Source organism: Odocoileus virginianus, chromosome 2 (genome assembly GCF_023699985.2).
Source record: "Odocoileus virginianus isolate 20LAN1187 ecotype Illinois chromosome 2, Ovbor_1.2, whole genome shotgun sequence".
NCBI lineage: Eukaryota > Metazoa > Chordata > Mammalia > Artiodactyla > Cervidae > Odocoileus > Odocoileus virginianus.
In genome coordinates, this window is record NC_069675.1 from 76,855,769 (window position 1) to 76,927,857 (window position 72,089).

The window sequence follows — 72,089 nt, forward strand, 5'->3', positions numbered from 1 at the left end:
AGTATTCTTGCCTGGAGAATTCCATGGACTGTATAGTCCTTGGGGTCGCAAAGAGTTGGGCATGATTAAGCGACTTTCACTTTTCACTTTCTTTTCATGCATCTTTAATGTGCATTATCTGAACCTTGTGAAATGGGCTGGATTAGCCCCTGTTGACTAGCTGAGAAAACACGTCTTCAGAAAGGTTCAAAACTTGACCACAATCAGAGAAGTAAGTGATGAAGACAGACCCTCAATAAGGTCCATACTCCAAGGCTTGTGCTCTCTTAATTTTTTTTTTTTTTTGGCTGTGTCACATGGCATGTGGGATCTTAGTTCCCCAACCAGGGATCCACACTTGTGCTCCCAGCAGTGGAAGCTCGGAGTCTTAACCACAGGACCACCAGGGAAGTCCCTCCAAGGCTTGTACTCTGTTCCTGCTTTCCCTCAGGCGCCTCAGCTCAGTTGCCCATTCCATTATACCATGAGCTGCCTGGAAGCAGGATCTGTGTCCTTTTCACATGTGTATCAGAAAATATAGACATATGTATTAAATATATATATATTAAGATAGAGCCCTTAATAAATGTACATTGAGCAAATGAAATTGTAAATCAGGCAAAATCATAATAAGTAATCTGGATCCTTGAAAGCAATCACACAGAAAAAGCACTCGAGTGAGTGAGTGAGTACTCAGTCACGTCCAACACTTTTGTGACCCTATGGACTGTAGCCCACCAGGCTCCTCTGTCCATGGAATTTTCCAGACAATAATACTAGAGTGGGTTGTCATTCCCTTCTCCAGGGAACTTCCCAACCCAGGGATCAAAACTGTGTCTCTGCATCTCCTGCATTGGCAGCTGGCTTCTTTACCACTGAGCTACCTGAAAAACCCTCAGAGCTCTAGGGTCCTCTTATAACAACCTAAGAAGCTACTACAAGTAACTACCCAACTCCACAAAGTCCCTTAACCACCAAGAGCAGCTGGGACTGCTGGTTATAACTGCTAGTTATACTGGAGATCCCAAGAATATGCAAGGGGAAGGGTGGTCCCTTCAAAACCCTACTACCCATCATGCGTTTTCTTAGGTTTGACCCTGGGCTCCCACTGTTAGCTGATAACTCTTGCTATGAAGCCTGGAGTGAAGTCTAATTGGTCCTACATCAATCAGCTGAGTTCATGGATTCTAACAGCCAGAAATGTGATTTCTCCCTGCAGAACTTTCAGGGGGTTGGGCTGATCCCTAGCTGGCTGGGGTTTGGGGTTTTCCTAAGAGGCCAGCTGGGGGTAGATTCACATTTTAAATGGTTTGAAATGAAGAGACAAATATACAGAGGGTATGAGGGCAAATTATGTGAGGAACAGAGAAATCATTTGCCAAGATCCACATTATTTTGCCAACAAAGTTCTGTCTAGTCAAGGCTATGGTTTTTCCAGTAGTCACGTATGGATGTGAGAGTTGGACTACAAAGAAAGCTGAACACCAAAGAATTGATGCTTTTGAACTGTGGTGTTGGAGAAAACTCTTGAGAGTCTCTTGTACTGCAAGGAGATTCAACCTGTCCATCCTAAAGGACATCAGTCTTGAATGTTCAGTGGAAGGACTGATGTTGAAGCTGAAACTCCAATACTTTGGCCACCTGATGCGAAGAACTGACTAATTGGAAAAGACCCTGATGCTGGGAAAGATTGAAGGCGAGAAGAGAAGGGGACGACAGAGGATGAGGTGGTTGGATGGTGTCACCAACTCCATGGACATGAGTTTGAGTAAGCTGGGAGTTGGTGATGGACAGGGAGGCCTGGCGTGCTGCAGTCCATGGGGTTGTAAAGAGTCAGATATGACTGAGCGACTGGACTGAACTGAACTGATAGGAAGATGATAAACAAAAGCCAAACCTGAGAGCCAGGAGCCAGATCACACCCAGATCCATTGGAAGCTGAAAGGGACCAGTGAAGAGGGCCTGAGTCTATTGCTGTGAACAAGAGGGTCTGGGTCAAAGGCTGTGAACTTGTAGCTCACTTTCATGAGCTAGGCAGCTGGCTTGGCCAGGAGACAAAAGGTATAGAAACTGTGAACCACTCTTGCCCCCATCCTAACAGAGCCAACCGCCTTGAGAACCTGAAAAGCATTCAGTGTCCTGGTCTTTGCAGATCCCACCCCCCAGCATGGCAGTGAAACATATCTGAGATGGTTCTGAAAGCTTCCTTCTTGGTGGGAAATGGCAGGGATGAAGATGAAGACTATAAGTGAGCTGACCTTCCATGACCCATCTTCTCTATGTCACCAAGGACTCTACACTACGACTCTTCCCTTGCTTCTTGAATTTGCTGGGATTGATTCAGAGAAGAATGGGCCAAGGGTCTGATCTGGTCCTTGTACTTAATTCAGTCCACAATCAGAACTGCACGTCCTAGAATCATTACCATCCATGGAGAGAATCCCATGCAGCAATAACTCTGCTGACAGAATTTGTGAATCCATTAGTAGCTCTTCAGAAACAATGAGGCTGTTTCTTGCCAGTACTCAGGGATGGAAGTATGTGCTGTGCATGCTGACAAACATCTTTTACAGTTTATAAATACCACAGCACGTGCTCCCTACTCCAGTGGGAATAGATTCGGTTTGCCTGCTGCAGACAAGGCGCAATTTCATCAGATAATTGCTACTGGAAAAAGAGCTCTCTGCGTGCTTCATACATCTGGGCTTACAGCACCATGGAACCTCACAACAAAATGTATACTCAGATTGGTAGCTTGCAGGATTCATTTGAAAAGAAAGCTGTGTTCAAATAAAGCTGTGCAAAGCTTCAGGAGCCATGTTCATTGATTTTTTTTAATGAGGCAGTAAAGTCCATCATAGATAGACACATGTGTAGTTTCTTCTCTGTCTTACTTATAAAAAGGTCTCATGATAGCTTCTTACTATGCAGTGTTTGTGGAACATGTGTGAAGCATTTTACATCCTTACAACTATGATCTTGTTCCCTTTTCATACATTAAGACACTGAGGCAAAAAAAAATAAAAAATAAAAAGACACTGAGGCTTAAGAGAGGTGAAGTGGCTTTTCAAGTCCATGTAGAAAGAAATCAGCAGATGTGGATGTAAACAAAAGGTATTCTGACTCCAGGTCTAGTGCTCTTTTCCACCTTCAAATTCGTTACATCTCAGTGACATTTTCTGTTTTCCAAAAGCCCTTACTATCCACTTAAAAGTTGACCCAACATTAAATGTGATTCCTCTGTTTTAGATTTATATTTCTTAATTTTATTTTAACTCCAGTGTCTTTTCACACAATATTACTTCAAATATAAACAAATTTTCTACTGACACCTGTTCTTACAGTATAAATTGTGTTTGATTTCATTAATGTACTACATCAGACGGAAAATACCAGGTCCTGCCTGGGTACCACTTGAGATAAATCAAAAGATGTCTTGCACTAAAATAACATGGAAGACCATTTACAGAGTGTATCCTATATGCCAGGCACTACACCAGACAGTTTATATTGACCAGCTAATTTAATCTTTATACTATCTCTCTGAGAAGACTGGTATCAACCCCATGCATAGATGAAAAGACGTGACTCCAGAGAGGTTAAAGAGCTTGTCTATGATTACAGACCAGGCTAGGATTAGAGCGCAAGCTTATCAGATGCCAAAACTCATGTTCTTACCCAATGTTCCTTTCTCGCAACCGATAAGATTATTTATACTAGCATATGATTGAAATGAAGGCTTCTTGGACTTCTCTTGTGGCTCAGTGTATAACAAAGTCCCCCTGCCAAGGCAGGGGATGTCGGTTCAATCCCCGATCCGGGAAGATTAACCATGCCGTGGAGCAAATAAGCCTCTGCACCATAATAGCTGAGTCTGTGCCCCACAGCCCACCAGCTGCAACTACTGAAGTCCTTGTGCCCAGAGTCTGCTCCACAAGAAGAAAAGCCACCACAATGAGAAGCCCACGCACCGCAAGGAAGAATAGCCTCTGCTGGCCACAACTTGAGGTAGTCTGAGCAAAGAATCAAAGACCCAGTGCAGCCATAAATAAATAAATAAAACAAAAGCTTCTTAGTAACAGTGTAACTTTGGTATAGTAGGCTGAAATGGGCCCTGGAAGATATCCAGGGCCTCATTCCTGGCAGCTGGAACTGTTACTTTACAGGGAAAGGTACTTCCAGCTTTGGTTAAACTGGAGATTTTGACGTGGGGAGATTACCCTGAATTATCTGAGTGGAATCTAACCGCAATCACAAAGTGAAAGTCGCTTACCTGTGTCTGACTATTTGTGACCCCACGGATTCCATGGAATTCTCCAGGCCAGAATACCTGAGTGGGTAGCCTTTCCCTTCTCCAGGGGATCTTCCCAAACCAAGGATCAAACCCAGGTCTCCCGCATTGCAGGCAGATTCTTTACCAGCTGAGCTACAGGGGAAGTTATATACTCACAAGCGTCCTTATAAAAGGGAGGCAGAGAGAAGTGTGACACAGAAGAGGTGGCAATGTGATCACACTGGCAGAGACCAGAGTGGTGCACCCACATGCTGAGGGATACAGGCAGCCATCAGAGGCTGGAAGATGCATAGAATTGATCCCCACTTTCTCAAGCCTCCAGAAGGAAGCAGCTCTGCCAGCACCTCAATTTTAGCCTTTTTAGACTCAGTTCAAATTTCTGGCTTCCAGAACTGGAACAGAATCCATTTCTATTGTTTTAAGTCACCCAGTTGGTGATGATTTGTCACAGCAGCCTCAGGAAATGATCACTCTTGAGAAATTCATTTAAGCTCTCTACTAAAATACCTTCCCTCATTTGACTGTTGTTCAAATTGAGTAACACCTAATAAATATTTTATCTTCTACTCTTACCTTCTTGGACAAAAACTGAGTTAAGTTTTCAAAACTGGCATTCTTTAGAGAACTCAAGATGAGTTTAGAGATTTTTAAGGAGACGAGAACTCAGGATGGAAACTGAATAGCTCAGACACAGACATTCCTTATTTAAGGGACACTGTAGTTGGTTCCTCCTTTAGGGAGAGTGAAACAAGGATGAAAGAACTTGAAACTGCTGTTGGCAAGTGTTGAAAGTGTTAGTTGCTCACTCTTTTGCGACCCCGTGGACTGTAGCCTGCCAGGCTCCTCTGTCCATGGGATTTCCCAGGCAACAATACTAGAGTGGGTAGCCATGCCCCTCTCCAGAGGATTTTCCTAACCCAGGGATCAAGCTCAGGTCTCCTCCATTACTGGCAGATTCTTTACCATCCGAGGCGCCATGCTGGCAACATTGAGCTATAAGCTGTAACATTAAATGTAAGCTGTAAGGTGTGTTCGCTGAGCCTCTGGAGATTTTTAAATCTGGAGGAAATAGTTGTGTGTCTTGGATAATTTGCAGGTCTAAGCAGAAATCACTTCAATTACTTCTTGAGGCTCCTTGCTTTCCTGTGACTCTTTTAGCCATGATTTGTAGAAATTCTTACCTGAACTAGGTGTTCAAAGATGCCAGGTAACTGGAAAGTAATGGCTGTGCAATATCTTCTAAGACTGTATCATTTAGAGTACTGAGAAGTTATTTTTAAGTTTTCTAATGGCACTGCAATTGTGTTTAGAAAAAGTTTAGTCTTTTAAATATATGGATTTTAAATATATTTTTAAATATATTCTTTTAAATATATGGATTCAATGACACGACTGGCAGTTACTTCAAATAACATGGGGAGGAGAGGAAGTGAGTTGAGGAAGAGAAAATGTTTCGATAATAGAAGCTGAATAGTAGGCTCATAATGCAGGAGACCCGGGTTCGATTCCTGGATCAGGAAGATCCCCTGGAGAAGGAAATGGCAACCCACTCTAGCATACTTGCCTGGAGAATACCATGGGCAGGCTACAGTCCATGGGGTCACAAGAGTCGGACACAACTTAGCGACTACACTACTACTATAGCTACATGATGGGCTTCCCAGGTGACCGGGGCATGCACTCAGTCATGTCCGACTCTTTGCACCCTATGGACTGTAGCCCACCAGGCTTCTCTGTCCACGGGATGCTCCAGACAAGAATACTGGAGTATTCATGCCCTCCTCCAGGGGATCTTCCTGATCCAGGGATCGAACCCCTGTCTCCTGCATTGGCAGGCAGGTTCTTTATCACTAACACTCCCTGGGAAGCCCCTCCTGATGCCTACTTCTTCCTTAAACTAAACATACAGATGGGAGCAGCCACAGGGTTTGCCTAAGAACTTGAGAAATTCCTTTTTACTACCACAAGGCAAACCTTTAACCTTAAATTTAACCATATTGAGGCTGCTATTATTCTAGGTCAAAATAATAGCATGAATCATCCCTTTCTGGACTTTAGAAAACCTTCTTCAATAACATCAATCAATCTCTATAAAATAGAACAGGGGTCTCAGACTATGGAAGTCCCAAGGCAATGGCCCATCTTAATCTTCTAGACGGGAACAATACCAAGTGCCCCCAAAACTCTTAGTTAAATATCAGACCAACACAGGAGGATGAGCTCAGGCACATACAAAAGCAACTGTGACCAAATATTGTTGGCAACAGCAAACAAACCAAAAAGAGGACAAGCAAGCAAAGACACAAAGTCAACCTATATGGGCATCGCTAAACCCCCACAGTAAAAGAAGGGGGATCATTACAACTAAAGGCAGAAGATCCTTTAACTAAAAAGGGGTGGTCAGCAGGGATGGGGAAAGAAGCCCTGAAGGCAGAGATTATCCCTGTCTGTGACTGGGACCTGTCCTCAATCAGTGAAGTTTTTATCCCTAAGACTGAACTGAACTCACCACGATCTGAGACCAATGATCCCTAACAGAGGATGTCACCTTCTCCAGGAAGCCTTCCTTCTCTCTCTCTCTCTCTCTCTCTCTCTCTCACACACACACACCTGCAAGTCAATGGATTTATCCATCTCTCATCAGCCTTTTAAAGACTCCCTAAGGCCAATAACTGTGTCTCATTCTTGCATTCTCAGTGCCTGCCCTGAGGACACACCCCAGTAAGCACTCAGGTCATGCTGAGTGGTGACACAAGAAACTAAAACTATTTCCAAAGGAGAAGGACTGGCAGGGAGGAAACCGTGCTTGGCGGGATAGGTCCTTGGACGCTCCAAGGACATTCCAAAGCAACATAGGAAATGCTGCTGAGAACGATACAACACATCCAAGGAAATGGAAGAAGTGGCCGCAGAGTAGGGACAGGAGTTTGAAAGAACAAGAAGACAAAATTCCACGAGGTGGTCTGATCCCACTAGAACGAATGAACCCCAGTGGCTGGGATTGATCAACTCAGGGACAGGCAGTCTGAAAGAACTAGAAGACCAAATTCTGCTAGGTTGTCTGGTCCCACTGGAACGAATGAACCCCAGTGGCTGGGACTGATCAAGCCATGCCGGTTAGGGCAGGTTGCCTGGCTTCCTCCTGTGCCCTCAGCACCCACTCCACCTCCAGAGTCCCTATGCAGTGGGCATTCAGCCACTGACTCAGCTCCTCCCTCAAGAAGGAACCCCCTTCTCACCACGTGGGGATGACCAACAGGTGACCCGTGTGCATCACGGGAAAGCGGGGAGAGGCATAAACACAAGAAGTCTGCAGCTCTGTCGCTACAGCCTTAACGACGCGGCACAAATTTCACCTTAAGCGCACGGCAGGGACTGAGGTGAGGCTCTGGGAGAGAGAGTTCCAGCTGGCAAAGCTCACTGCTCACTCCACAAGCCATCATGTGCTCTGGCCAGCCACCCCGAGGAATCAACGCATGCTACCAGTGGAGATGGCTGGATAGCGTCACCGATTCAATGGACATGAACTTGGGCGAATTCTGGGAGATGGTAGGGGGCAGGGAGACTTGGCAAGCTGCAGTCCATGGGGTCGCAGAGTCAGACATGACCAAGCGACTGAACAACAGGCAGAAACACAAGTCCTTTACAGCTTGTAAGAACTCAAGAGTAAAAGGATCCAGAAAGCTCTTCTTAAGGACCCACTAAAGAGGAGAGTGAAAAAGTTGGCTTAAAGCTTAACATTCAGAAAACTAAGATCATGGCATCTGGTCCCATCACCTCATGGGAAATAGATGGGGAGACAGTGGAAACAGTGTCAGACTTCACTTTGGGGGGCTCCAAAATCACTGTGGATGGTGACTGCAGCCATGAAATTAAAAGACACTTACTCCTTGGAAGGAAAGTGATGACCAACCTAGATAGCATATTAAAAAGCAGAGACATTACTTTGCCAACAAAGGTCCGTCTGGTCTAGGCTATGGTTTTTCCAGTGGTCATGTATGGATGTGAGAGCTGGACTGTGAAGAAAGCTGAGCGCTGAAAAATTGATGCTTTTGAACTGTGGTGTTGGAGAAGACTCTTGAGAGTCCCTTGGACTGCAAGGAGATCCAACCAGTCCATCCTAAAAGAGATCAGTCCTGGGTGTTCATTGGAAGGACTGATGCTGAAGCTGAAACTCCAGTACTTTGGCCACCTCATGTGAAGAGTTGGAAAAGACCCTGATGCTGGGGGGGATTGGGAGCAGGAGGAGAAGGGGACGACAGAGGATGAGATGGCTGGATGGCATCACCAACTCGATGGACATGAGTTTGAGTAAACTCCGGGAGTTGGTGATGGACAGGGAGGCCTGGCGTGCTGCAATTCATGGGGTCACAAAGAGTCGGACATGACTGAGCGACTGAACTGAACTGAACTGAATTGGGAGATGCTTTGGATTCTTATAGAACCATATGTTTCCCACTGCGTCCGCCACTCAGGATCAGAGAAGGACCCTCAGAGGCTGCTCCAGCTTCTAGAAAACCCTGCTCTGTCAACAACTGTGTCAGCTTTGTGAGTCGGCAGGAGGAAGGTACATATGCCAGTATTTTCCCTTTCTACTCACGTACTGGAAAAATCAACATCTGACAGAGTTTGTTGCTTTTTGCCTCTTCAGATGCACATGGCCCTGACGCATCCTTAAATCCACTCCTGAACCCAGTGCAGCAGGAGGCAGTGCAGTGCAGGGTTCAAGGGACAGGCTCCAGAATCTGGCTCCCAGGGCTCTGAGCCCAAGTCTGTTACTTGCCATGAGAACTACAGCCATTTTCCTATGACCTGTGTCCTCATTTTTTAATTGTGGTAAAAGTCACATAACAGAAAATATACTATTTTAACCACATTTAACTGTACAGTAGCACTAAACACATTCATGTGGTTGTGTAACTGTCACCATCACCCATCTCCTGAACTTTTCCTACACTGAAATTCTGTCCCTATTAAAACACTCACTCCCTAACCCCTCCCTGCTCTCCCCAATCCCCCAGACCCAACATAAATCAAACCTTGCTGCTAGGAATGTTGTAAGGAAGAAATGAGATTATACAGGTAAAGCCTTTAGATAGTAGCTTATTATTATTATTGCCATTGCTGTTTATTACCATTACTATTGCTATTACTATGACTACTGCTATTACTTGGAGAAGGAAATGGCAACCCACTCCAGTATTCTTGCCTGGAAAATCCCATGGACATAGGAGCCTCTTAGGCTGTAATCCATGGGGTCGCAAAGAGTCAGACATGACTGAACAACTTCACTTTCATTTTCCCTGCTATTACTATTACTATTTAAGCAGTCTTCAATTACTTCATTACTATTTGGGAAGTCTTAAATAAAACTGGGTTCCAAATCCTATTGCCATGCCTCAAAGTCAACATGATTATGCCAACATCAAAGGCATTTGGGGAAAAAGAAACATTTCTTCAAATGGGCAGGCCCCATGCACCCACCAGGCTCCTCTGTGCATGGAATTCTCCAGGCAAGGATACTGGAGTGAGTGAGTAGCCTTTCTTTTCTCCAAGGGATCTTCCCAACCCAGGGATCAAACCCGGGTCTTCTGCATTGCAGGTGGATTCTTTACCAACTAAGCCACCAGGGAAGTCCCAGGAGACGACACACATACATGTAAGAAGCCTCGAGATTTAAAAGTGACTATAAACCCTGTTAGTTGTAACCATCTCAAAAGTCAAGGAAACAGCAGGAGTGGTGAGTCAAAAAATTACCTTCATCAGATAACCTAGAGAGAACAAGCTTCTTTCAACAAAATGCATCTACAAACCTGAAAAGCTGGATCATAAATCCATGCAGCGCCTCCATTTAGAAGATCTCATGGAAAGAACCCAGTCTGACAGCATGAGTTAGAGTCGCCACTGGTGGTGCTTACTCACTCAGTTGGGTCTGACTCTGCAACTGCGTATGGACTGTAGCCCCCCAGGCGCCTCTGTCCATGGGGATTCTCCAGGCAAGAATACTGGAGTGGGTTGCCATGCCCTCCTCCAGGGGATCTTCCCAACCCAGGGATCAAACCCAGGTCTCCCTCACTGCAGGCAGATTCTTTACCATCTGAGCCGCCAGGGAAGCCATACATCTCCACAATTAAGATTTTAGCTACATTCACCCCACGTTGGATAGAACTGCTGTCACTGCTATGGAAATGAGTATGTATTAATATGTCTTCTTCCATTATGAAGAGTAGAAACATAAGAGGTGGACATGACTGCCTCTTAGGCTATTTTTAAATGATGGCTCATTTCACAGCTGCTGGCATAGCCATGTTCAGTGATTTAAGTCTCACTCCTCTGGCCACAGTGAGTCACATCTGTTGGTTTGCACAGCATTTCTCTTTCCTTCCAGTCACTGAATGTTATCTCTGTCTGTGAGTGTGTAAGTTTATTCTGCTCCACAATTTTCAGGTGATGAGGTTTTATTCTAGCAGTTAAAAATTAGAAAATAAATACGGGAAACAGATCTGTAGGGGCACATGTTTCATGCACATATACCAATTTGAGTATGTCCTAAACGTATACATGCATAATCAGGTTACACTTCAAAGTGTGGTTTAATCATGAACATGACCCTTCCACCTGCCAACCTCCACCAACTCTACTGAACAGAAGAACTAGCCCACTGATGATGTATAGACAAAATTCAAAAATATTCAGAAAAGGCTCTTGATGTGCTAAAAAGAGCATTTTCCCTCCCACGTCGATTGTGAATGTATTGAAATATAGTTACTTTACATAAAAACATACCACCAAGACATTCTCTGTACTGAATTAGGCAATTTATTAGGCTCCTATTGTCCATGTCTAGAACGTGAACATGGATTGACATGCATTGTCTCATTTTGTGGATCTTACATGCATGTAGCCTCCAGCTGGGCCTTTGATTCTACTTGTTAGTTAGCTCAATGTGAGTAAATGATAAACACAGAATGATACAGAAGCCGCAGCAAGAAATCCCACCCAATACCATATACCATAATATTTTTTTGCAAAATCAAAATCATATCACAACTCTCTTGTAAAAAATAAATTTCAGAGCAAGGCATTTCATTCGCCTCACTGAGAAAAATAAAGACGTTTCTATCATTTCAGAGCAATGAAATGTCCAACTATGGCTGAAGAGTACACCCTGAGAAGTAAATGATTTTAACGAACCCATTAAGGTTGATAAAGCTGTGTTAACCTAACATCGGGAAGGGACACAAGGTCCAGGCACAAAGGTCCCTGCTCACGTTGGGGGGCAATTCTCCAAGGATGCTGTGTTATAAACATCCTCGTTGTCTTCAATGCTTGAAGCGTCTGTGGAGTCAGGGTCGCTCACCACGATTCCCACCGAAGAGAGACTGGTGATGAAGGCGTGCATCCGCTGGGCATAAATGTCTCTAATGTTAAAGTAAGGGAGGTTCTGACACTTCTCTGGAGGGTCTTCACTACACTGGTCCACATCGATGTCCTTTTGCTTCTGGTAGTACTTGGAGAACTTGTTGAAGATAATGGTGATGGGAAGGGCCACCACCAAGATGCCACAGATGATGCACGTGCTGGCGATCAGCTTTCCCACCAAGGTGACCGGGTGGGTGTCTCCATAGCCCACGGTCGTCATGCTGATGGTGGCCCACCACCAACAGACGGGGATGCTGGTGAGGCTGGAGGTGTGGTCGTCTTTCTCCACGGAGTAGATAAGCACAGAAAAGATAGAGATGCCCACCGACAGGAAGAGAAGCAGCAGGCCAACCTCATGGTAGCTATGCCTCAGTGTGGCACCGAGAGACCGAAGTCCCACCGAGTGCCGGGCCAGCTTGAGAATTCGGAAAATCCTCATGAGCCTGAGGATCTGGACCACTTTGCCCATGTTCTCTATGTCCTCACTCTCTTCCTCCTTGGTGTCTACAGCCAATGTGGCATAAAAGGGAACGATGGACACGAAGTCAATTATGTTCAGAGGGTTCTTCCAGAATTTCTTTTGACAGGGAGCAGTAACCAGCCGGATGGCCAGCTCGCCCGTGAACCAGGCGATGCATGCAATCTCCACGCCTTCCAGCACGGGGTCGTCCACCTCCCCGTCCTCGTTCTGGAACTCCGACATGCTGTGGATGCACATGGCCACGATGGAGGCCAGCACCATGCTCAGGGAGGAGATGGCGATGAGCTTGGCCGACAGGCAGTAGGCTGGGTTCTCCATCCGGATCCAGATCTTCTTCCGGAGCTGGCCGAATCGCAGCTTGTCAAACTTCTCCAGCTCCTTCTCAAACAGAGACGACTCTTCGAAGGAGGAGTCGGTACTCACGTCGTTGCTCTTCTGGTCCCAGTCCTTCTCGTGGTTCTCCTCCTTGCGCTCCTGGTAGCGATTACTGCAGCAGGAATCCAGGAAGAGCTCGTTGATGCCCCAGTACTCGATCTCCTGGCAGAATGAGAACACGCACAGCTCCTCCATGACGTGCAGCTTCCCCGTGTAATAGAAGTTCAAGACGTATCTGAACAGCGAGGGGTTGCGATCAAAGTAGTACTCTTTATCAGCCACGCTATAGTCATCACACAGCTCCAGGATGGCCTCTTCTGAGTGGCAGCTGAGCAGCTTCCCAAGTCTGGTGTGAGGGAAGCGCAGGAGGGTGCTCTGGTCGACCGTCTGCTTAAAGCCCCCCACGTTCAAGTTGACAAGTTCCTCGTCTGGTCCAGGGCGATGGAAAAACTCACCAAACACCATGGTGGATCCAGGCGGTGGAGAGCTGGCTGGGAAGGGAGATGAGGGAGTTCACGCTGGCCCTGGAAGGAACACAAGACGGCATGAGCCCTGTTCCGAGCAGCCGTGCCAAGCTTATTTTTAATCTGCCCTTTCCAGGATGATGGGCTACATTAAAAGCAAAAACAGAGGGACTCTCCTGGCGGTCCAGGGGTTGGGACGCCACGCCTCCAACGCAGGGGGTGTGGATTAGATCCCTGGTTGGGGAACTGAGATCCCACATGACTCAACCAGAAAAAATAAATAAATGAAACAGAAGTCATCTTATTAAAAAAGAAAGACTACATACCATTAAAAAAAAAAGCAAAACAGAAAACAGAATAAAAAAGAATACACTATCCCCTTTTGACTAGAAGAAATTCAACATGAAATAGGTTTTGGGTTTTTTTTAAATGGGTTTATATATCCATTTTTTTTGAAAAGACTGCCATATAATTTTTATGAATTTCCAATTCCTATTTCTCTATTTTTGAAGCATTCATAATATCATGCCATACCCCAAAAGCAATGCATTTGAGATCACTTATGCAATACAAGCATCTCCAGCCTCAAGCACGAGGCTTCTTCATTTGGAAATGCTCAGTTCAGACATGGCAGGCTATTTGCTGCCTGGCTTGTAGCTCATCCCTCCTGGTCCCTAGGGCTTGGTCAAGCACCCTTAGGAACAGCTCTCTGCTCTGCACCTCATACATAAGCCACACATCACCAGGGCTCAGATCAGCTCTTACAAAAGATGTAGGTTTCCTCTTACGCTCCCATGTTTCACTCATTTTAGGGAAAGCTCTATTCCCCATATTTGGATGTGAGCAATCAAGAGGATATAATTACCTCTTTGTCCCATTAGTATCTTAAAGATACAGTTACACTTCATGGGATGGGGTTTCAGGTACATCCACGAGGGAAGAAAGTGACTTAGGGAAACCTTTTTAAGTTAATTGCAGTATCAGTTTCCTGATACAGCTATGCTCCTCTGCCATCTCCTTCCTCCCTTCACAAACAGTCTCCTACACACTCCCAATCTTTGATACTCAAGTCTATACTGGCTCAGCATATACAGGCTATTTTAGTCTTGACTCTAACCAAGATGTACCAAAACTGTTTCTCAGAGAGAAAATAATAGGTTTTGACCATCATCCAATACAATGCTGATTCCTCAGAGCTGATGATGCAAATAAAAGAAAGGTAGGAGATTGTCGTGTACTTAATTCCAACCAAGTACTAATAAATTTTTGCATATATCATGTGATTTCATCCTTTCAATACTAACAGTAGGCATAGAGAAAAATAAACATTCAGAGAAATTAAGTCCAAGATCACAAGATAAGCAAATGGTAAAGCCATGATTTAAACACAGATTGATAAACTCCAAAGCCCATGCTATGTCCACTACACACATATCCCTCCCACCCCTTTCTGGTTTTTTTCCTTATTATAATCCAATAACCCAATGTAGGTAGTATTATGGCTGAAGTGAGTCAAGCATCCTTGGGGTAACTGGGAAAACACCAATGATCTCTGTCTGGAGAAGCTTCATAGCAGAGGTTCTAGTCAAGTAAATGTTAAAGGTTTAATCTGAGCTGAGCAATGAGAGCAAAGGACATTCCCAACATTGGGCATCAAAAGGTGGGGATAAGTCAGACTGTGAGGAAAATTGTGAATCAATCTAAAGAGTCTAGACATGGGACTTCCCTGATGGTCCAATGACTAAGACTTCGCCTTCTGATGCAGGTTGTGCAGGCTGGATCCCTGGTTGAGGAGCTAAGATCCCACATGCCTTGTGGCAAGAAAAAACAAAACATAAAAGAGAAGCAATACTGTAACAAAATTCACTTACTTTAAAAATGGTCCACATCAAAAAATATATTTAAAAAAAATAAAATAAAGAGTCTGGACTTGATCCTGTAGATAAGACTGCTAAATCACCTTAATCAATAAGTAGACGTGGCTGTATTTGTGACTATAACTTAGAAAAACCCCGCTGACAGCAAGATAGAAGACTGTTGGCAGAAATAACTAGGGCTAAGGAGGTAGGGTTACAACAGAACAGGTGAGAGGATGCAAACTTAGACAGCAGTGGTGTGTACAAAGAGGAGGTGACAAATTTAAGAAGTTTATAGCTGTGAAAGGGCTCCACTCAATATGCCAGCAAATTTGGAAAACTCAGCAGTGGCCACAGAACTGGAAAAAGGTCAGTTTTCATTCCAATCCCAAAGAAAGGCAATGCCAAAGAATGTTCAAATTACCACAAACTGCACTCATTTTACATGCTAGCAAGGTAATGCTCAAAATTCTCCAAGCTAGGCTTCAGCAGTATGTGAACATAGAACTTCCAGATGTTCAAGCAGGATTAGAAAAGGCAAGAGGAATCAGAGATCAAATTGCCAACATCCACTGGATCATAGAAAAAGCAAGGGAATCCCAAAAAACATCTACTTCTGCTTCATTTACTATGCTAAAGCCTTTGACTGTGTGGATCACAACAAACTGTGGAAAATTCTTAAAGAGATGGGAATACCAGATCACCTTACCTGCCCTCCTGTGAAACCTGTATGCAGGACAAGAAGGAACAGTTAGAACTGGACAAGGGACAATGGACTAGTTCAAAATTGGGAAAGGAGCATATCAATGCTGTATATTGTCACTCTGCTTATTTAACTTATATACAGAATACATCATACAAAATGCTAGGCTGGATGACTCACAAACTGGAATCAAGATTGCCAAGAGAAATATCAATAACCACAGACATGCAGATGATACCACTTTAATGGCAGAGAGTGAAGAGGAACTAAAGAGCCTCTTGATGAAGGTGAACAAGGTGAGTGAAAAAGCTAACTTAAAACTCAACATTGAAAAAACTAAGATCATAGCAGTCAGTCCCATCACTTCATGGCAAATAGAAGGGTAAAAAGTGGAAACAGTGACAGATTTTATTTTCCTGGGCTACAAAATCACTGCAGATGGTGACCATAGCCACAAAATTAAAAGACACTTGCTTCTTTCAAGAAAAGCTATGATAAACCCAGACAGAGTATTAAGAAGCAGAGCTATCACTTTGCTAACAAAGGGCCATATAGTCAAAGCTATGGTTTTTCCAGTAGTCGTGTATGGATATGAGAGCTGGACCATAAAGAAAGCTGATCGCCAAAGAATTGATGTTTTTGAACTGTGGTGCTGGAGAAGATTTGAGAGTCCCTTGGACAGCAAGGAGATCAAACCCGTCAATCTTAAAGGAAGTCAAACCTGAATATTCATTGGAAGGACTGCTGCTGAAGCTGAAGCTCCAATACTTTGGCAATCTGATGTGAAGGGCTGACTCATTGGAAAAGACCTTGATCATGAGAAAGACTGAAGGCAGGAGGAGAAAGGGGTGACAGAGGAAGACATGGTTGGATAGCATCACTGACTCAATGGATATGAGTTTGAGCAAGCTCCGGGAGATAGCGAAGGACAGGGAAGGCTGGTATGCTGAAGTTCATGGGGTTGCAAAGAGTCGAACACGACTTAGTGACTGAACAAAAAATAAAGTAGAATCAAGAGGACTTGGTCATTGACTGGAAGAAAAAGATAAGGAAGAAGAAAGTCAAAAGGAAGATGTGTTTTCAACTCTTCACAACTGGATGACATCATTAGAGGAAACATAAAGGTCAGGGAGGAATTTCTTGTCCTTATGTTTACAAAGAGACAAAGCTGTCAGCGAGACAAGAGATTCCACCTCTGAAAAGGACACTCCAGAGAACACAGTCTGAAAACACAGCCCTCTGCCATCCACCCTAGGAGGAAGCTCACTGTGAGAGAGAATACAAGGCTATTTGCTCCATTTGCTATGGACGCACCAACACTGACAATGTTCCCGTGAAACCAGAGACCACAGCCTAGCATAGCAAAACACTTCACAGATGTGCTGACCTCTCTGAAAGACATGATTTTTTCCTGCCTCAGCTTTCTATTTTTAGTTAAAGATCTTCTCTGAAAGGCCTAAATCAGAGCTCATGGCGTGGTCCAAATATTTATGGAACCTCAGATCTCTGAAAGCAGGCTTATGTTCATGGCAAGTACAAGAGTAAAATGTTCCAAGGAACGAGTTTTAGCTAAGCTAGCATTAAGGGTTTCATGGACATTTTCTCCTGGTGGATTATTTTTTATCTCCCTGGCTTTCCCGGAACCCCACAATGGTTGAAAGCCACAGTCTCCCTTCATGATACAACCTGCTGAAGTCAGTCTCATAATCAGAGAGTGTGCCATCCATTTCCCAACTGTTCCAAAATCACTTTTCCAAAGAACATTGTTATCAACCATAATAGCCGTCTTCCTGTTCTGTCCTCCTTGTTTTGTATTCACTCTATGCCAATAAAAAGGAACCTGTTCTGAGGCCCACGCATTCCACAAAAAGTGTTAGTCGCTCAGTCATGTCCAACTCTTTTTGACCCCATGGACTATAGCCTGCCAGGCTCCTCTGTCCATGGAATTCTCCAGGCAAGAATAGTGGCATGGGTTGCCATTCCCTCCTCCAGGGGAATCTTCCCAACCCAGGGATCAAACCTGGGTCTCCTGCTTGGCAGGCAGATGCTTTACCAACTGAGCCACCAGGGAAGCCCCCATTCCACAAAGCCTAATCACAATAGCAACACTTATCACAAAACCAGGGATATCTCATTATGCGACTTTTAGAGGAGAGAAAAAAGAAAGCATCTCTATATCAGATCAAATGCTTCAGCTCAGAGGACAGAGTACATTGTTGGTTTCCTTGGCTGCGTCTGGCCCACAGCAGCCTATGGAGAGCAGGGAAGAAGAAGACCTCACCTTTATAAACTGTAGCAAAGTCCCCTTACATGAAGCTAGTCCCTGGCCAATTACAATCAGTCCTTGTATCATCTGCTCCTCACTATTACCTTGAGATTTTGCAGGTGAGGAAGCAGGGTTAGAAGAGATGGGCATCACACAGCTATTAAGGCTTAGAGCAAAACTCAAGCCAGGGCTCCCTGCTCTGCAGTGTGCTGGCTCACCCACTCGAAGAGGTAAGTAAGGAAAGCAGATAATGAACATTTGCAAGACTGCTATATTCACACCAGCATTTAACAGCATTGTTCACCCCCATTCAGAAAATACTATGTGTCAAAGGTATATTTATACATTCATATATATATTTAATATATACTTATAGTGTACCTTATATATATATATATATATATTTTATACATGAAGCTATACGTAAATGTACCTATAAAGGAATGTATATAATATACATATAGTGTGAACCATATTTAGAGAATTATACACATACTAAATAAAGATTTGGGTCAATTCCTCTATAAGTGAGACAAATCTCTTTAATTTTGACTAAATATACAAAAAAAAAGTTTTGATTATATAAAAGTAAAAGTTTGGTATAGAAAACCATGCCATAAGCAATGTTAAAAAAATATTTGCCACTTATATCACAGACAAGTGGTTAATGTACCTAGCATATAAAAGGCTTTAGACAGAGAAGAAAAAGAGAAAAACAATATAGAAAAATGGGCCAGATATGAACAGACAGTTTACCAAAAAAATGTCAATGGGTCTTAAAACAGGAAAACAATGTTCTACCTTGCTCATAGTAAGATAAATGCACATTAAAATTACGGAGCAGTATCATATCTAACGGGCTCCCCAGGTGGTTCAGTGGTAAAGAATTCACCTGCCAAGCAGGAGACGTGAGTTCCAGCCCTGGGTCGAGAAGAGCCCCTGAAGAATGAAATGGCAACCCACTCCAGTACTCTTGCCTGGGAAATCCCATGGACAGAGGAGCCTGGAGGGCTTCAGACCATGGGGTCACAAAGAGTCGGACATGACTTAGCGACTAATCAACAACAAATCACATCTAATACCAAAATGGGAAAAAAATACAAAAATTCAGCTACATATTCTATTACTAAGTATGTGGGGAAGCAGTTACTTTTGCACACTGCAATCTGGAAAACAAAATGAAGGGAAACTCTTATGAAGGAGAATTTGGAAATACTGAGCAAAACTGCCCAAAAATTAGGAGAAAATATTTGCAAGTTATTGGGCTTCGCTGGGTGGGGCTCACTCAGATGGTAAAGAATCTGCCTCCAATGCAGGAGACACGAGTTCAATCCCTGGGTCAGGAAGATCCCCTGGAGAAGGGAATGGCAATCCACTCCAGAATTCTTAGCCTGGAGAATTCCTTGGACAGAGGAGCCTGGTGGTCCAAGAGGTCGCAAAGAGTCAGACACAACTGAGTGACTAACACTTGACTTGACTTGATAGATCTAATAGGAGTCTAGAATCCAGAATAGATTTAAAAAATAAAAAAACTCTTAAAACAGTAAAAAGATAAATGGGCAAAGGATCTTACAGATATTTCTTCAAAGATATATAAATGGCAAAAAAAAAATACATGAAAAGATGTTCAACATCATTGTTCACTAGGAAACACAAGTCAGAGTCACAGTGAGATACCATTTCACACAACTAGGATGGATAGAATCAAAAAATAATAATAATACAAGTCTTATAACACAGTAAGTGTTTGTGATGATGCAGAGAAATCAGAATCTTCAAGCATAATGAGTTGTAGTGGAAAATGGTGTGACCAATTTGGAAAACAGTGAAGGAATGATAGAATTAAAATCTCACCATTGTGCAACTCATAATAAAATAACAGATCTGAGTGTGCTCATAAACGGCTGCTAAAACCCAGTTAAAAACCGAATAGGGAACTCCACAATGGTTAGTTCAGAGGAACAACACCTGAACTCACTGTTCAAGCCAGTGTAAAGAAAAGAGACAGGACAGAATGTGCCTCCTGATGCAAATACATACACAATTCTAAACTATCCCAGCCAAAAAATAAAATAAGACATAAATTTGATCTAGCTCTAGGTCTAACGGTTAAAATCAAATAGGATATTTCAGAGGTACATGTTCAAAGACACTATAGGGATGCAATCAGCAAAAACCAGACTGTGGGAAATTATACAGGACAAATGATGGATCAAATAAATGACACATCAAATAGATTCAGTGTGTGGCTTGTGTGGATACTGATTCAAGCTAGCCAAATGCTTTCAAAAATATATATATGAAAATCAGGAGTATCTGAACACTAAACTAGACACTTGATAACGTAAAACTATAATTGTTCAATTTTTCAATGTGTTAATGGTATAGTAATTGTGCTCTAAAAAAACCTTTATCTTTTGGAAATATATGCTAAGATTTTATGGATAAATTTTTACTGCATTGAGAATTTACTTCAAAATAATTCATTGGTGTGGGGTTGGGAGGAGAGGGAGGAGTCACTGATCATACAAGATGGCTATGAATTAATAATTATGACAATTATTTTAGCTGAGTGACAGGTACAGAGGAATTTAATGAATTATTCTCTCCTTTTTTGTACATATTAAAATTCTCCATCAAAAAATGTTTTAAGAAAAATCTATTAAGTACCTTATGTGGCTATGCACTGTGATACATGTTTTCATATACATTATTGTGCACCCTTTAATTCCCAGCAACTCACATAGTACCTCAATATAAACAATGAGTAATTATCACTGAATGAATGACTTCGTTTACTTCTCCCACAGTCCTAGCGGTAGATCTTATACCCCATGTCACAAATAGAGAAACCTAAGGCTCAGGATTTAGCCAACATTATACAGATTTATAGGGCAAACTTTTTCCACTATGCTTCAAACATTTAACTTTTTTAACTGGAAGGAAGAAGGTCTTTAACTGATTGGTCTTCAATTTTATATATTTTATCAGTCAGCCTCAATAAAGAATGCTATATACTCTGGTAAGGGATTTGGTACTAGCATGTCAAGGATACATGCGGTCTCTGATCAGGCACATCTATGTGTACCAAAGGCATCTGGCCATGAGGTAGAAAACTCAAGTGCTATTTTCATTTCTTCCTCAAGAGCTTCACTTCATTGCATCAATCCTCCTGTCTACTATCAACACAAATCACTCATGGTGATTGTAAGATTGAAAAGAAAGAAAAAAGATGTCAAAACTCCAAGATATTCTCTGGCAGCTTAAACTAAACACCACGTTGATCTACCTCTCTCTAAGTGGTATCTATAAAGCCTTTCCAAAGCCATTAACCTCTTACCACTCTGCTTCATGCTCTCAAACTCACTTTATAAATGCTCTCAAAACTGTGTCTTTTAAAGGTTGACATGTCCATGCACACATGTGCATAGGTGGCTTTGATAATGCACTTGATTTGCTCAAAAAAGTAAGAAAGGAATAACAAATACAAGCCACTTCTACTTGCTTTATTGGGCAGAACCACTCTTTAAAATCAATTCCATAAAAGTAAACAAACAAACAAACAAAAAAAAGCCCTAGATTCTTCTGTCCTTCCCACTTGTCCAAAATCTACATTAGTTCTATCATCGAGGGAGAAGAGGGGGGCATTTCTCTGCATTAATAATGCCGTCTTTGGAATAATCATCTGGAAAAGCTGTATTTCATTCTATTAACTTTCAAAGAAAAATCATATGTTTTTTAAAAGGGTGCTGTGCTGTGCTTAGTCGATCAGTCATGTCCGACTCTGTGTGACCTCATGGACTCTAGCTCACCAGGTTCTTCTGTCCATGGGAATCCTCTAGACAAGAATACTGGAGTGGGTTGCCATGCCCTCCTCCAGGGGATCTTCCCAACCCAGGGATCAAACCCTGGTCTCCTGCAAACTGTGGGCGGATTCTTTACCATCATGCTAAATTCTATTTCCAGCCGTGCTGTGTGAGAATATTCCAAATAAAATGAAACACATGTAAACAGAAGTGAAAACCTAAATTCCATCCACACCCAAGTATTGAGCATCCTCTCAGCAGGAGCCTTCCCTGGTGAGGACCTTCTCCCAGAGCAAGCTCCCCATGCACTGGGGTGGGTAGCATGTAAGGAAAAGAAAATTAGAAGTCAATGTTGGGTCACAGAGGAGCAGAAAGTATAATGAAATGTCAGAGGCATTGCATGGTCCACCTTGACCTGTGGATTTGGAAATGGAGATGCTAGTGGTCCTTGATTCAGATCTTTGTGGATCAGAGTATCTTTTTACAGCACAATCCTGAGAAAGAAATAGCTCTTTATGAGACACCTAGAAGGACATGCCCAGAGCTAATGTGCAGGCCATATAAAGCCTCAAAGAGCCTTCTAGATTTAAGTCTTTGTTTGCAGGGATCAGCATTACCTGGGTATCCCGAGGCTTCTAAGTGAGCCAATCCCCCCAGTAGTCTTCCAAATGGCTCTTCCCAGCCCATGAGGAAGCCTGGATGTAAAGTGAGTCCCACTGGCCAAGCAGAGCAAGGAAACTCCCTCCTGGTCTATTCCACATCCGTGTTCCAACAGCATTACGTGCAGCTGACAACACACCAGTGGCATAGGTCCCTGGTCACCCTAATTCAGAAGATTCATAACCCAAACCCAACTTTTAATTGTTGCACTGAAAGAAATCAACCCATCAGGTCCCCTTATCCAGGCTGAACTATCAGAAGCACCTAAAGAAAAGAAGACAAGGTTAAGACTCTGAAAACTTGTGCCTGAAGTGCCAATTCCCAGGTCTGTGACCTTGGATGGGAGGTTCTTGATCAATAAAACATGATGTACACACTTCGATGATACGATAACAAAAACAAAAGTCTTCTGAAAACACAAAGCATAAGATACATGTAAAACCTTATTTCAAAAATAAGAGAGTGAGGGAGGTGGGAGGGGGGACCGGGATGGGGAATACATGTAAATCCATGGCTAATTCATTTCAATGTATGACAAAAACCACTGCAATGTTGTAAACTAATTAGCCTCCAACTAATAAAAATAAATGGAAAAAAAAATAAATAAATAAGAGAGTAAGATAAGAGTCCCCTGGAGATAGTAAAGTAATGCTCAAAATTCTCCAAGCCAGGCTTCAGCAATACATGAACCGAGAACTTCCAGATGTTCAAGCTGGTTTTAGAAAAGGCAGAGGAACCAGAGATCAAATTGCCAATATCCGCTGGATCATCGAAAGAGCAACAGAGTTCCAGAAAAACATCTATTTCTGCTTTATTGACTACGCCAAAGTCTTTGACTGTGTGGATCACAATAAACTGTGGAAAATTCTGAAAGAGATGGGAATACCAGACCACCTGACCTGCCTCTTCAGAAACCTGTATGCAGGTCAGGAAGCAACAGTTAGAACTGGACATGGAACAACAGACTGGTTCCAAATAGGAAAAGGAGTACATCAAGGCTGAATATTGTCACCCTGCTTATTTAACTTATATGCAGAGTACATCATGAGAAACACTGGGCTGGAAGAAGCACAAGCTGGAATCAAGATTGCCAGGAGAAATGTCAATAACCTCAGATATGCAGATGACACCACCCTTATGGCAGAGAGTGAAGAGGAACTAAAAAGCCTCTTGATGAAAGTGAAAGAGGAGAGTGAAAACGTTGGCTTAAAGCTTAACATTCAGAAAACTAAGATCATGGCATCTGGTCCCATCATCTCATGGGAAATAGATGGGGAGACAGTAGAAACAGTGTCAGACTTTATTTTTTTGAGCTCCAAAATCACTGCAGATGGTGACTGCAGCCATGAAATTAAAAGACGCTTCCTCCTTGGAAGGAAAGTGATGACCAACCTAGATAGCATGTTAAAAAGCAGAGACATTACTTTGCCAACAAAGGTCCGTCTGGTCAAGGCTATGGTTTTTCCAGTGGTCATGTATGGATGTGAGAGTTGGACTGTGAAGAAAGCTGAGTGCCGAAAAATTGATGCTTTTGAACTGTGGTGTTGGAGAAGACTCTTGAGAGTCCCTTGGACTGCAAGGAGATCCAACCAGTCCATTCTGAAGGAGATCAGTCCTGGGTGTTCATTGGAAGGACTGACGCTGAAGCTGAAACTCCAATACTTTGGCTACCTCATGTGAAGAGTTGACTCATTGGAAAAGACCCTGATGCTGGGGGGTGATTGGGGGCAGGATGAGAAGGGGACGACAGAGGATGAGATGGCTGGATGACATCACCGACTCAATGGGCATGAGTTTGAGTAAACTCTGGGAGTTGGTGATGGACAGGAAGGGCTGGCGTGCTGCGATTCATGGGATCGCAAAGAGTCGGGCCCGACTGAGCGACTGAACTGAACTGAACTGGAGAAGGAAACAGCAACCCAATCCAGTATCCTTGCCTGGAAAATTCCATGGACAGAAGAGCCTGGTAGGGCTGTAGTCCACGCAGTCACAAAACTGAGCACACACGCATTTTGAGGGGGGTGGAGGGAGATGGGTTGGTAGCAATAAATAGGCAGAACTAAAAAACAAAAAACAAAAAGGTGAGTCTCCCTACTTCCTTGTTCCTGCCCCTACTCCTTTCTCTCTCTTGCCACCTTCATCTGGACAGTCATACTAGAAAGGTGCTCACTTCCTCCGGATTCCTTTTAGAATGGCTCACTCCCTCTGCAAACTCCAGGGATCCCTGTAACTCACCCAGCTCATCTCCAAGCAGGAGAGCTGCTTTAGAAGCCTAATTCAGTGAACCCAAAAGCCAGAAATCTGTCCTATTTGTAAAAAGGAAAGAACCAGAGGTGAAAGATATTCAACCAGAAAGTGGAAAAATGTGGACTTTGCCACAAGACAGGAGACTTAACTCTCCAGTAGCTACCTCATCACATCTCCAACTGAGTCACATTACTTAGAGGAACCCTCATGCAGACAGTTGGCCACCTGATGTGAAGAGCCAACTCACTGGAGAAGACCCTAAAGACAGCTGTCAGGGTGACGTGATGAGGTCCAGAGGTGGAGTGCTGGAGCACTGAACCCATCTGCACCACATGAATCATTCCCCCTGCCCTTACTTCCCAGCTCTGTTCCCCTTCTCCCATAGCCTTTCAGGTGCATTTTTATCTGCACTGCCCCACCCCCAAGGGATTACAGTGCCTTTATAGATCTCTTTATCCTTAGTTATCTTTATATCCTTATAGTTATCTTTACCCTCTTTATCCTTCTCTTTATTGCCTTTATAGTTCTCTTTATCCTCCACAACTCTGACCATTACTGTCACCAGACTCCAAGCTTTTCCATGCAGGGGACCATGTCTTGTCATCACAACAGCCCCAGCCCCTTATGCTAAGTAATGCCCATGGTCTAGTGAAAGATACTCCTTTTGATCTGGAAGAATCAATAAAAACTATCACTGTGAACAGATTGCGCACAGAGCATCTGGGGGCAGTGAAACTATCCTATATGATGCTGTGACGGTCCATACATGCCACTATATGTTTGTCAAAACCCATAGAAAGTTCCACACCAAGATTGAACCCTAATATGCACTATGGACTTAAGTCAATAATAATGTCAGTATTGGTTATCAATTGTAATAAACACTGCACCAAGGCAAGATGTTAAAAGTAGGATGAACTGTGTGGATAAGGGGAGGGTATACATGGGAACTCAGCAATTTCTGCACAGTTTTTCTGTAAACTGTTTTTTAAAAAACAAAACAAACAAACAAAAAAACCCACTGTTTTTGTGAAAGAGCTAGCAGAAGGCTGTAGATCAGGCATGGTGAAATGACACGCCTCCAGTGACCAAACAACCGAACAAGTTACACAAATGAAGTGGGCTGGGTGGGACTGTGGTGATCCACTCAGGTTATCTCAGAGACAAAGGCTGCTCAGCATGAGTCCTTTTTGAGAACAGAAGGCCAATCTGGGTGTATCTTACAGTGTTCCTGGAAAACCCAGAAATCCTAATTTTTATGTGGGATATCTCAACATAAATCAGAATTGATCCAAAAAGTTTTTAACACTATAGGAAGTGTCAGTTGTGCAGCTGTGTCCAATTCTTTGGGACCCCATAAACTGTAGCCCACCAAGATTCTCTGTCCATGGGATTTCCCAGTCAAGAATACTGGAGAGGGTTGCCATTTCTTTCTCCAGTGGATCCTCTCAACCCAGGGATCAAACTCGGGTCTCCTGAACTGGAGGCAGATTCTTTACCATCTGAGCCACCAATAGAGCTCAAGCAAAAATGTGTCTCCAGGCCTAGTACTGCCAATAAGTCCTCAATCTGGGACCAGAGTGAGATTCTTCTCAGCTCCAGCACCATAGCACTCATTTCAGGCCAAGCTAACTCAAATGGACACAAATGGAACCTTGTCACAGTAAGGAGTGTCACTTCCTCAAGTCTGAACTACAAACCACAAAAGAGGGTGGGCCACGTGGACAACAGGATCTTCTAAAGTTGACCTGCTGTGTCTCCCAGCACACAGCAGCCCACTCCTTCCAGGCCTGCCCTCTCCCCTCCTTCCTCAGTCATCTACCCCAACTGCCCCATGGATTTTTACAAACAGAAGAGTCTCCTGGATGTTTAACCTTCATTTCTGTCACTAGGTTTTTCTCCTTTTCCTTTGGTAAACACTGGTATCAGAGAAAACACCAGACAGGCAGCTCTTACCCTTGTGGTGTTGATGTCACACACTCTGCCCTCATCCTGCCCAGCGGAATGTCCATCATCATCCAAGAAGCTCCGGCCTTCTCCCTTCACTGCCAAGTGTGGGGTACAGAGGCATTTAGTGGCCAAAAGGAATCCTGTTCTCTGGTTGCAACGGCCGAAGCAATCGCTGGGAAATCACTCTCACCTGCGGAAGAAAGTATCAGTCATGTTGTAACTTTAAGGAGAAAACACATCCAAGAAGTTTTATCTCAGACTCAATCCTCTGGGCATTTTACTAATTAGACTCCTATCGTAGAGCCCAGTCAAATTCCCAGGGACCCATCACTCCCCTTGGTCACATAGCTCCAGAGACATCACAAAGTGATTCGCAACCACTTTCAGGCTCCAGGACTCAGATCTTGACTGGAGTGGACACCTGGGGCATCTCCACTGACCCCAAGGCCAACAAAACATCCATAACATGAGGTCCTAGAATTAGGATGTTAGTCACTCACCTCCCACACTGTTTCTTCCAGGAGCATCATTCTCCTAGCTAATTCATCAAGGATATACTTATAAAAAGACCCTGATGTTGGGAAAGATTGAGGGCAGGAGAAGGGGGTGACAGGGGATGAGATGGTGGGAAGGCATCACCAACTCAGTGGACATGAGTTTGAGCAAACTCCGGGAGATAGTGAAGGACAAGAAAGCGTGGCTTGTTGCAGTCCATGGTGTCACAAAGAGTCAGACATGACTTGGCAACTGAACAACAACAACATATTTATAAACTTATAATTGAATACCTTTAATCCATATTAGAGACCAAGTTTTGAGTGTGACTGCAGTAACAGAATGAATACTGCTTCTCTAATTTGAAATCAATAGGTTTCAAAGGCTGGCCGAATTCAATGTTGCTTCATTGGTCACTGTCGTCTTTTGCAGATCAGAAATGACTACACATGCTAGATCAAAGTTCTCTAGTTAACGCGCGCGCGCGTGTGTGTGTGTTATGTATGAGGGAGAGTTAATATGAAAATAAGAGGATAAACTTCATTTTTTCTCTCTGAATAAATTAAAGAAAGCCAAAAAAAAAAAAAAAACTTTACTTACCAACAAGGTAAGCCTTGCCTCATGGTGGTGCCTTCCCATGGTAGTATCTAAGCATCTACCTATCGATTTTCATGTTTTCCAATCAATGCTAAGTTCAAAGGGGAAATGGGGAAGATAAAGAAGAAAGGATTGATCCTGAGCTTCAGAAAGAAGTGAAAGACATGCTTCCAGCTGTGTCAGTCACTGCAAACTTTCATTATAGCTGAAGCGCTGCCTGATGTTATCCGGGCATTGGGATTATAGACAAGATGCAGCGCCTGCCCTCTCCCCCATCTCGGAGCCCACAGGACCCAAACCAAAGAACAAACACGTGGAGGTGTCCTACCAACATCCACAGGGCAATGGGGTGGGAAGCAAAGCAGGAACCACAAGCCGGTCCCAACAAGGGCCAGAGCAACCCTGCAGCAAATTTCCACCTCTAATAGAGATGACAACGAGGAAGGATACAGAAAAAGTGCAGCTCTACCCACACTGAACTTCTGTGATTGGGACCCTTGGCAAAGAGGTAGAGAAATTTCAACACGGATAAATAAAATTCAGGAGCTAGCCTCCTCCTCCTTTCCTTCCGCCCTTTGCCTCCTCCCCCCCTCATCTCCCCCTCCACCTCCTCCTAATTCTCCCCCTCCTCCCCCTCCCCCTTCTCCTCCTTTCCCCCCTCCCCCTTCCACTTTCTCCTCTTCCTTATCCTCCCCCTCCTCCCCCTTACCATCCTCCCCTTCCTCCTTCTCATCTTTCTCTTCCTCCTCCTCCTTCTGCTCCCCCTTCTCCTCCTCTCCCCCTCTCCATCTCCCCCTCTACCTCCTCCTTATTCACCCCCTCCTCCTCCTTACAGTCCTCCCTCTCCTCCTCATCTTCCTCTTCTTCCCCCTCCTTCCCCTCCCCCTTCCCCTCCCTCCTCTCCACCTCCTCCTCTTCCTTATTCTCTCCCTCTGCCTCCTTACCATCCTCCCCCTCCTCCTCCTCATCTTCCTCTTCCTTCTCCTCTTCCACGGCCTCCCAGCATCACCTCAAAGGGTTAGCCTCAGATATTTGTGTTCCACATGAAATGTAGAAATGTCGTGCCTTTTTTAAAGGGTACAGCACACAAATATAGGCTTCCTTTCCCTACCAGACACCTTTCCAAAAGTAGCACATTTTAAAGGAAGGTAAGATTAATCTGGCTAGGAGATAATTAACTAACTACAAACAGCTTTGATATGACTACATTAATTTCTGAAGAAAAAAAAAATCAACAAAGTCCTCAGGCTATTCAGCACTTCTGAGAAACCTCAGCACTGCTGGGCACTGGCTCATCACCTTCTCAGGATGGAACTGGTCCAGAGACAGACTGTGACCTTACCCAAACGTATCACTTTTACAGAAACTGGTGCCCAGTGGGCATCAATGTCTGATGCATGAACAACATCCTAGGCTGTCTTTTTCTCTCTTCTTCCCCTGAAAATCAGAATTCTTGTACCTTGCCTCATTTCCCCTCACCATGATTTCTGTCCAAAAGACTAGGTTTTTGGAAAACATGTAAAATCAGTCAATTCTTCTCTATATGAATTTATGTAAGTTCTGGCAGCTCTATACTGGGATTAATGACCTCATCCAAGAGGACTTATGCCATACCCACACCCAGAGCCCCTGTCCCTGCGGCAGACACTGCCAACCCATACCTCCACAGGAGATGCTCAAACATAGTTCTGTCTCAGTCTTATTTGAATGCACAGTTCCAAAGAACAGCAAGGAGGGATAAGAAAGCCTTCCTCAGTGATCAGTGCAAAGAAATAGACGAAAACAACAGAATGGGAAAGACTAGAGACCTCTTCAAGAAAATTAGAGATACCAAAGAAACATTTCATGCAAAGATAGGCTCAATAAAGAACAGAAATGGTATGGACCTAACAGAAGCAGAAGATATTAAGAAGAGGTGGCAAGAATACACAAAAGAACTATACAAAAAAGATCTTCACGATGATCTTCCCAGATAATCACGGTGGTGTGATCACTCACCTAGAGCCAGACATCCTGGAATGTGAAGTCAGGTGGGCCTTAGGAAACATCACTACGAACAAAGCTAGTGGAGGTGATGGAATTCCAGTTGAGCTATTTCAAAGCCTAAAAGATGATGCTGTGAAAGTGCTGCACTCAACATGCCAGCAAATTTGGAAAGCTCAGCAGTGGCCACAGGACTGGAAAAGATCAGTTTTCATTCCAATCCCAAAGAAAGGCAATGCAAAGAATGCTCAAACTACTACACAATTGCATTCATCTAGCAAAGTAATGCTCAAAATTCTCTAAGCCAGGCTTCAGCAATACATGAGCTGTGAACTTCCAGATGTTCAAGCTGGTTTTAGAAAAGCCAGAGGAATTGCCAACATCTGGTGGATCATCAAAAAAGTAAGAGAGCTCCAGAAAAACATCTATCTCTGCTTTATTGACTATGCCAAAGCCTTCGACTGTGTGGATCACAACAAGCTGTGGAAAACTCTGAAAGAGATAGGAATACCAGACCACCTGACCTGCCTCTTGAGAAATCTGTATGAGGTTCAGGAAGCAACAGTTAGAAGCAGACATGGAACAACAGACTGGTTCCAAATAGGAAAAGGAGTACATCAAGGCTGTATATTGTCACCGTGCTTATTTAACTTATAGTCAGAGGACATCATGAGAAACACTAGGCTGGATGAAGCACAAGCTGGAATCAAAATTGCTGGGAGAAATATCAATAACCTCAGATATGCAGATGACACCACCCTCATGGCAGAAAGTGAAGAAGAACTAAAGAGCCTCTTGATGAAAGTGAAAGAGGAGAGTGAAAAAGTTGGCTTAAAGCTCAACATTTAGAAAACTAAGATCATGGCATCTGATCCCATCACTTCACGGCAAATAGATGGGGAAACAGTGGAAACAGTGGCAGATTTTATTTTCTTGGGCTCCAAAATCACTGCAGATGGTGACTGCAGCCATGAAATTAAAAGACACTTGCTCCTTGGAAGAAGAGTTATGACCAACCTAGAGAGCATGTTAAAAAGCAGAGACATTACTTTGCCAACAAAGGTTCATCTAGTCAAGGCTATGTTTTTTCCAGTGGTCATGTATGGATGTGAGAACTGGACAATGAAAGAAAGCTGAGTGCCAAAGAACTGATGCTTTTGAACTTTGGTGTTGGAGAAGACTCTTGAGAGTCCCTTGGACTGCAAAGAGATCCAACCAGTCAATCCTCAAGAAAATCAGTCCTGAATGTTCATTGGAAGGACTGATGTTGAAGCTGAAACTCCAATATTTTGGCCACCTGATGCGAAGAACTGACTCACTGGAAAAGAACCTGATGCTGGGAAAGATTGAAGGCAGGAGGAGAAGGGGATGACAGGGGATGAGATGGTTGGATGGCATCACCGACTCAATGGACATGAGTTTGAGTAAACTCCGGGAGTTGGTGATGGACAGGGACTCCTGGCGTGCTGCAGTCCAGAGTCGCAAAGAGTCAGACACGACTGAGTGACTGACCTGAACTGAACTGATGTGAATTTATGTCAGTTCACCCCCTGCTTACGGCATTCATACACTAGGTGTGACCTCTCCATGTAAAATGATAACTAGCATTTTCCGAGTCCCTACCACACACCAGGAACCTTCCCATTTTACTGGTGGAACACTGAGGCTCAAAGACACTGTTTGCCCAAAGCTCCACACCTGTGAGTACCAGAGATGGGATTCAAGCTCAGGTAGGTCTGCCTGATTTCAATGAGTATAGAAAATCAAGATCCTCTTCTAGCTTTTGGGGAAAATTAAGGAAGGATTGGGAGAGAGGGCAGACATGGGCCAAACCAGCAGGTTTGAGGGGAAGAAAAATGTGTACATCTGACACATTCCCCTCTTCCTGCCGAACAATCCCACCAAAGGTTCTGTTTCTGTGTTCCCATCATCCCTATCTGTGTGTAACTGTTCAAAAAAAAAAAAAAAGACTAGAGCATTCGTGATTTTGCACTTATACTGGTTTCTGACTTTGTTGAATGATTCAGTAGGATCCTGGCAAAACACATCAAGCTCATTCAAGTATCTCCAGCCTCCGCAGAATTCCTCTCTTCACAGGACAAAGGGAGACCCTTGGTGGCATCCTTGGGCTCCCGTCCAGCCTGGCTGTATTTCTTGCTGGGTTGACTACAGCTTTCAAAAATGAACACAATGACCGCCTCCAATACTGAGAGGGGAAAGGTGAAGATTGAGCGGTAGATCAGACTCTCTCATCACCCAGAGGCCTGACATCCAATCTTGGAACAGAACGAGGAGCATCAAACGGACGAGCAGACGGTACACAAGACTGATAACAATGCCCTGCGTCATTCTCCCAGAGAATCACAGGAATAATGCTGCTCTCCCAAAATTAACCTTTAAAACCAGTGCCTGAGAACTTAAAGCAGACACTATAAGTGACACTGCAGCCTAGGTCTGTGTCCTCTGTGTTTGCAGAGAATGCTGAGAGCACCTGTCACTGCCCTGCTCACATTCTTCTGAAATGTTGTCACTTCAGCGCCACCCACAAGATTGAGAAGCCTGCAGTTAGGGACAGTGTCCTAATATCAATCTTCAAATTAATTGTCTCTGTTATACAATAACACCTGACAGGTTTTTGTTTTTGGTTTTAGCCAATTCCTCTCCCCCAAACCAACAAGACTAAAGAATAAATTAATTAAAAGAATCAATATGGATAATGAAAGGCAGAGGATCAGCAATGGAAGCAGAGAAAGAAATTATCAAAGATCAAAATTGGTTGCCAAGACCCATTCCAGCACTTTCTATAGGATAAGAGTTTTATCCTGAAGACACAGCATCTCCAACACTGATATGATATATCTTGAGTGGGGTTTTAAGTCTCAGAGCTCAGAGTCTCAGATATCATTGAAACTGAAAAAGTGAAAGTGAAATCGCTCAGTCGTGTCCGACTCTTTGCGACCCAGTGGACTGTAGCCTGCCAGGCTCCTCCGTCCATGGGATTCTCCAGACAATGATACTGGAGTGGGTTGCCATTTTACATACCCCCAAATCTCCCCTTGTTCTGACTCAGCTCCTTGAGGCACCTGCTGGTGATTTCAGTTCCCAGTTTCCTTGTCAACACAGAGCAAATAAGCTATGCAGCTGACACAAGTGTCCACTCTGTCTGCCACTTCTATTTAAAGAGTGGAACTTAGTAAAGCAAACAGAAGTTTATTTACTCAGCTCTGGGACACCTGAGTTTCTGAAGTTGCAAGTCTGAGACAGAGCTGACTCCAATCCGTGATAAGGTTACCAGGTAAATGACACCTTGGAGCACCTTCCTAGCAACCCGCCAACTTCCCTGGACACATGCTGACCTTGCAGACTTCTATAGCAGGGACTCTTGCCTCAGCACCACTGACATTTTGAGGCCAGATAATCCTTTTTTCCTGGCAGATGTCCTATGCACTACAGGACATTTAGAAGCATCTCTGGCCTCTACCCGAAGGCTTCCCAGGTGGCTAAGTCATAAAGAATCCACCCACCAATGCAGGCAACACAGGTGTGACCCCTGGGTCGGGAAGATGCCCTGGAGGAGCAAGATCCTTCCTGGAGAAGGGGATGGAAACGCACTCCAGTATTCTTGCCTGGGAAATTCCATGGACAGAGGAACCTGGTGGGCTACAGACCATGGGGTCACAGGAGTCAGGCATGACTGAGCGACTGAGCATGCACACAGGCACTGGAATCTACCTGCTAGATGCCAGCTGTATACCTCCTTCCTGCCCCCCAGGGTGTGACAATCACAATGCCTCCAGATGCTGCCAAATGTCCCCTTGAGAGCAAAATCAACAAGCAGAGTGAAAAATACCTCAGACACCTATATGGGAGCTGGAAGTTCAGAAAGGTCAAAACAACAGATTGTACTAATACTTCATCTGCTGACAGGGGCTGGGGAAATTTCCCCAAAACACTTATTCCTTTAGAATTCAGTCCTGGCATTTCTGGTGTCAGACAAGCAAAATTTTGCAAATGAGGAAAGATAAAAGCAAGGTTAACCTTTTGTTGAAAGTCAAAGCATGCGTCACACAACTTGAATCTTGAGTCGAGTGTAAAGATTAGTGATTTTCTCCGTGAGTCGGCCTTCTGTTTGCTAACATTTTCAGCGCTAGGATAACACCCAGGGCCGCACATTCATACAGTTTCAAAGATGTGGCCTACTTCCTGTGGGGCGGGTGCTCCTGCTGGCCACACCCACTCCTAATCAAATCTGCCAAAATTGTGGAAACTCCGATTTTCCACAAAATCAGTCTGGTAGTCTTGCCCCTATTCATCATCTACAGACAAATTCCCAATAAAATCTAAGAGTAATGATGCAATATGAGTACAAAGAAAAGGTAAAAGTTGACCCTACCTCTAACTTGCTTCATTAGTAAGAACTGTGGTCAAGGGTTTTGCTTAAATAAAGCTAAAATAATGCAATCAGGCCACCATAGTAGAATTTAATGTGCCAGCAAAATCATATTTAAATCCTATAATCCAAAGCAATCAGAATAATACAACCTTGTCTAGTTAATTCAGAAAGTAGTTTACTAAGAATATCTCCAAATGACTTATTTTTTCCAAATTATCAAATTCCAGTGGAGAATGAACATGTGGAAGGGAAGGGTGGGACAAACTGGGAGATTAGAACTGACATATATACACTACCATGTGTAAACCAGCTAGTGGGAAGCTGCTAAATAGCACAGGAAGCTCAGTTGGTGCTCTGTATGACCTGGACGGGTGGGATGGGGGAAGCAAGAGGGAGGCTCAGAGGAAAGGGATATATGTATCCACATAGATGGCTCACTTTGTCATACAACAGAAACTATTACAACATTATAAAGCAATGATACTCCAATAATAAAATAATAAATAAAGAAAATATGAAAGTCGCTCAGTCGTGTCTGACTCTTTGTGACCCCACGGACTATACAGGCCATGGAATTCTCCAGGCCAGAATACTGGAGTGGGTAGCCTTTCCCTTCACCAGGGGATCTTTCCAATCCAGAGATCAAAGCCAGGTCTCCAACATTGCAGGTGGCTACTTCACCACCTGAGCCACAAGGGAAGCCCAAAATATAAAATATAGAAGCCATTAAAAAAGAAATTCCTTAAGTCAATAGGAAAAATCCTTAAATTAAAAAAGGTTTTTTTTCCTTCCTTTTGCTCTGTCTCAAGAAGAAAATGAAAGCTTCCCAGGGTCTAAAATATTCAGGAATTAAAAATAAATTGATAGGGATTCTGGTATTCAGAGAGAAAACCTGTAAGTGCTCGCTAAAGTAAGGCCTCTAAATGATATTTGAAAGGTTAATACAAATTATACTTCTCTTGGCCATCCAGAATGAGTGAATGCAATTCCATCCCCAGAAACCCCAAGGGCTACAAGCGTGGTAACTGAACACCACTGTCCTCCCCCGGGGTTATGTTCCTAGACGACCTCCCCTGGGGAGCAGTAAAAGGCAGCAGGCCGCTGCTGAGTCATCTTCAAACACAACCCACAGACAGGAAGGTAAGGAGGGTCTGTGGAAGGCTGTGCACCTCATAAGGAAAAGCAAAACCACACGCCACTGACCCCAGTGCGGTCCTCCTCCACGACTGCCACCATTCCACTGGCCCCAGGGAGGAATGCCCTGGCTCCCTCCACGTTGCAGGAGTCCCCCAGCTTCATAGCTGACAAGCAGGGGTTCAGTCTGCAGCCAGGAAACAGGAAAATCATCCCACCTGGGGACTTTAGACTTGGAGTTCAATCTTATCTGTCCCCACGTTTGCAATGACATGACTGACGCATCCAACATCTACACTAACACAGTGATAACATGATCAACTGAAAGCAAACAGTTCTGTGGGTACAGTGGGGGGGGGGGATAGTAGCGGTGTCAATTGATTAAAGGAAATTTTCTGGAGGACACTAGTAATGTATATCACAAAATCCCACAGTTTCACCTTTTGGAATGTATCCTAAGGAAATAAATCAGACAGATGTCCAAGGATGTAGATACAAGGATGTCACTGCATCATTAATTATTCATAAGAGTAAAAAGGCAACCTAAAAGCCCATCGATAGAGGAATGATGAAATAAGACTAGGAGCAGGCCATGCCAAAGAATACTCTGTGGCCATTAAAAATGCTGACATGATCATAACAGCTCTGCATACCAGGTCAGGTTCCTCTCTAAGTGTTCTCACCTGAACCCATTTAATTCTCACAACACTTGGACTAGTGGTATTTCCATTGGGTTCATTTTACAGAGGGAGCAACTGGTAAACAGAGAAGTTAAACTAACTCTCCAGAGTCAGTAGCTCCTAAGTGATGGTTTGACGGTTTAAATTCAAACAGTAATGCTCTAAAGCCCTATTCATCCACCGAACTCCACTGCCCAGAGATTCATGGAAAGTAAGTCACAAAATGGTGAGTAGGAGAAGAAAATAATTATAATACAACAGCGTCATGATCTGATCTTTATAAACTATGTCTGCCTTTATGAAATGGAAAAAAGAAAAAAAACTAAACAAATATGCCCCAAAATGTTAAACACATTCTCCCTGAATGATGGAATTTGGGGTGATTTTTGCCTTCTATTCTGTACCTCTCAGCATTCTGTGAATTTCTTTAAAGTATTACAAAAACACTGAAGAAAACAATTATTTCTAGTTGGGAAAATAAAAGGTCATAAGCAGCCTTGGTCAGCATTTGGGAAGGGAGGAGAGACAGAAGAGCAGACATTAAGTTAACTCACAGGTCCGGGTGAGACACAGCGCTCCGCCCCCGCGCTCTGGCATCATGTGTAGGATTAAAAGCTTCTGCTGTTCATGCCGTCTGCTTTAAGGAAGGCCTGTCCTGGAAATAACGGAAGACAAAACACAACATGCTTCTTGCCCTTCGTGCTTAAGGAGCTTAGAAAATGTTGGAGGAGAGTAAATAGGTAAATAAACAACTGCAACCCAAGGCAGAACATCAACACAAGAGGAGATGCTGAGAAGGTGCTGCAGTTGAGAGAGGGTAAAGGGTCCCCTGGGATGGGGAAGCGGGGACACTACCTGACCAGGGGTATCAGAGCTGAGCCCGAAGAGTTGGCTCAAATACGAACAAGTAAAGAGCAGGGGAGAGTAAGGCTGCTCTCCAAGTAAAGCAAAGAACTCGTGTAATATGCGGGGACTAAAACGCCTATAGTAGGCAGAGAGCAGAAAATGGCTGGACTCACCCAAGATGTAGCCATATGACCTAGACTTACTGATTTTACTTTTTTTTTTTTGGCTGTGCCTTGCGACTTGTGGGACCTTAATTCCCCAGTAGTGGAAGCTCTGAGTCCTAACCACTGGACTGCCAGGGAAGTCCCTAGACGTATTTAAATAGATTCTTTCTTCTCAGAATATGAAGAAATTGTAGTGTCCACACCTTGGTGAGCTGGGAGTTACCCAGGTGAGAGAAGTCTCTACAGAAGCAAAATGGATTGCTTGTGGCCATACAGAGAATCTGCTGAAACATGAGACCACACCCCAGGTCTCCCGAAGTATTCAGCCAAAAGGAATAGCCAGAGAAATTTAGTTTTCAGTTCAGTCGCTTAGTCATGTCCGACTCTTTGTGACCCCATGGACTGCAGCACGCCAGGCTTCCCTGTCCATCACCAACTCCCGGAGTTTGCTCAAACTCATGTCCACTGAGTTGGTGATGCCATCCAGCCATCCCATCCTCTGTTGTCCCCTCCTGCTCCCGCCTTCAATCTTTCCCAGCATCAGAGTCTTTTCAAATGAGTCAATTCTTTGAATCACTTGGCCAAGTATTGGAGTTTCAGCTTTAGCATCAGTCCTTTCAATGAATAGTAAGGACGATGTCCTTTAGAATGGACTGGTAGGATCTCCTGGCAGTCCAAAGGACTCTCAAGAGTCTTCTTCAACACCACAGTTCAAAAGCATCAATTTTTCAGCACTCAGTTTTCTTTATAGTCCAACTCTCAAATCCATACGTGACTAGCGGAAAAACCATAGCTCTGACTAAGCCAAAGCCTTTGACTGTGTGGATCACAACAAGCTGTGGAAAATTGTTAAAGAGATGGGAATACCAGACCACCTTACCTGCCTCCTAAGACATCTGTGTGCAGGTCAAGAAGCAACAGTTAGAAGCAGACATGGAACAACAGACTGGATCCAAATAGGAAAAGGAGTATGTCAAGGCTGTATATTGTCACCCTGTTTATTTAACTTATACTCAGAGTACATCATGAGGATGGACGAAGCACAAGCTGGAATCAAGATTGCTGGGAGAAATTCAATAACCTCAGATATGCAGATGACACCACCCTCATGGCAGAAAGTGAAGAAGAACTAAAGAGCCTCTTGAGCAAAGTGAAAGAGGAGAGTGAAAAAGTTGGCTTAAAGCTCAACATTCAGAAAACTAAGATCATGGCATCTGGTCCCATCACTTCATGGCAAATAGATGGGGAAACAGTGGAAACAGTGACAGACTTTATTTTTTGGGGGGGTCCAAAGTAACTGCAGATGGTGACTGCAGCCACGAAATTAAAAGATGCTTGCTCCTTGGAAATAAAGTTAAGACCAACCTAGACAGCTTATTAAAAAGCAGAGACATTACTTTGCCAACAAAGGTCCATCTAGTCAAAGCTATGGTCAGAGAAATTAAAACAAAACAAAAAAACCTTTGGCATTATCACTGTTCTAGAATATCTGAAAAAATTAGAAGCTACCACTGGGTAGAACAGTGCACCACGAACTGCAGTGATCCAAAATGGCTAGATCATCTTTAATGAATTAATAGAGAAGAACATATATTGCTAAGTTATAAATTGGTTTTAATATTCTGGTAACTGTATTTCCATACAGTTGGATTGTTTTATATTCTGTGGCTTTTTTTTTTTTTTTTTTTGCTTTTAAAAATGCTATTCTAAAAAGTGGTCCATAGATGTCCCAGGACTACCAAAGGATTCCATGGCACAAAAAAAGTTAAGAATGTAAAATTGTACATCACTTCATGTTACTCCAGTAGTAACTTCCATCTTACTCAGACTAAAATTTCCCTTCCCTGACCTGACTTATCTGATTTCATCTCCTACTCCTCTCATTCTCTTTCACTGACATCTGGCATACTGGTCTCTGTGTGCTCACCCAGCTGTGTCCAACTCTGCGACCCATGGACTGTAGCCCGCCAGGCTCCTCTGTAAGTGGGATTTTCCAGGCAAGGCTACTGAAGTGGGTTGACATTTCCTTCTCCAAGGGATCTTCCCAATGCAGGGACTGGTCTCTGCAACAGTCCTTAATCCTACCTCAGGACCTTTGCACTGGTTGATCTTTGTGCCTCAAATGCTCTGCATTCAGGTGACTGAATCCCACATCCTTCTTCCTCTCATCCTTCAGGTCTTTACTCAAATGACAGCTTCTCAATGATGCTTTCCTTGTTTACCCTATCTAAAACATCCCTCGATGAAACTCCCAGCTTCCATGCTTACTGTATTTTTTCTCCTTAGCATTTGTTAATCCCTAAAATACATAGAAACATATGCTTTGTCTCTTTATCTTATTTATAGTTTGTTTCCCCACTTGGATATGAGCCCCATAAAGGCAGAAAGTTTTATCTTGTGCTTCACTGTATCCCCAGCACCTTGAACCTCACATGACACATATGAGGTTCCCAAAAATTACATACTGAATTGATTGATGAATCAATCAATTGGTTGACATTTTTGGCTACTGGCTGCTTCCACACCATGTCGATTTTGAAAGTCTCTGTTGCCCACTGGGAGGAAAGAAAAATCACACAAAATGTGCTTTTGAAACTGTGGTCACCACAGATGAAAAGGAACTTACTTATCGGCCACTGCAGATGGGAGATACATTTTTTTCCTTAATAAAAACAGTTTTACATCAAAGACAAAATAGATAAGTTCTAACACACACAAGTTATGGATCAAGTTACAGCATAAAAAATACAGAAAAGTAAATAGAAAAATTGGCATATGGCATACAACCAATAAAAGCACACTAACTCAGAATGTAGTAGAAGTGATGCTGGTGATATGATCATCATACAGATTTCACCTGGCAAATGATTTAAAAAAAGAAATGGACAGCTTACAAAGGCATGAGTAAATACACGTAAGAAATCACTACATGGGCACTGCTTGACTTAACCTGCTGCTTTTAAAATGTAGAATTACCCATTTGAAGGCTTTGCTGCTTACCTATTAAAATAGCAAAGCTGCCTTTAATATTGATAAAGTCTGAAGCTCACAGCACTATCTTCATAGACATATAAAACACCTCACTCCATGCTACACACCAGGAGCATGTGGTTTTAATAAGAACAACCTTCTTCTGGTAGGATAATCTGCCAACCAGGCAAAGGAAGACTGGACTTCTTGTAATTATAAAAGGTGAGGGACAAATAAAGGAAGTACTATTTTATATCACATACATCCTTATACAGACATGCTCAAGTCACTCACATATTAAAAAATTATACAAAATAGGGACTTCCCTGGTGGTCCAGTGGGTAAGACTCCCACACTCCCAAAGCAGGGGGCCGGGGTTCAATCCCTGGTCAGGGAACTAGATCCCCTGTGACTAAGACCAGGAGCAGTCAAATAAATAAATAAATAAAATACAAAAAAATCTGCCAAATTCCTCCTTGCAACACAGCTTCTAGAAAACAGTTTTTACACTCATCCTTCCTTCTCCTACAGTACTTGCCCTAATGCTAAGTGTTTTGCTAAAGGTACCTCCAGACGACCAAAGCCAAAGTTCATGTCCCATCTCTGCGTGACTTGCCTGTTTAAGGCATTTGTCACTGCCCACCTCCCGGCCCTTGCAGTTCACTGATGCCACGTCTCTGGCTACTTATCCTTGGTTTCCTATGAGACTCTGCTTCCTCTTCCCGAACCTTAAATCTGAGTTCACAAAACAAAATAGCTGCAGGGACTAGGTAAGATGAGAAAGGAGGTCATCTGGCCACTGTGACAACCTGGAGAGCACCAGTCCTGCCAGAAAAAGGATCACTGCCCCTCATCTGTGAGCATCAGGTGGCCAGATGACCCCACACTGTCAAGGATATCCATTAATCTTATTTTTACAGGAACTTTCCCAACTTTTTCAATGTCATCAATTTCGTGGTTAATGTTTTAATTCCATAAGCCAAATCAACAGATTTGTAGCCTGGATACAGCCTATGGACCTCAAATTGGTGTCATTTCCCCCATCCTGTGGGTTTCTCATCTCGCTGTTCTCCCTGAAAATTTAACTTGACTCAAGAGCCCAGGTGTGGATCTCCAGCCCAGAGCCCCCTCCTACCTGGTGGATTCACGGAACTGCCTACTGGATGTATCCATTCGAATGTCCTAATGGGCCCTTCAAATAAAACACGTGTACACTTTCCCTTCTTCCTCTGTTCCCAAACATCTCTCAAGTCCCTTTCCTTCCTCTCTCTCTCCTGCCTCCGCTTCAATTCAGACACAGTGTTCCCCATGGTTTACTCAATGGACCTCTGACTACCCTCCCCACCCCAGGCCTGTCCACATTCTCTACTCTCAAATTCATTCTCCCATCCAAGCTACCACATTCTCTACTCTCAAATTCATTCTCCCATCCAAGCTAAAGCTCCCTTCTAAAAGGCACAGCCTTGTATGACACAGGGAACTCGGACTGGTGCTCTGTGACAACCTAGAGGGGTGGGATATGGCAGGGAGGGGAGGGAAGTTCACGAGGGAGGGGACATATGTACACTTACAGCTGATTCACGCTGTCGTGTAGCAGAAACCAACACAACATCGTGAAGCAATTATCCTCCAATTTAAGTTTAAAAAAAAAAAAAAAGGAAAAAAGATAAATAAATAAAATGCACAACCTTAACATGTTCTGATGGCTCCCTTGGCCTTCAGGATAAACTCTGGATCCACACTGCTTGAGTCTGAATCTGCCCAAAACTTAATCTAAGACCAAGGCCATGCATGCTCAGTCATGTCTGACTCTTTCGTGACCCCATGGGCTGCAGCCCATCAGGCACCTCTGTCCAGGGATTTTTCTGGCCAGAATACTGGAGTGGGCTGCCATTTCCTTCTCCAGGGGATCTTCCCCACCCAGGGATCGAACCCACATCTCCTGCATTGACAGGTGTGTTCTTTACCATTGCACCACCTAAGAACAGCACTATATAAATACTTATTATTCTATCATTAAGCATTGCCAGAGCCCTGAGCGTCATCTGAGCAAGACCTGGAATTCTAAGCACACGGGGACTGACCCATCTCTTTGATGCTACTTTGACCCCCTCCCCAGCCCCCCAGGTAGACACACCTGCATCAGGTTCAGTCACAGCAACAATGAGAGGCCAGCAGAACTCACCGGCAGGCCTTTAGTCTCCTGTGTCTCTTTCAGTACACCCCTCACTCGCTTCCAGCCAACACCGTTCTTGCATTTGCCCTGCTCCCCTTTCAAAACCAGTCGGAAATGCTGTGAGGTCAGTGTTCGTGCTCAGGTATGAAGTGAGGCCTCTAGACACTTCTCACAACACCAAGGGCTCTTTGGATACAAACAACAAGTGGGGTGGCTCACTAATAAATCCAATCTGTGTCCATCAGAAGGCTCTCTGAAGCTCTCTGGGCCAAAGAGAACCCTGAAGATCCACACGTGGCAACAGATAGGAGCCGGGGCACTTCTGAAGGACATGGAGACAGAAACAGCTGACAGAAGAGGTCTGGTCAGGGAGAGCAAGGAGCACACCAGTGGAATCCTCCACCCTTCAGTCCCTCCACTGACAGACGCCCGACAGGCTGGGCCAACTGTCTGTCCATCCAGTGGCTGGACTGGGGCAGAAGGAATCTCAGGGGCATTCTTAACACCCACCATCCCACCAAGACAACAACCACACAGGGAGGAATAATTACCCAAAGGAAATTAGAGGGCTGCAGGAAGAGGAAAGTGATGTGTGGCTGAAAATTCCATTCAACTTTCCCCCAGAGTTCTCTATTCTTGACCTTAGAACTATAAACACGAGGATGAAAAATGTTCGGGCTTCCCTGGTGTCTCAGTGGTAAAGAAGCCACCTGCCAAAGCAGGAGACTTGGGTTCAATCCCTGGGGCGGGAAGTCCCCTGGAGGAGGAAATGACAACCCCCTCCAGTATTCTTGCTTGGGAAACCCCATGGACAGAGGAGCCTGGTGGACTACAGTCCATGGGGTCACAAAGAGTGGGACAGGACTGAGAGAGTAAACAACAACGACATGAATACTGTAGAAGTCTAAGGAATTTCAGGTCTCAAGGAACAGGTCAGATTACCTCTGTGGGTGATTGAGGTCCCTCTCTAATGCCCCAAATTCCACTCGTAGTCAAGTCAGTGACATCATCTCTCCCCTACTTCTCACTAACACCCCTTCCCTATCCACAGGCAGCCAGAGACTTTGCAAAACTAAGGGTCAGAACATGTCTACACTTTCCATAAACCTACAGTAGCTCCTCAGTGTGATGTTCGGGACAGAGTTCAAACTCCTTTCCACAGATGTCAAAGCCAGAACATTCCCGCCTGTCTCTCTGACCACTGTCTCCACCCATCTACTTCCAACCCTCTTCCTGGGCTAAGACATATTCCTCCCATCCCCAGCCATGCGGTATACTCTCTTTCCCAAATCTCACTGAAGTTATCCCCTTGGTTCCCTCCTTTTTCAGTTAATTCCTGTTTGGTCTTCAAGAAACAAGCTCGAGAGTCATCTCTTCAGGACACTCTCTTCTGAGGACTGCACACATGTGCACGTCCACACACAAGCACGCACACATCTCTAGCTACACAGGCATCATGCTCGGGGCTAACAGATCTGTACTTCTCAGCAATATCACCGACACAGTGATATCAGCACCCGATACACAGCAGGCAAGTGGGAGAAGTCTGGTGGGATCCTGACTAAATGAATGTTCCACCTAACGGTAAAAAAACAAGGATTTTCCTGCTCAAGAGTGGAGAAGCCTGCTTGGAGGGTGCCTTCATACCATACAGTCTTCCCTGGAGGCTCCAGGATGTGGGATGAGAATGTTTGACCAAACTATCATTTCTGCCTAGTCTGTGCCCCTGATATATCAAGGTCTTTCCAAAGTATTGTAGAAAAGCATTGCTTCTAGGAGTCACAGATTTTGCTAAATCATAAATCCTCAACATATTTACAACAAAACTCTCTGAGACAGCCAAATGTCTGTTGCTGTAGTAAGTTGTCACAGAGACTATTTATTTCATGGAGTGAAAAAAGAAGTTTCACTTAACATTTTAAATATGATGGTTTATGTAACATCTAATCCATTATTTGGAAGGGAGAAAAAATGTTTTTATGTTTCACAAATATCCACATCCAGCTCCTGGAAACCAAGCTGGGAGGACTTTTCTTTTTAACACTTTGCCCAGAACTATCCACTATGACTCACTCCAAACTTTATCAATATAAAAAAATTATAAAATAATGAGATCCCCAGGGGATGCGAGTCAGGATCACGTGACTGAGTGGGATCTGCAGCTGGCTCCCACTGCCCAACATCATGAGAAAGAATCTAATGGCATATCACGAGACTAGAAAAAAGACAGAATTCAAAATTCAAAGTATATTTTCTATTGAGTGTGTATTGCTTTCACACCATCATCAAGTTGAAAAACAGTAAATCAAAATATCATGTCAGGACCATTTATAGATATAATCAAAAATGCATGGCCCTCAAATTCTAAAATACTACTATCTTGCCCTTCATAGAAAAAATTTGCCAACCCTTGAGTAAATACTTAACACTCAAATAACAAAAATGCCAATAACATAGAGATCCCCATATTTGATTATAAACTCTTCCCTTTGATCATATGCGTGCATGCTAAGTCGCTTCAGTCATGTCCAACTCTGTGTGACCCTATGGACTATAGCCTGCCAGACTCATCTGTCCATGGGATTCACCAGGCAAGAATGCTATAGTGGGTGGCCATTCCTGCTCCAGGGGAATGTCCCCTGATCAAATCTGCGTCTCTTACATCTCCTGCATTGGCACATGGGTTCTTTACCACTAGGGCCACCTGGGAAGCCCAGTTTGGAATTCTCCAAGCAAGAATCCTGAAGAGGGGTGCCATTCCCTTCTCCAAGGGATCCTCCCAACCCAGGGATTGAAACTGGGTTTCCTACATTTCAGGCAGATTCTTTACTGTCTGAGTCACCAGGAAAGCCCTATGATCATGTATACCTGTCGCAAATTCAAACTGTAGACTAGCATAGAAATTAAAAATTCCTAAAATGCCCTAGAATTTCTTTTGTCAGATATGGGTAGAGCAAATATTGTCTCCAATCTTGTGGTTGCTTTTGTCAATTATTATTGTTACTGTTTCATTAAAAAGTGAGTTAAAAAAGAGTTTTGAATTTGACTTATTAAAATTAATTTGCACACCTCTCCTTTCTCCAGTCTATATCCTAAGGGTGCTCATTTCTCTCTGAGTTTCAAAGTTTTCCATACAAGGAAGAACAAGGTGGGGTAGAACAGGAAGAAAGAAAAGGAGAGACCCCAAGCCCTCCAGCAAGCACAGCAGTGATGTGGACAGAGCCCCAGAGATGGCTTTTGGCACCATCTCTGGACCAGTGCAGACTTTCCTCCTGACCTTCTAAGCAGACGTCCTCACTCCACAGTAAATAGGAATGCACGCTTGAAAACAACTAATGATATGACACTTCTCTTTTTCAGGAGCCACCTAGTTTTTTCACTTGAAATCATAGATAAACAATACAGGGAATTGTGAAGGTCCTAAATCAGACAGTATGACACAACAAGAAACAAAAACATATAACATAACCAAAAGTTAATTTGGCTGTGGATTTATTCTACAGCAGTAGTTCTCAAGTGATTCCCCGATGGCCCAGTGGTAAAGAATCCACCTGCCAGTGCAGGAGATGTGAGTTCGATCAGGAAGGTCCTTGGAGGAGGAAATGGCAACTCACTCCAGTATTCTTGCCTGGGAAATTCCATGGACAGAGGAGCCTGGCGGGCTATACAGTCCATGAGGTTGCAAAGAGTTGGACATGACTGAGCATGCACGCAAGCCAGCCAAGTAGTTCTCAAAGTGTCATCAGGGACCTCTGGGGTTCCTAAGATTCTTTAAAGGGTTCATGAGGTCAAAACTATTTTCATAATAAACTAAGATGTTATTTTCCAATTTCCTTCTCATTCTCTTGCAAGTGTCCTATGGAGTTTTTCAGATGATATATGATATTTGAGAACATAACAGAGAAGCAAATCTCAGCATTCCATTGTGTTCTATTAATCTAGACAAATAAATTTGTAAAAGTGAAAGACAACGTCACTTATAATTTTGTTAATTAAAAAAGATAGTTATTTTTCATAAAAATATGCCATTTGTGTTAACATGTTATGAGATTATCATTAGTTTAAATGAATTAATAATTAATTTGAAATGCATCCATTTTCATTTCTAATATAAACATTACCTGGTAGCTCAATTGGTAAAGAATCCACCTGCAATGCGAGAGACCCCAGTTCAACTCCTGGGTTGGGAAGATCCGTTGGAGAAGGGAGAGGTTACCCACTCCAGTATTCCTGGGCTTCCCTGGTGGCTCAGCTGGTAAAGAATCTGCCTGCAATGTGGGAGACCTGGGTTCGATCCCTGGGTTGGGAAGCTCCGCTGGAGAAGGGAAGGGCTACCCACCCCAGTACTCTGGCCTGAAGAATTCCATGGACTACACAGTCCATGGGGTTGCAAAGAGTTCAACACAACTGAGCAACTTTCACATTAACAAAAGCTTAAAACAAAACCTTTTAAGCATATAAAGGTCCTGAGACCAAAACATTTGAAAATGCAATTTCACAGCAATGCAATCTCAATTTTTTTTCTGATTTTTTTATTGTGGTAAAATATAGATGACCTAAAATTTACCCTCTCAACCATTCTGAAGTATACAGCTCAACAGTATTAAAAGCATTCATAATACTGTGCAAACACCATCTGAAACTCCAGAACTCTTTTCATGTTTAAAACTGGAACTCTCTACCCGATACTGTACTTTTTGTGGATCTGTCTACTTTGTCCAATCAGCTAATCAGCCCACACTAATGGGACCCTTCCTCCTCTAGAGTGTGTAGGGTGTGTGTCTGTGTAGATTGATGTGTGGGGCAGGACCCTGTACCCTGGAGAGACAACTACATCCCCTCCTGTTTACACCACACAGTCTCAGATGTCCACGGCTCAAAACCACCTCCAGTTCCACTCCTTATGATTTAACTCTGCCTTCATGGGGCATTCTGAACCTTAACCCCAACATCTAATAGCATTTCAGTTCAGTTCAGTTGCTCAGTTGTGTCAAACTCTTTGCGACTGCAGCATGCACGCCTGACCTACAGGCATGGACTGAAGCATGCCAGGCCTCCCTGTCCATCACCAACCCCCAGAGTTTACTCAAACTCATGTCCATTGAGTCGGTGATGCCATCCAACCATCTCATCCTCTGTCGTCCCCTTCTCCTCCCACCTTCAATCTTTCCCAGCATCAGGATCTTTTCAAATGAGTCAGTTCTTCACATTAGGTGGCCAAAGTATTGAAGTTTCTGCTTTAGCACCAGTCCTTCCAATGAATATTCAGGACTGATTTCTTTTAGGATGGACTGGTTGGATCTCCTTGCAGTCCAAGGGACTCTTAAGAGTCTTCTCCAACATCACAGTTCAAAAGCATCAATTCTTTGGTGCTCAGCTTTCTTTATGGTCCAATTCTCACACCCATACATGAGTACTAGAAAAACCATAGCTTTGACTAGATGGACCTTTGTTGACAAAGTAATGTCTCTGCTTTTTAATAAGCTGTCTAGGTTGGTCATAGCTTTTCTTCCAAGAAGCAAGCGTCTTTTAATTTCATGGCTGCAGTCACCATCTGCAGTGATTTTGGAGACCAAAAAAAAATTAAGTCTGTCACTGTTTCCAGTTTTCCCATCTATTTGCCATGAAGTGATGGGACCAGATGCTATGATCTTAGTTTTCTGAATGTTGAGCTTTAAGCCAACTTTTTCACTCTCCTCCTTCACTTTCATCAAGAGGCTCTAGGGGCTCCCTGGCTGGCTCAGCAATAAAGAATCTGCCTGTAGCCTTAAGAGATCTGTGTTCGATCCCTGAGTTAGGAAGATCCCCTGGAGCAGGGCATGGCAACCCACTCCAGTATTCTTGCCTGGAGAAGCCCATGGACAGAGGAGCCTGGTGGGCTACAGTCCATGGGGTCGCAAAGAGTCAGACATGACAAGCAACTGAACACCGGAGGCTCTTTAGTTCTTCTTCACTTTCTGCCATAAGGGTGGTGTCATCTGCATATCTGAGGTTTTTCATATTACTCCGGGCAATCTTGATTCCAGCTACCACAGAGACTGAGACAGAACTGTTTTTTTTGTTGTTGTTGTTTGGGTGTCTCCTGAGGAGGCACAGGTCAGCAGTGGACCGCTGTGGGGGTAGGGGTTCTGGGTGCAATAGAGCTGGGTATGGCATAAACCCTCTTGGAGGAGGTCACCATTAACTCACCATAGAGCCACTAGAGCTTACACAGGACTGGGGCAACAGACTCTTGGAGGGCACAAATAGAACCTTGGGGGCACCAGGACCCAGGATAAAGGAGCCATGACCCTACAAGAGACTGACCCAGACTTGCCCTTGAGTGTCCAGGAGTCTCAGGCAGAGGCGTGGGTCAGTGGTGGCCTAGTGCAGGGTCGGGTCGCTGAGTGTAGCAGTGTGTGCGTGAAGGAGATGACCTTTATCTTCCTTACCTCCACCATAGTTTGCCCTCAGGTCAAATAACAGGGAGGGAACACAGCCCCGCCCGGCAACAGAAATAGCATTTAAGTGGGGATTATTTCCAAGTTGCTGATACAAACTTACAAATGAAGGGTTTGCTGGTGAGCTCTTATCTGCTGATGTGGGTGAGAGAAGCAACTGGTAAAAAAGCAAGTCAAGCTAACTCAGGAGCTGTGAGGGTCATGTTACATAACTGTACATCCTACTGGATACTCTCTACTTCAAAGCCCCGAATAAAAGACACGAGATGAGAAGGCAAAGTGTGCTGCAGCTTCCACATTTTAAGTCTGGAGGAGCTGGAAGAAGGGAATTCAGGGCTCATCACCAAAAAGAGGCACCACGCTGACATTTGATTTCTAATTAGATCCAGAAGCTTGGGGAAACGGCTTAAAGGTAAAGCTCTCAGGCACCATATGAACTTTCATGAGATTCCTATTTTTGCATATCCGGAGCGCCTACACCGTAGGATGTATGACTTAAGGAGGTGATGAGAAGGTATGAGGATGCTGATACCTTTTTATACTTCCGCAAAGATAGAAAGATAAACACTCTTACATGATGACACTTTTTATTTACACATTTAGGGATGAGGAGACCAGCTTCACCAAGAAGCTTCAACCCTGAAACAGTGAGGGGCTAAGTTTTAGCCAGGCAAGAGTTCATCACCAAGAGGAGGAGGGTGGGCAGGGTCCTCATGAGCTGGTGCTATTGTTTAGTCGCTCAGCTGTGTCCTACTCTCTGGGACCCCGTGAACTGTTGCCCACCAGGCTCCTGGGTCCATGGAATTCTCCAGGCAAGAATACTGGAATGAGTTGCCATTTCCTTCTCCAGGGAATCTTCCCAACCCAGGGATCCACCCCATATCTCCTGCATTAGCAGGTGGATTCTCATGACACCCCCTCATGAGGGTACCACACTTAAAAACTGGGATGTTAAGAACCCACAAGAAAAACACTACCCAGAAGGTATGATTTATTGACCTCAAAGACCAAAACGCAGAAATACCCTTGCCAGAATCCAGGTATCGCTTCTCAGTCCAAATCTGCAAACTACAGTCTTTAACCCTGGAGTTCTCCCATCTCTTTAGCCAATAAATGTGTTATCTTAAGTAAACCGTGTTAACTGTTAGTTACTCAGTTGTGTCTGACTCCTTGCGACCCCATGGACTGTAGTCCGCCAGGCTCCTCTGTCTATGGGAGAATACTGGAGTGGGTAGCCCCTCCCTTCTCCAGAGGATCTTCCCAACCCAGGAACTGAACTGGGGTCTCTTGCATTGCAGGCAGATTCTTTACCACCTGAGCCACCAAGGAAGCCCAAGCACGTGATTTTAGGTTCACCTTGGCAGGCCAATCAGGACTTAGGAAAGCCAAACCAGATGACAGAAGAATGAAAGCAAAAAAAAAAAAAAAACAATGCAAACATGTTCAAGCCCAAAATGTTAGTCTGCTGGCATTCTTTCATCTGAACACACTAATGATTTGTCAGGATATAAGTCAGCACTACTGAAAGCAGCCTTCAAGAGGCAGATGCCTCTTCACTGATCTTTGGAGTAATTTTCAATTCCATGGTCCTGTTTGTGCTGTCATTCCCTTCAATGATTGATTGGTCACTGGGTAGTCCATCACTTCTTCAAGACTCCATCAGGCTTCCTGTGATGTTCCTTGTTGATCTTCAGGCCAGCATATTCTGCTGCACGTGGGTTCCCAGATGATAGACCATATGTCACTCTCTTGCATCTTTTTACGGGATCCCCATGGGTACAGAGGAAGAGTCCCATGTGATGAGGAAGACCCGGTAAAGAAGGATTCCACTGAGATGAAAAAGGTTGGCTTCTAGCCATGCCTAACGCTCCCCATCGGGCCTCGCCCCCATACATCTTGGGAGAGGCTCCGCATCTCCCCAGCAGCACGCTGATCACGGATGTCTTTCCATTTAAGTCAATTTGAAAGCAGCTTGCTGGTGATCATCAAAGAGCAAATGCTTAGAATCTCACCACAAATGTTCCCACATACCCACTCACAGTTCTCCTAATTCAATTTATAAAAATGATCCAAATTAACACATCTAAATGACTCTATGGAAGAAGAATATTTGTAGAAAGATCATCTATTTTTTTAATCATAAAATTGCCAGGTTGTGGGGAGAAAAGCAGGGAAGGACAAGTAACACACTCAAACTTACTCAGTGACTGGAGACAAAGCCAGAGGAACGTCTAAGCTTCTAGAAGTGCTAAGTAAGTAAGTAAGTGAAGTTGCTCAGTCATGTCCAACTGTTTGCGACCCCGTGGACTGTAGCCCACCAGGCTTCCTCGTCCATGGGATTCTTCAGGCAAGAATACTGGAGTGGGTTGCCATTTCCTTCTCCAGGGGATCTTCCCAACCCAGGGATCAAACCCAGGTCTCCCACATTGCAGGCAGACAATTTAACCTCTGAGCCACCAGAGAAGCTAGTATTGTATAACTCCCCATTCAGAGATGTGTGCGCGCTGGTTTACAGAGGAGCTGGATTCAGCTCCCTAACCTCAGCCACAGTCGCCTTCCACGCGGAGACGCAAGGCCTCCCCCGCCCTCATCCCGTGTCTGTTCCCTTTCATAACTGACCTACACCTGTAGGATCTCCACTTCCTCACTCCCTATTCATTCTCACTCAGTCCCAGCTGGCTTGAAGTCTCACCTCTCCAACATGCCTCTAATCAGCCTCCCAATGGCCATGCCATTGAACCTCTCCAGTCTCTTCATCTCTAATCTCATTTTCACAGCCTTCACAGGTGATCTTCTAGAACCATAAACTGGCTCCTGACACTCCCCTGCCACAAATCCATGAACTCCTCCCCAGAGCCCTGGTGATAAACTCTTAAGATCTTGAACTTGGCCCTAAGTGCACAGCGTGACCTGGCCCCTGCCTTCCCCTCTGAACTCCTCCCAGCACCTTGGCCGATTCTCCTAGAGTACCTCCAGCTGTCCAGGTTCATTCCTGTCTTAGAATCTTCATGCCCTATTCAGCCCAGAAATCTCTCTCTCTGCCTTTTCAATGTGATAAAGTTCTCTTCACCTCTCAGAAAGAAAAGTCTTTTCCTCAGTAAGGTCTTCCCAGCTCCCCCACCTAAACTAGCCCCCACACCCCCATCCCTGCTACTCTCCCAGATGCAATTCTTTAGAACTCTTGCCACTACTTAAGTCTTGCATTCATTTGTTTAACATCTGTCTCCTCACCAGCCCCAGCCTAGTACATTACACAGGGTAGATACTCAAACACCTGTTGAATAAATTCTTGTGCAAATTTGTGTATGTAAAGAGGATAGATACACGACCACAAAAGCTAACCATTAAGTCAACGTGGGTGAGCATCTGCTGCATGCTCAGCTGGGCTCAGGTTATCCGCTCAGGACATCAGCAGGATGTTTCATTTGTTGGGGACTTCAGCAAGCACACTGAAGCCAGCTGCTATCAGCACTAACTGCTCATCTATAATGCTAAGTCGTGTCCAACTCTTTGGGATCCCATGGACTGTAGCCCGCCAGGATGCTCTGTCCATGAGATTCTCCAGGCAAGAATACTGAAGTGAATTGCTTATCTATAGTATTACTGGCTAAAAGGAGGTCTTGGGTCATTATCATCCAACACGTGTGCAATTAAAGACAATTTTATAAGGTATCTACTCCAAACAAACCATAGTGCAGAAAGGAACTCTGCTCAATATTATGTAACAACCTAAACGGGAAAAGAATTTTTAAAAAAAGGATACATATATATGTATAACTGAATCACTTTGCTGTACACCTAAAACTAACACAACATTGTTAACCAACTATACAACAGTTAAAAAGCTTAATAATTATATTTAATTTTTAATAAAAGGTTGCTTTCTTTCTCTGCCTCTTACACAATTCTGGCCAATAGGATGTAAGCAGAAACGTGCTGGAAAAACTTCTGAAAGAAAAAACAAACATCAAGCAAGGCTCTGTAGGATTCCAAGGAGAGCAAGACCCCCTTGCTACAAACAAAAAAATACTACACACTAATCTAGGAACTATTTAGAGCTTAGCAAGAGGAGTTAACTTTTATAGCCCATAGATGTATGTTGCAAAGTTACAAAGGCTGATCTTCAGAAATGATAAAGGAGGACAAGGATGGACTTTTTCTAAACCAGCTTCTACACTGAACTGCACACTCCGAATGTTGTTGTATTCATCACAATTGTGATTTCTCTCCAAGTTTCACCTATCAGGTCACTGAAAGCAAAAATAAAACAACAGTAAAAGGTTCTTTCTTCTTCTCCCCTGCCCCAACTAAGCATTCTAGCTAGCCAAGAGTAACAGCCAAACTCCAGCTTCAGGATGAAATTCAAACTCCACCTCCTCCAAGACCCTCCTCACCCACTGTCCTCCTTATGAGACACAAAAATGATGGCCTAGAGTCAGAAGACTCCTGTGTGTGTTGCTAGCTCAGGCGTGTCCAATTCTTTGCAGCCCCATGGAGCCTGCCAGGCTCCTCTGTCCATGAGATTTCCCGGGCAAGAATACTGGACTGGGATGCCATTTCCTAGAAATGGCCAAATCCAAGTCTCACTCACTTTGCCTTATTTTTTTCATCTGTAACTTGGACTTCCTAACCTTCCCTCAGCCTGTCACTTATTGCACTCGATTACTGTGAGAACTGAAATGAGATAACCTTCTGCTGCTGCCGCTGCTAAGTTGCTTCAGTCGTGTCAGACTCTGTGTGACCCCATAGACAGCAGCCCACCAGGCTCCTCTGTCCCTGGGATTCTCCAGGCAAGAATACTGGAGTGGGTTGCCATTTCCTTCTCCAGATAACCTTGTGAGGTTTCTGCAAACTACAACAGGCTAGACAAGAACAAAGTCAATGTGATTTTTATCAGGACTCATATTTAGCATCTTGTGTGGTTCTGTCTTATGCGTGCTAATCTTGAGTCTCCAAGTCCACTGTAAGTTCAAGCTTGCAGAATATATCTTAGATTCTGCCTGTCCTTAGTGCCTGCAGTACTGGGCACAAGGTGGTTATTGTTGTTGTTGAGTCAATAAGTCATGTACTTAGTGATTCTTTGTGAAATGGACTGTAGCTCGCCATGCTCCTCTGTCCTCCACCATCGCACAGAGTTTGCTCAAATTCACATCCGTTGAGTCGGTGATGCTATCTCACCATCTCATCCTCTGCTGCTTGCTTCTCCTTTTGCCTTCAATCTTTTCCAGCATCAGGTCATCACACAATAACTTTTTGTGACTTGGTTACTGGTTGGCTTTTTTAATGGATTTGACAGAAAGTGCAATGTCCTGTGATTTTCCTGGATTTCTCACTGATAATAAACATCCTCTCTGGAAATAGCCATAATGTTTACCTACCCCATGACCTTTATGGTCTGTTTCCCTTTTTCCCTACCAGCTGGGCAGAGTTCCATTGGAGAGAGGATAACATTGGCTAAAGAAAAAAAGATATTTTTTCTAGCATAGTTTTCAAGTTTCTTTTCAAGGGGATATGGGGAGAAGGGGGAAGGGGAGATGGGGAGTTCAAGGGGAGAAGCAACCAAAAAGTTGCTTTGTAACAGCAAGCCACCTCTCAAGGTCACCATCCAACAAGCCCAGCCTGAGTCCTACTAAGCGCAGGGCACAGGGTCAGGGCTCCAGTGATACACAAAAAGGGACAGAGCAGTGGCTCCAGCTCCACAGCCAGACTGCCAGGGACAGAATTCTAGCTTCCCATCATCCTCACTATGTGACTTTGCACGTGATACTCAATTGTCTCTTTTTTCTCATCTACAATAGGGTGATTCACGGGAGCAGAGATCAGAGTTATGTAGCAATAAGTCAAGGGATTCCTGGAGCCACCCAAAACTGGACTAGGCCAAGAACAGATTCCCCATAGAGATTCTGGAGGAAGTATTGCCTGTGTGCAAACTTGATTTGGGACTGCTAGCCTCCAGAACTGTAGAAGATTTTTTTTTTTCTGTTGTTTAAGCCAATAAAATAAAAAATGGGGTGTTATAAGAGCCTAATCTCGTAAGATTGTCATCAGGATGAAATGAGTTAATGCATCAAGAGCTTTCAGCATAGTGCCTCATTCAGGGTAACAACAATGTCCAGCATCAAGATCCTCACAGCTAAATGAGCAGCAAAGTAAGCCTAGGAGCCATGAGCAGGTAGAAATCAGGCTGGAGCCCAGGTCCCCAGTCTTAGTAGGTTTTTCACACAAGTGGTACTTGGGCAGATCTACCTTTTTGACACCTCATCAGCAGGGACAGTAAGCACACCCACCCTTCCCTCTGCCTCCAACCCCCCTGGGTAGCTGTCCTTGCCTGCTAGTGAGACCTCGGGTCCAGCCCCATCCTGCGGTCTCCCATCAGCTCAGGGCACCCTGCAGGGGCTCCATCTATTGCTGGTTCCCACAGAAACCCTGTGACCAAGAAGGGAAGCCACACTTCCCAATGGGAGTGTTTTGAGGATTAAGTGAGATAATGCCTGGAAAAGTGCCAGGCAGAGTAGCTGGCATATGGTATCCAGCCAATTAATGCTATTGTTTATATAGATAGATATTGTGATGAAAAGTGAAAGTCGCTCAGTCGTGTCCAATTTTTTGCAACTCCATGGAATTCCTTGCAACTCCAGGGAATTCTCCAGGCCAGAATACTGGAGTGGGTAGCCTTTCCCTTTTTCAGGGGATCTTCCCAACCCAAGGATTAAACCCAAGTCTCCCACATTGCAGGTGGATAAAGAAGAGGACTTCTCTGGCAGTTCAGTGGTTAAGACTCCACACTTCCACTGCAGCTGGCCTGGGTTCCATCCCTTGTCTGGGGAACTGGAGAATGAAGATCCCACATGCCTCGAGGCATGGCTAAAAAAAAAAAAAAAAAGAGGAGGAGGAGGAAAACCATTGTGATGCCTGCTCTCTTAGAGGTGACACACATCCCAGCCCCAAATGCCAGACACAGGGCAGATGGAGAACTCTGGTAGAACAGGGAGGCAGTCTCTGAAGGATGACAGTGACAGGCAAAATTCACTGAACACAGAAGAGGTGGCTGAAGTGCCCACTCTTCCCTCCCTTTCTTTAAAATTATAAGGAAGAAGAAAAAACTTAGCCGGTGCTTTGCTGGTAAGCTCAAGCGTCAGAGCATTGGCTTTTTAATATTTTACTATTTCTGAACAGAACGAAGATTGCTTCCAACCTCCCCATTTGCTCTCACATACTTGACCAGCAAAACCTTAGCTTTGCTGCATTCATTAAGGGCTTTTCTTGTTCAAGCTGATTTTCCAGGTAATGATGGCTCAGACACAAAACAGAGGCAAAACAGATTCTGCAAGTCTCCTTAAAATATTCAGAGCAAGCTCTGGATTCTGAGTTTGAGTACTTCATGATCATCTTCTCCCTACCCCAATACTGATCCTTCCTAGTTCTGAAATGACTAATTTAATATTAGAACAGGAGAAGAAAGGAATCTGATGAGAAATGAAAAAATAAAAAAAAAACCTTGGAGCAGAAACTTCACCGTACTGCATATGACCAAGGCCTGGCCCATGCCCCGTGGTCTGGTTGTGAACACAGAATGAGTGAACCAACGTCTTTAAGCAGTTTACCAGCTGGGTAAAGAATGAGACCTACCGAGTACAGAAGTCCAACCACAGAATCAATGCCACCCTCTCTCAGCCTGAGACACGCGCAGAAAGAAGGACTAGGGCATCTGCTCTTAGCAAGACAGCAGGTGCTCAGGAAAACGCTTGCATTCTGTTTACCTGGGCAGGTATTTGCAAGTAGTCAGAAAGGGAAGCAACAAGGGGTAACTTACCCAGTTCTAAGTGAATGCTTATGCAAATCCCTTAAGCAAATACTTGAAAAGGGATGGGAAGGTTTCTGATCTGGTTTTTCTCACCTGCCCTACTCTGGAGGCGTGTGAGATGAAAGACAAAACTCAAGTCAGAGGGCGATGAGAAACACCCCCTCCACGTCCCAGCCTCAAACCAGGACTTCCAGGGTCATTCTGGCGGGTAGAGGTGCTTCTCCGTTGCCCTCCACCCCTGTCCTGGGTTGCCTGAGCTAGGCTACTGTCTCAAGGTCCCTAGCCGAGACGCTCGGACACCAATGGCGCAAAGGGTGCTCCTTTCCCAAAAGAGACCACAAGAGGCAGAGCAGGAGAAGCGCGCGGGGGGGCGGGGGGGTGCGTGCGGGGGGTAGGTTGTTCGAAATTATCCCTGCAATGCGAAAGGCGCCCAGCCCGGCTCGCCGCGGCCCCTGCCAGCAGGTCTGGCTCGCTCGCCAGCCGATTCACCTCGAGAAGTCGGGCAGCCAACCAGCCGGGCGCGGGAAATGGAAGTTTGCGACCCCGAAGTACCCACTCCCATCACGACCATTGATCCAGACGCACGGTCGGCGGGCGACCTGACAAGGGCCCTGCCAGCCCCAAGCGGCTCCCAGCTGGAGCGTGCCAGCAGTCCCCGGGCGCAGGGCGCTGGCTCCGGTGCCGCGCTGCGCCCGGGGTGCGCTCATCCCAGCAACTGTCGCGGGGCGCCCTGCACCGCTGCGGGGCAAAGGGGAGGGAAGAATGACAGGGAAGAAGGCGGAGCAGGCGGCCAGGGAAGCACTTACAGCCGTCCGGAAAGCGCCTCCTCCTCTTCTCTAGGAAGAGAAGGAACGGCTTCCCGGCTAAGGAAACGCCCCAGGGCTGCCCCTCCGCGAACTGCCGCCTTTACGCCGCTCCTGGATTCTCCAGCCTCCATCCGTCCCCCATCCGGCGCCCAAGAATGGATTCTAGACACCCTCCCTGCGGCTTTCCGAGGGACCAGACACTGTCTCGGTTGCCGGCGGCTCGAGCAACAGGCGGATCCTTAGGGGTCCAGCGACGACGGGCTCTGGGGACCGGAGGATAGAGCGCACCGGAGACAGGCGCACCCCGCAGGACGCCAAGTCCCCCGCAGCTGTAGGTCTGCGGGGGTCGTGCACACGTGACCTGGGCCACGGCGGGGCTGGGCAGCAGATGATGGGGAAAGTTGCGGGGTCGCACGGAAAAGTCTCCGGAGCGCGCGGGGAGGAGGGGACACGAGCATGTACCTGCAGGCGTCCCGGCGCCTTTGGCTGGTTCCGCTCCGCGCGGCCGCCCGCCCGCGCTGCAGAGATCAGGCGTCCCCGCGCGGCCCCGCGCCCGCCGCGCCGGCGGCGAGGAGAGCCCGGTGGCCCGCGTCGGTCGGTCTGTCCGTCCAGTCCGGCAGGAGCTAGGCACTCGGGAGCCGCCGGCTGGGCGGGGCGGGGCGGGGCCCCCGGCTCGGCCGCCGCCCCATTGGTCGCAGCTCCGCCCGCCGCCTGGCTTCAGGCTTTCGGCGCTCCGGGCCGAGGGCGCGGCGCGGTGCCGCGGGGGATCGCCGGCTGCGGGACTCAGGCCGCGCGACGAGCGGACTGTTGGATAGACTGAGAGGCGGCCCCGCAGGGCGCGCGCCCCCGCCCGGACCCAAGTGCAGAGTCACCCCCGGGGCGGCGCGCCGGGTCCGGGCTGGAGCAGCAGGAGCGCGCCCCGCGCCTCCCACCTGCGCGCCCTCCGGGGATGGGTGCACCTTGACCCTGCGGGAGACCGACGACCTCCTCTGCGGGCCCGGCGGCTCCCGCAACGCCTCTTCGCCCCCAAGCACAGCTCTGCGAATTCGCCCGAATTTTATTCCTGAGGACTGGGGCCCCCAAGTTGTTTTGAAACAAAGTGCGAAGGCAGCAGCCCCAGATCCTGTCTGTTTACCACCAGCCCCGCTGCCTGAAAACTCGTGCACAGTGTCTTCAAGATTGTTTTATACGCTCCGTTTCTCCACTTACCAAGTCAGAAGAGCTGGCGGACGTGTGCACTGAGCGGAAGGAGGACGAGTAGGTTCGCTTCCCGAAGGATGGACGAGGGGTTCGGAGGGAGACGCCTCGGAACAAACCCAGAACCCCGGCGAGGGCGGCGTGTGGGCCAGAAGGCCTCGCCCGCCCGTCAGCACTGAGCTAGGACGCTCAGCTAACCGCCCAGAGGCGAAATGGGATGCTCGGGGACCCACCCCCGCGCTCCCCCTCCCGCCCCCAAACTGCAGATTTTTAAGTTGTGCAGACTTGCAAAATTCTTCGGAGCCAGCTGCTCCGAGCTGCAGGCGCCCAGTGTTCCTCGGATTCCCGCCCCATATCTCGCAGTCTGCCAACCGCCCACAACCCAGCCCCCTCTCTCCCATCACTTGTCCCAGACCAGCACCTAGCAAGACCACACACACATAGTTAAGTTCCAGGCCCAGAGCTAGGCCCTCGGGAGGGGATGGGGGCAAACGGGTGTGAAGAAAGAGTGAAAGACACTTTCTCTGACCTCACCGAAGTACCCCATGGTGTCTTTGGGGGTTTTCTCAAGTTATTTTTGGTTGATCAAAGCCCACAGTGGGAATCAGATAAGGGAGCAGTGCTTATAAAGTCTGGTAGGCTTCTAGAAGGAGGTCAAACCTGAACCTTACAGGGCGGTTTGGCTAGAGGAGAGGATGGTGGCCAGCAGGAATGGCGGAGGAGAAGAGAAAGTCGTCAGCCCTCAGCCTCCAGCATTTTCATTTGACAAGGAAAGGATGCCGGATTCATGGAAGGCGAGATGGGCATGCAGATGACTAGAGAACAGATGTTTTTTGGGGGAGCTCTCTGAACCTGATCCCATCACTCTTTGAACCCTCTAGGTTGCCCCATCTCTTGTGGAAGAGGATTCAAAGCATTTATCTACACTGCCTTAGCAAGTGGGCTGGAAAGGTAAATTTTCATGCACCATCTATCATCTATCATCAAAGCTAAGATTATTCTAAAAATATGTTTACTTTGTATCAGCACCTGAGAAGAATGCTTCCAGGTCTCTCCCAGCAGTTAGCCGTTTAATCACTATCACCAAGTTTATCCCAAAAGTCCAGCATTGTTTACTTGAGAATGAAGTATGTTCCGTATCTCTAAGCGCTGCAGAAGGCATCTGCAGTGCAGAAGAGTCTGAGTGAGGTCCTTCCCATGGGGTCTGGCTGGCACATGTGAACTGGAGGGAAGACACACACAGGGGGCTCAGACAGAGCCCCTACTTGGCATCTGTGAGACCTGGGGACAGAAGGGACAGGCCTCCACTCTCGGCATATTTAGGGGAGGGGGTAGGGTAAAAGGGGCACAGATTTGAGAGCCAGACTGAGTTCTCATCCTGCTGTACCCTGTGGTACAAGTCACTTGGCTTTTCAGACCTGGTTTATTTATCTATAAGAAAAGTTTCTCCCTCAAAGGGTGATCATGTGAAGCCAATGAAATAACAGGAAAGCTTTGCATGGACCATAAAAAGTATGTCTATCCTATTCCAAGGTTGACCAAGGCCAAGTGGTGAATGCACACACACACTGAGCCACACACACAACAGCCACACTCTCACCACCACACCCCCCAATCTAAAGCCCCTTCCTCTGACCACAGTCTCCATCACTGAAGTCCATGCTCTGATCTGTCTGACCCCTTCTTTCCTCCCACACGCCCACCTCCCACCCCACCAATATGTCTTTTTGCCCCATGATATGACACCCCATTTTCTTTTCACTAACCCTGCCCACAGGGAAGCACCTGGACAAGCCGTGCATCAACCTGGAAGTTGTTAATCACCAGCTGACGCTAGTACTCACCCCTCCGTGGTTTCAGAGGAGATTCCCAGAGTTCGTGGAGGTGTCTCAAGCAAGTGGGCCTCATGCAGCCTGTCTTCCAGGGCTCCATATCCTCCTTGCTCTTGATACCTTGCATTTTCAGGGTCTCCTTCTCTCACCCGCTCACCCACAAGTCTGTGTGATCTGTTCCCTCTCCCCGCCCAAAGCTGTCCTTGACCTTCCATTCTCAGCAAAGTACAAAGGACAGAAAACAGCTGGGGGGCATCCCTGGAGGCAAGAGCAGTATGCATTTGTTTTTAAATGGGGACAAGTCTACAGGTGAAAAGGAAGAGGCTCTCATCTCTGGCAACAAGGTGGAGAGTGAGAGGGTATCAGTAATGATGGGCAACATTTACTCATTTGGGGGCTCTTATTTGCTAGTCTTTATCCAGCACTTTGAATGTCAGTCCAGCCAATCTGAGCACGTTGAACACTTACAATTCCTTAAACTCACCAGCCTTTATCATGTTGTCCCACCTTCACAGTGGCGCTTCCTCTCCTTAAACCCTCTACCAAATCCTTCTTTGCTCCACAAACTCCCCTTCTGTTAGCACACCATTCAACTGATAATCACTACACTCTACAGGAAAAACCACCCCTTTCCTGTCCTGTCTCCTCTCTCTTTGGAAACAGTAACAGACTTTGTTTTCTTGGGCTCCAAAATCACTGCAGATGGTGACTGCAGCCATGAAATTAAAAGACGCTTGCTACTTGGAAGAAAAGCTATGACCAACCTAGACAGCATATTAAAAAGCAGAGACATTACTTTGCCAACAAAAGTCCATCTAGTCCAAGCTATGGTTTTTCCAGTAATCATATATGAGTGTGAGAGTTGGACCATAAAGAAAGCTGAGTGCCGAAGAACTGGTGTGTTTGAATTGTGGTGTTGGAGAAGACTCTTGAGAGTCCCTTGGACAGCAAGGAGATCAAACCAGTCAATCCTAAAGGAAATCAGTCCTGAATACTCATTTGAAGGACTGATGTTGAAGCTGAAGCTCCAATACCTTGGCCACCTGATGCAAAGAACTTACTCATTGGAGAAGACCCTGATGCTGGGGAAAATGGAAGGCAGGAGGAGAAGGGGACAACAGAGAATGAGATGGTTGGATGGCATCACCAACTCGATGGACATGAGTTTGAGCAAGCTCTAGGAATTGGTGATGGACAGGGAAGCCTGGTGTGCTGCAGTCCATGGGGTGGCAAAGAGTCAGACACGACTGAGTGACTGAACTGAAGTCTGGTGATTGATGACTGCAGTCACCACCTGCAGTGACTTTGGAGCCCAAGAAAATAGTCTCTCACTGTTTCCATTATTTCCCCATCTATTTGCCATGAAGTGATGGGACCAGATGCCATGATCTTAGTTTTCTGAATGTTGAGTTTTAAGCCAACTTTTTCACTGTCCTCTTTCGCTTTCATCAAGAGGCTTTTTAGTTCCTCTTCACTTTCTGCCATAAGGGTGGTGGCATCTGCGTATCTGAGGTTATTGATATTTCTCCTGGCAATCTTGATTCCAGCTTGTGCTTCATCCAGTGCAGCATTTCACATGATGTACTTTGCATAGAAGTTAAATAAGCACGGTGACAATATACAGCCTTGATGTATTCTTTTCCCAATTTGGAACCAGTCCATTGTTCCATGTCCGATTCTAACTGTTGCTTCTTGACCTGCATACAGATTTCTCAGGAGGTAGGTCAGGTATTCTGGTATTCCCATCTCTTTAAGAATTTTCCATTTTGTTGAGGTCCACACAGTCAAAGGCTTTGGCATAGTCAATAAAGCAGAAGTAGATGTTTTTCTGGAATTCTCTTGCTTTTTTTCTGTGATCCAGTGGATGTTGGCAATTTATTTATTTATATATTTACTTATGGTTTTTGCCATGCAACAACATGAATTGGCCATAGGCATATGTATGTCCCCTCCCTCGTGAATCCCCCCCACCTCCATCCCCACCCCACCCCAGGTTGTCACAGAGCACCACTGACTTTGGGTTCCCTGCATCATACATCAAACTCCCACTGGCTATCTATTTTACATATGATAATGTATATGTTTCAGTGCTATTCTATCAAGTATGTTTTAGTTTTTTGACCACAAGAAATATGGAACCTTAGCTCCCCCACCAGGAATTGAACCCACACCCCCTGTGTTGGAAGGCTAAGTCTTAACCACTAGGCAAGGGAAGTTCCTTCACATTGAGGTTTTTGTGTATGTGTGTGAGCATATTTTTTATTTATTATTTTTAATTAATTTATTTATTTTAATTGGAGGCTAATTACTTTACAATATTGTAGAGGTTTTTGCCATACATTGACACAAATCAGTCATGGGTGTACATGTGTTCCCCATCCTGACCCTCCCTCCCACCTCCCTCCCCATCCCATCCCTCAGGGTCATCCCAGTGCACCAGCCCCGGGCACCCTGTCTCATGCATCGAACCTGGACTGGTAATCTGTTTCTATACATGTTTCAATGCTATTCTCTCAAATCATCCCACCCTCGCCTTCTCCCACAGAGTCCAAAAGACTGTTCTTTATATCTCTGTCTCTTTTGCTGTCTCCCATATAGGGTCATCATTACCATTTTTCTAATTCCATATATATGTGTTAATATACTCTATTGGTGTTTTTCTTTCTGACTTACTTCACTCTGTATAATAGACTCCAGTTTCATCCACCTCATTAGAAGGATTCAAATGCATTCTTTTTAATAGCTGAGTAATATTCCATTGTGTATATGTACCACAGCTTTCTTATCCATTTGTCTGCCGATGGACATCTAGGATGCTTCCATGCCCTAGCTATTATAAACAGTGCTGTGATAAACATTGGGGTACACGTGTCTCTTTCAATTCTGGTTTCCTCGGTGTGTATGCCCAGAAGTGAGATTGCTGGGTCACATGGCAGTTCTATTTCCAGGTTTTTAAGGAATCTCCACACTGTTCTCCATAGTGGCTGTACCAGTTTACATTCCCACCAACAGTGTAAGAGGGTTCCCTTTTCTCTTCATCCTCTCCAGCATTTATTGTTTGTAGGCTTTTTGATAGCAGCCATTCTGACCCGTGTGAGATGGAACCTCATTGTGGTTTTGGTTTGCATTTCTCTGATAATGAGTGATGTTGAGCATTTTTCATGTGTTTGTTAGCCATCTGTATGTCTTCTTTGGAGAAATGTCTGTTTAGTTCTTTGACCCATTTTTTGATTGGGTCGTTTATTTTTCTGGGATTGAACTACAGGAGCTGCTTGTATATTTTTTAGATTAATTCTTTGTCAGTTTTTTTGTTTGCTATTATTTTCTCCCATTCTGAAGGCTGTTTTTTCACCTTGCTTATAGTTTCCTTCGTTGTGCAAAAGCTTTTAAGTTTAATTAGGCCCCATTTGTTTATTTTTGCTCTTATTTCTATTACTCTTGGAGGTGGGTCATAGAGGATCCTGCTGTGATTTATGTCAGAGAGTGTTTTGCCTATGTTTTCCTCTAGGAGTTTTATAGTTTCTGGTCTTATGTTTAGATCTTTAATCCATTTTGAGTTTATTTTTGTGTATGGTGTTAGAAAGTGTTCTAGTTTCATTCTTTTGCAAGTGGTTGACCAGTTTTCCCAGCACCACTTCTTAAAGAGATTGTCTTTTCTTCATTGCATATTCTTGCCTCCTTTGTCAAAAATAAGTTTTAATTGTTTATGCACAACCAGGCAATGAGGGCCTTGAAGACTGAATTTCCACAATCTTCTCTAAGGTAAGCGTATTTGTGAAGTGATTTACAGTGGCTCTGTCATAGGATTGCTCAACTCAATCTGCTCCTAGTGGGAACTGGCATTCTGTTTTTCCTCTATTACCTTTTATCAGATTAAAAGAAACATATAAACTTTCACATTGATGTCTTGCTTGGATGCCAGGCGGCTCAAGACTAAATCTTGTTAATTAGCTAGAATGCTTTTATTCCAGATTATTACTACAATTACTGCTTTTCTTTCAAAAAATCACTTGTATGCTTACTTTAAATGCCCTCTGTTATATTAATTTTGAAAATGCCTTAAATATTTATAGGCTTAAAGTTCAAAGACTTGAATTCTAATCCACTTCTGCCTCTGAACAGGACAGTGATATCTCCTTTTCAGTTCTCTTTGGACTTGGATTAGATGATGTCCAAAGTCCTTGTGAATTCTAAAAGCTCACCATTCTACAGATAAAGGGACGCGGTTTATACTTTATTGAAGGAAAAAAACGCTGTGACAGAATGTGACTTAAATCTCTGGGCACAAAGGAATGCTCTCCTAGGTACTTGGAGATTTCCTCTGAGAACCCCCAAGGTGAGTTCCATGGAACATCTGTGCCTTGGTCAAAGGCTTTGGGCAAATGCATACTGCATCCCACTTGTCAATACACACAGTACAGTTTAGTACAGTAAAGGCTCTGTCAGAGAAGTTCAGGTCATAAGAATACTGCAAGGGATGGACTTTTAGGTTGCTCGTAAACTAGCCAAGGCCTACCTTTTCAGCCAGCGTCAGTGTCACACTCTTTTCTCTGCCTTACCCATGCCTGTACACCTTCCCCCACTCCAGCACATCCTCACTCTTGCCATCCAGCCTCACACGTGAGCTCCATCCTTCCCCTGGGCTCTTTGTGTGCTCTCTGAGCCTTCACCTCTACCTGCTCTATTTTGATAATGCCCCCTTCTCTATCTGGCAAATGCCAGTCCAACCTCCAGTATCATTATCACCCATTCTCTGAGGCTTTCCTTTAACCCACAAATCCAGTTGAGTTGTTCCTTCCACTGGGTCCCATTTGACTTTGTACAGTTATACTCCTGCACTTCTATTGCCTCCTTGGATTGAGTCTCCTCTGTTAAACTGTGAGCCCTTGAAGACTGACATTATGTGGTGTTATTCAGCTCAATACCACAAAGCCTGGCCCATTATAGATGCTCTGTGACTGCTTTAAGAATAAAAGAATGAGATGGATGGATGGATGGATGGATGGATGGATGGATGGATGGATGGATGGATGGATGAATGGATGGATGGATGGATGATGGATACAAGGATGGAATACAGGCTTTCAGGCTTCAGGGAGGGCTCAGGAAAGCAAATTCAGAGGCACCAAAGACCACCTCTGATGAGTGAACCCGGTGGGTTTTCCTTCGGGGGAATCCTGCACCTGTTTTAATAATCCTTCGTTTGTATGATAGAACTTAGAGGTCTAGCCTTCTTTTCCAACCAGAAGAAGGAAGATTTTCTCTGTGATGGAGACGGCTAGGAACAACCTTGTGATCTTTTCTCTTCTGCGTCCTCAGTAGTAATATCCCCAATGGTTACCTGGGTCATAAGGTAACCAACTCTTCCTGGTTTTCCTGGGATTGTTTCAGTTTTAAAACTGAAAGTCCAGTGTCCCAGGAACCTCCCTGGTCCAAGCAAACCAGAACAGTTGATCAGCCTACAAGTTACACTGCTGGCCAGGGATAAAATCTACATGTCCTAGCCTCTAGGACCACTAAGGGAGAGCATACAACTGAGGTCTTTCCAATGGGACGTTGGTGGAAGTGACCCATTCAGTCACTGCTTAGTTGCTCAGTCATGTCCAACTCTTCGCAATGACATGGACTGGAGCCCACCAAGCTCTTCTGTCCATGAAATTTTCCAAGCAAGAATACTGGAGTGGATTGCCATTTCCTCCTCCAGGGGATCTTCCTGGCCCAGAGATCAAACCCACATCTCTTGTGTCTCCTGCATTGCAGGCAGATTCTTTACCCACTGAGCCATTTGGGAAGCCACATTCAGCCACCACTGGGACAGGAGAAATTTTCTATAAAAATTTATTTTGGGGAAAAAAAAAATCACAGCTTTTTACCATAATAATAAGGCAGTCATACCCTAACAAGATACGGTTGTGCAAAGGAAACCAAAAGATTTTTTTTGATCTTTCAAATATACCCATGCTTCCTCTTTAAATTCAACTGCAGTCACCTATGAGCGTTGGTCAGCTCGACTGACCAGTCATCTTTCTTTCCTCTTTCTTTTCTTCCCTTGGTTACAGAAAGCTAAATTACTCATACTCCTCAATTACATCATATTATCATCATTAGCACGCAAGGCCTCTCTCCTGTTCTAATTGTTTATTTTGCCTTTATCCCCCCGTCCACACTGCCACTGCCACCTGCTCTCGTAGGCTGCCATTCTAATGAGCTTATTGATCGCCTTCGTTTCCATGTGTCCTTGCAAAATATGTATGGCTGTTTTGAATGCATACATTTAAAGTTTATGCAAATAGTCATTTGGCCTTTATCTCAATCTTCTCATGTGTTTCATTCCATATGGTGCTGTGGTTTTTACCTCCATCCCCATTGGTCTGTGTGTATCCCCATTTTATTACTGTGTACATTATCCACTCTCCAGTGATGGGCACCCAGACTAGCAGAAATTCCCCATCACCATAAACATTGCTGGGATGAAAAACCTCTCTCATGTCAACCTTATGAACCCAGGAAAAATTAAGCATGGTAATATATTACCAGGGTTTCTGGTTGTAGAGTACAGAGAAGACAGATACAGAAATACTGAAATACTTCTATGCTGGTTGGTAAGTACCTCTGCCCCCAGGATCCCTGAATATCCTTCCTGTTACCCCAGGAGCCCTTAGAAATTTCTACCATCTGCCAACTAAAGGGTTAATGCCTGGGCCAGTGAGAACTGACAGCCTCTCTAGCAATTGATAAGTATTTTGACTATCACCCCTGGATATACATATAGTTAATTTAATGGTCCCCAGCCATTATTCTTCCATAGGGCAACCAAAACAAATAAAAACTCCTTTACCTAAATGAAATTTGAGGCCCTCATCACTTCACAGAGCTATTATATCAACATCAACGGCTGCACTTCTTTTACCTGAGAGAAAAATAAATAATTTATTTGTATATGTGTGTGTCTGTATTAATGCAACCAATTCTAATCTCAATTGAGACAACAAATATTTAGTATTAATAAATATTATACATAATTACTATTTTGTTCAGTTCCTAAAGAACTGATGAGATTTTTTTAAAACATAAGACTCTTCAAAGATTCAAGAATTTATTTTAGCTTCTGAAATGCCAAGTTTCATGGTGGCATAGCATTGTATTACAAGTATTTTCACAACCAGGAGAGCCAGATCAAGGTTTGGGTTCAGGTCATTTTAAGACTGAAAAATCTGGAAAATTCTGTCTACTGAATTAGGAGTAGATTTCTGGGACCACAAATCTGCTGTCCAGGACTTGGAGCCACAGGCACTGTCATCCACATGCCTATACGCTCACAGGCACACACCTGCATGGGCACATGCATATTCTTAGGAAATTGCTTATATGCATCACACACACTCAACAGCCACACACAGGTAACATCCTCATATCCACACCCAGTGACAGCTCCGGTGGTTCCCTGAGATTGTGAAAGCCCCAGATTTCTCCAGAGCACTAAACTATTATATGAGTTAGTATTTTCAATAACCTGTATCCTGGGCTGGAAGTGGGATGCTGAGTCACAAAGAGGAAGAAAGCTCGAGACATCGGTCCTTGACCATGGAGGTGCACTCATGGTGAAGCAGCAAGAAGAGGGTCCCCTCCCTCACTCCAGATCAGGTTCAGAAGGGAAATCCTGATGAGCCAGGGGCAATCTGGACTCCATGAAGCCTTACCTTCATGGAGGATACTTCCTTGAGCCTGTGAGTTAAGCTCCTACCTGAGTCTCCATCCTTCTCTCTCCAGGGCTGTTCCTCTAAATGAGCATATCGACTGAGTCAACCCCAGCTTGTATATCTAAAGCCCACCCTCTGGCTCTGATCCCAGTCCTCTGAGAGCCTGCTCAGACCTGCACATTGTGCGAAGGGCTTCGGAAAACACAATATGAAGAAACAGTAGCCCTTGCTCTCAAGAGGCAGGCATTCTCGCCAATTGTCAACTGAGAAACGAATATGGAGAGCAAACTCCATAAAAATGGACGGGTAATTACAGACATTGAGGTGAATCTAAAACGCCTCCTAATATGTTTAGAAATGAGGCTTCCCTGGTGAGCTCAGACAGGCTCAGAATCTGCCTGCAATGTGGGAGAGCCAGTTTTGATCCATGCTTTGGGGAGATCCCCTGGAGAAGGAAATGGCAATCCGCTCCAGCATCCTTGCCTGCAGAATTCCATGGACAGAGAAACATGGCAAGCTACAGTCCATGGGGTTGCAAAGAACTGGACACGACTGAGCGACTAACGCTTTTCACCTTTTTCCCCTTTAGAATCTTGAGAAATTCTTAAGTTTTCTCATCCACAACTTGGGGATAATTTCTGCCTTTAGAGACGTGTGAACTGAGTAACGCCCCATACAAATTATTTTGGGATTCCCCCACTGCTGCTCAGCAAATCTTTCATTCAACTCTAATTTTATCTTAATTGAAATATAGTTGATTTACAATACTGTGTCAGCTTCAAGTGTAACAGCAAAATGATTCAGTTAATTATATATATTCTTTTTCAGATTCTTTTCCATTATATAGGTTACTACAAGATATTGAATATAGTTCCCTGTGCTATTAATCCCAAACTCCTATTTATTTCCTCCTTTCCCCTTTGATAACTACAAGTTCGTTTTCAATATCTGTAAGGCTATTTCTGTTTTGTAAATAAGTTCATTTGTATCATTTTTTTAAGACTCTATATATAAGTGATATCATAAAATATTTGTCTTTCACTTACTTCACTTAGTATGGTCATCTCTAGATACATTCATGTTGCTGTAAATGGCATGATTTCATTCATTTTCATGGTTGAACAACATTCCATTGTATATATATACTGTGTCTTCTTTATCCAATCATCTGTCGATGGGCATTTAAGCTGCTTCCATGTATTGACTATTGCAAATTTAACTCTCATTTCAAGCAAATCTCATAGAACCCCCTCCAAATCTTCTCCAACCTAAGTCCTAGAATGTCTCAATCCCAACCCAATCTCTAGGTATTACCCTTAGCATATGACCTGGCCACCTTAATTAATGAGAAGATAGAGGCCATGAAGTTGTGGTCCCTCAACTTCCATCTTGTCCACCTGCAAGTCTCTCTGAGGCTTCATGCATCTTCCCTTACTCTCTTGCTTTCAGGAAGGATGCTTAGACCCAAATAATTCAGAGACAAAAGAATGATGGCCAAGAGATCCAAGATTACAGAGAAAGAGGGTTTTAATCATCACCAAGAAGTTAATTTACAAGCCGAGGATGTGCATCATAGTGTCGTGGAAATACTGGTTTCCAAAGTGTTTCCAGGCTCCACCAATTAACCACCTGCGCTGCCTTAGGCATGTGACTCGACTTTCATTTATGAATTCCTTCAAGCAACATTTGAAGGTCTATTGAGTGCCAAGGGTACTCACCACAGCCACAATTTAACTATTATAAAATAGGGTGATAATAGTGCCAACTTCAAAGTGTATGGTGAGGCTTTAGAGCCCTCCAAGTACAAGAGGAAGTAATAAATGTGAATTATCTTCCACTTTCCCTCCTGGTCTTCAGTACCCATGCTCCTATTCTATATAGAAGAGGAATTTCTCATAAACAAAATAAATTCTTAGTTGGATAAGGAGAAGAATCAATATAAATCCCACAGAAACCTCAAAGCACACCATTCCATTCTCACAATAAAGTACTAGGCTGCATGTAACTAGTTGAGCTACCTTCTCATTATATGCGATCCATCTCAGGGCAGAGTTTGTGAGTCCTGCCAAATGACAACAGGCGGGACCCTTTAGTCAAGAAGGCTGGCAGCATGTCTTCCAAGTGTGTTCTCCCTGACAATCAGAACAGCTGAATTTTTATTTCCTCATTTCCTGAGTCAACAAATGTTTTCTGAACACTTAGGTTGTACCAGGTTCAGGGCAAAGAACTAGAATTATGGGATGTGAATTTCAAGAACTCAGATTCAGAGCTGCAATTTTTTTTTTTTCTCTATTTCTCTATCATTGATTTACCTCTTGAGAATCCACTTCTGCCTGACAACAGAAAACAACCTTGGTAGTTCTGGGACAACCTGGTGATTCCCAGAGTTAAATTCTGTAAATTCAGGCTCTCTCCCACCTTCCTTCCCTCGTCCTCTGAGGCACCGGTAATCTCTGGAGGCTGTGTATCTCCTCGCAGTGAGGGTAAGTGGAATAAAGACTCCACAATGAGCTTCCACTGGGATGGGCTTCCCACTGCTTAGTATTTCTCTTATATCACCACTCATCACTGATATCCACATGCTCAGTGGACCCTCTGTTTCTTGTTGAATCTACTCTGTTTCCCCATGGACCTGACCCGAGTGGTTTGGGGCCATCACCCCATTTATAACACTTCTGTGATACCTCCGTGGGGTTCAGAAACTCTCAGCCCCTTTTCCTGAACTACATGGAGTAAGTGAGGCATCCTGGAAGGTACCCTTGGCCCACATTCTCAGACAACTGACTGAGATGCACTACTTCTTGACTTGAAAGTCATGCTGGGAGCAGATATCGCCACGTGGTTTGCAAAAATGAATACTGGTACCTTCTGATCTCAGATCCTTCCAGGCTAACCTGGGATGTCCATCTTCCTCCCCTTCTGAGGGTCTTTACTAGCCCTCTTAGATCTAGGTCCCAGAGGTCTTTCCACCATTTCATAGCTGGCAGTATCAACTCTGAGCAGGAAAATCATAATTCATCTACTCTCTTTCTCATCTACTGTTTATGCCAAAACCTTGACTCCTGAGTTCTATAGTTAATTCCTTTCCCTGGAAATCATTGTTATGGGCTTTGAGAGCCTATTTTGCAAGTCAAAAGTGAAACTTTGACATTTCTTTCTCTTTGCATTCCTTTAACAACAATGCTAACCCTAGCCTCTGACTAAATAAGGGGAAGATTGTATACACAAAATATAGAAGGAAGAAGCACTATGACTAACATTTTAAAATATTATCTCACTACATATGCATAACCATATATTGTCCTTGCCATTGAAAAATCTCACAGTCAATGGAAAACTTTCACCAAATGGCAAGTTAGGCCAATTGACCAGATCCAAAATGAACTCCAAAGATTGGCTATGATGAGCAAAGCTGATGGTAAAGTAACCCAGAGATTCAGCTCTACCCCTCCCATTTGTGAGACCAGAACAAAACTGCATGGAGGCCCCCAGACACCCTTGCCCTCCCATTCTGCCCTCCCATCCTACAGAATAAGGGAATCTCAGGTTCATCCTAATGAACACACTAACTCACTCATCCAAAATGTCTGTAAGGCCTGCTGTCAGGGTGCATGCACGCTCAGTCGTTTCAGTCATATCCAACTCTTTGCAACCCTAGGACTGTAGCCCGCCAGGCTCCTCTGTCCATGGGATTCACCAGACAAGAATACTGGAGTGGGTTATCATGCCCTCCTCAGGGGATCTTCCTGACGCAAGGATCAAACCTAGGTATCTTACGTCTCCTGCATTGGCAAGCAGGTTCTTTAGCAGTAGCACCACCTGAGAAGCTTGTTGAATGGTATACAGCTATAAAATTCTCCACACAGGTCAATAATTTATTTCTTCCAATTCTGGAGACTAGAAAGTCTGAGATCAAGGGGCTGGCAGATTTGACATCTGGAGAGAGCTGGCTTGCTGGTTTATAGACGGCCATCTTCTCATTGTATCCTCGTGTGATAGAAGGAAGCCAGGCAGTTGGTGTGTGTGTCAGATGCTCAGTTGTGTCTGACTCTTTGTGACCCCATGGACTGTAGCCCACCAGGCTTCTCTAGCCATGGAATTCTCCAGGCAGGAATACCGGAGTGGGTCACCATTGCCGTCTCCAGGGAATCTTACGGACTCAGGGGTCAAACCTGGGTCTCCTGATTGCAGGCAGATTCTTAACCATCTGAGTCATCAAGGAAGGCAGTTGGTACCAGGATTGAATTGACCCAATTGGCGTCTGCAGAGAACTGGAGAACGACTCAGAGCGGAAAACCCACACATTTGGTGTCAGAAGTGTTAAGACAACGAAAAATAGTTCATAGAAAGAGCAGGGCAGGGGAAACAA

General features: G+C 44.6%; 1 protein-coding gene and 1 non-coding gene across 6 annotated transcripts; both read right to left on the minus strand.

The window, feature by feature from the left end:
* Window positions 1–11,069: 11,069 nt before the first annotated feature.
* On the minus strand, window positions 11,070–58,405 carry KCNS3 (potassium voltage-gated channel modifier subfamily S member 3). 5 transcript variants are annotated; one of them, XM_070451416.1, is made up of 4 exons: window positions 58,201–58,405; window positions 36,340–36,440; window positions 26,510–26,693; window positions 11,070–13,075 (listed from the first exon to the last, which is right to left on the minus strand). In XM_070451416.1, the coding sequence occupies exon 4, from the start codon at window positions 13,014–13,016 to the stop codon at window positions 11,541–11,543; it is 1,476 nt and encodes a 491-aa protein (XP_070307517.1). In that variant the 5' UTR covers window positions 13,017–13,075; window positions 26,510–26,693; window positions 36,340–36,440; window positions 58,201–58,405; the 3' UTR covers window positions 11,070–11,540. The 5 variants fall into 5 exon arrangements, with proteins under 5 accessions (XP_070307517.1, XP_020765787.2, XP_070307523.1 ...); XM_020910128.2 differs by lacking the exon at window positions 58,201–58,405 and adding an exon at window positions 57,454–58,097; XM_070451422.1 differs by lacking the exon at window positions 36,340–36,440.
* Window positions 17,574–17,645, minus strand: TRNAG-GCC (transfer RNA glycine (anticodon GCC)). Its single transcript has one exon. It is a non-coding gene; the product is annotated as a tRNA-Gly (tRNA).
* Window positions 58,406–72,089: the final 13,684 nt, after the last annotated feature.

What these genes read in the sequence shown, in the direction of transcription:
- KCNS3 (XM_070451422.1), bottom strand. Translation starts at nt 13,016, where the DNA reads ATGGTGTTTGGTGAGTTTTTCCATCGCCCTGGACCAGACGAGGAACTT.